Below are 72,089 nucleotides of genomic sequence, written 5' to 3' on the forward strand. Positions count from 1 at the left end.
TTTTTAGCTATAGTTTTTGCTTTGGAAAATTTTTGTTCGTATTTATTAGGGACTAAGATTGTCATTTTTTCTGATCATGTAGCTCTTAAATATCTGATCAGGAAGAAGGAAGCAAAACTGAGGCTTATTAGGTGGATACTACTTTTGCAAGAGTTCAATCTCGAAAAAAAGGATAAAAAAGGATGCGAGAATTTGGTAGCTGACCATTTGAGCCGAATACTTCCATCGAAGGATGTCACACCACTTAAAGACAATTTTCCGAATGAAAGTCTGCTTGCTACTCAGACAATTTTTCCTTGATACGTGGACATGATGAATTACCTTGCTACAGGTATAGTCTTTTCTAATTTGTCATGATCTGAAAAAGATAAGATCAAACGTGAATCGTGATACTACGTTTGGGCCGACCCCTACCTTTGGAAATATTGTTCTGAACAGGTAATTTGACGATGTGTTACAGAAACTGAAGTAAACTCTATTTTGTCTTTTCGTCATTCTTATGCATGTGGCGGACATTTTAGCCCTAAACGGACTGCGCCTAAAGTACTTGAATGTGGACTATATTGGCCTCATATCTTTCGAGATGCATATTTGTTCTATAAAACATGCGAAAAGTGTGAAAGGGTAGGAAACTTGAGCCCAAAAAATGAAATGCCTCTAAACCCTGTACATGTTTGTGAAATATTTGATATATGGGGTATAAATTTTATGGGACCTTTTCTCTCTTCATATGGTAATGTCTACATTTTACTTGCAGTTGACTATGTGTCGAAGTGGGTGGAAGCAAAAGCCACTCGTCATGCTGATGCCAAAATAGTAGTTGATTTTTTAAAGAGTTACATCTTTTCTAGATATGGCACACCGTGAGCATTGATTAGCGATCATGGAACACATTTTTGTAATAAGGTAATCGACACACTTTTGAAAAAATACGGGGTAGTGCAACGAGTCGCTATGGCTTATCACCCTCAATCAAACAGTCAAGCAGAAGTGTTGAATTGAGAAATCAAGTTGATTTTGGAGAAGACCGTCAAGCCAAGTAGAAAAGATTGAAGTTTGCGACTAAACGAGACACTGTGAGCATACTGTACGTCTTATAAAGGACTCATAAGTATGTCTCATTATCGACTAATTTTTGGTAAACCATGTCATCTTCCTATTGAGGTAGAACATAAAGCGTTTTAGGCGGTCAAGCAATGTAACATGGAGTTGGAAGTTGCAGGTAAGCATCATAAGTTACATATTCAGGAACTTGAGGAAATTTGACGAGAAGCTTATGGAAGTACCCAAATTTATAAGGATAAGGTCAAAGCATATCATGACCAAAAGATAACCCATAAACAATTTATGGTAGGACAGAAAGTATTACTTTATGACCTTACATTAAGAATTTTTGCAGGTAAGCTTCAGACTAAGTGGCTAGGGCTTTTTGTTGTTACTCACGTATTTCCACATGGTGCAGTCGAGGTTAAAAGGGAAGAATCCAGAAAAAATTTTAAGGTGAATGGGACAGCGATTAAACCATTTCTACGAGAATTTTCAAGTCCACGTGGTTGAAGAGTTAGTCCTCGAAGAGCCGGATAAATAAATTCCCATGTCGTCAAGCTAACGATGTTAAACAAAAGCGCTTTTTGGGAGGCAACCCAAATTTATTTTCATTTATTTAATTTTGAGTTTTAGTAAGATTTAGGATGTAAATAAATAAATTTTTATTTAATTCAGTTAATTTAATATTTTCTGAAACGTAATGGAGATTATGAATTTTTTTCGATAGTCGGATAATTTTGGTGACGTGGGCACGACATGCTAATTTGGTGACAGTTATTTACCTACGAAAAAAATTCAAATTACCTAACCTCCATAAAACCCCAAAACTCAAATCCAATACCCACCAACCCATTTAACCCATCCACACATACCCAAATACCAATTCAACAACACAAATCCAAAATTGGCTCAATACCCACCATCCAATCCAATTATCTCACCTACCTAAAAAACCAAATTACCCATAAATAAACCCAATACCCAATAAGCCCAACCGAAAAATAAAAAAATAAAAAACAAAAAAAATAGAACACCCCAAACCCCAAAAATTCAAAACCCTTTTTCTTCTTCATCTTCTTCAAAAAAAAGACAAAGGAAAAAACCTAACTCCCATAACCAGCCCACACTACTGTCAAAACCCTCATCGCCAACTCCTCACCGCCACAGTTTTGCACCATCGCACTCCTTCCATCATCACCATTGACGAACCCAAAACCCACACCCCTCTATTTTCTTTTTCTTTTTCCTTTTTCTCTTCTCGCTGTCCGAGGGCCTCGTTGCCACCACCGTTGCCTCACCGTTGCCCATCGGAGCACCAAACCGCGCATTGGCCTTCCACAAACGCCATTTACTCCATTTATTCTTTTTCTCCATCACCAAACACCAAAACCACCCTCCCACCACCCTAACTAACGCAAAAACAAATATCCCTCCCATCACCATTCAAAAAATCGGCCCAAACCACACCGTCACATTTTGCCGCCACCGTAGCAAACAGAACCATTTATTCGTGACGTCATACACGAAAACAATGGTTCAAACTCAGAACCAAATAGCCGACAATATTTCGGCTTCACTCAATCGCAGTCGACATCGATTTTCAACGCCTCTAATCGTCGAAATAATAGACGAAGACTTCGAGCCTTCTCCACCTCCTCCAAGTCGAACAACTGCCCCAACAAAAGCTCGTCACAAACGAAGTCTGACTCCAGTCGAAAATAAACACTCAAACAGCATCCTGGCTACCCCCGAAAGGTTGATTCTCTTAATCCTCAGCCTGGTTTACCTTTACTAACATATTATGCAAGTTATTCAGAGGAAGTCGGGACTTCTAATGACAATGTCGAAGGTTCCTCAAATATGAACGAGCATCTCTCTCAATACTGAACAAGATCGTCTGCCACTCGAACCCATCAATGACCAACACAAAAGTCAGTGACACCCCCAAAAGTAGTACTGACGCTACTGGAAATTCAAGTCCTCCCGACTCGCCTAACGGTTCGACCACCACGAGACGGTCAACGCAATAGACGAGGTTGTGCAAACAATATTCCTATCTAAGGTCGATTACGAGGGTTTCTAGACTTTTCAACATCGGAGCATCGTGCAAGATACGATGACATCCGACAACGTCTTCTCCCAGTCTGTAAGCAATTTGATCTCTCTACTCTTGGTATGTTAAATATTCGCGATTCTGTGATTGGCTATTTTGATGCTAATGGTTGGAATTCATTTGCTAATATTTCCTGTAATGCATAATATGAGTTGATATATGAATTCTACACTACATTTAGCTTCAATATTAATGTATTACTAACTGTTGAAACACAAAACATTATCTGTTTTCGTTTACTTTGGAGGAACTTTCGGATGTCAATTTCTGAATTTAACATTGCCATGGGTTTCGTCAACCCTGATAATATTCAATCGATTTCTATCATACTGCTCTATTAGATATTCCAAGCAACTTTGATGCTCAAGATGTTTATTGTGTTTTAACTCATTCTAATCAGCTTTATAATCCAAAGACCACAAAAGACTTATCGGTTCATAAACCTGCTTTAAGATATAGTCACCGATTTTTAGCCTTTAGTTTTTCAGATAGAAATGACTCGTCATCTGTTCTAACTAAGACTGAACTGTTCTTTTTGTGGTGTACGTATTCTGGTTTTAAAGTTAAATTAGGATATTGGTTTGCACAAAATTTTCATGTTGTTTTGTGATGTAATCGTCCACTAATACTTAGGTCATACATTACAAATTTAACCTATCGACTTTTTCCCTCTGAAATTGATTTCTCGTCCTTAACATGTGCATATAGTATGGAAAACTTAGATAAATATTGTTTGGATTCTATGGGATTGCTTGCCGGTACCCCTACTTCGTGTTATTTTGTTCCTCTAGGTACATTGACTACTCGCGGAAATATGGTTTTTCGCCAACGTCCACACATCAATAGTAGAGAGCAAGAGGAACAACCTCTATCTGTGGAGGCACGTTTAAGCTGGATCGAAGCTAGACTTGGAACAATGGAAAATCAAGTCTCCACAATCCTTGACATTCTGCAAAGTCGTTACCCCCAACACTGAAAAAATCGTTAAAAGACACCTGGGGAGTATTCTGAACTTTTCCTTCTACCTGTTATTTGAGCTGCTATTTTTTTTTTCTCATATGGCACCTGCTTGAGGAGAAGCTAAGTTTGGGGTCGAAATTGATGACGAATATGCATGATTTTTGCTGCATGTCTCTCTTTTGCATATGTTCAATCCTATACTAGAATAATTTGATAGTTTATTCCGACATTGAGCCTCTAATCTCATTATGTAGTCAATTTGGACAATTGGGCAAATTTTTGAATTAAAGTGTTCAAAGTATCTAGATTAATCGATATTCGTGTTTTAAGGTTGGTATATGTAACTAGACTTTTCATATAACTTGATTGTTTGAAAAAAAATGTTTGCTTGTACATAAATAATTTGCTTGTGCATAAATAATTAAATAAAATGAATAAATAAATAAAGGCTTAAGTTATGAGTGAGAGTTTCGAAAATGTGACCGAATTGAGTAACCGGGATAGGGTACTTGGGTTGTCATTTTATCTCGTGTAAAAAGGTTCGAGTGACAAGTTGATAACTTACAAACATTCCACTAACCGAGCCTTTAGAAAAAAAAAGACTGTTTGAACTGAGTAATCGGGATAGGGTGCTTGGGTTGTCATCCTAGTTCGCGTAAAAATGTTTGACCATGTCTAAAAAATTCTTTCTAATGCCTTGCAAATTTTGGATTCAAACTCAATTTAGTAAAATTATTTAGTTCACATATTTTAATTTTATAACACTTGTTGATTAAACTATATATTCTGAGCATTTGTCTATTTTTGCCTATGTTATTTGCGTTGATTATGGATGTGGAAAAGAGGCCCGGTTTGTAATAAATTGTAGAATAATTTTTAGTGTTTGAAGGAATAATATGCTTGAGGACAAGCATAAGCTAAGTAAAGGGGATTTGATAACATATTAACTTGCATGTTATTTTGTGTTTAAATTCAGTTTATTTCTAAATTGATCCTTGCTAATTAGTACTTTTATGTTTTAATCTTGTCAGGGATGCAATTAGGATGCTAAGAGACAAAAACGAGAAGAAAAGGAGCAAATTGAAACAAAATCAATGGAATGAGACCGAATAAAAAATATGGATAAAGCCAAGGACTCACCAAATATTTTAACTTTGTAAAAAGCCAAAAATAGAAAAATCTTATTTTATTTTTATTTCTATTTTTTGATTTTATTTTGATTTTATATTAAATTAGTCAAGGCCAAAAATAGTAAATTTTATGTATATATATAGGGCCTTAATGTTCTTTGAAAAAATTATCCCTTAATTCTGTATTCCTACTTCAATTTGGAATAGAATTGTTCTACATTTTTCTTTCAAATTGACGTGAGCTCACTGCCATTTTTTTATTTGCATTTGTTTGCTTTTATAAATTGGGATAATTGCCTTTCAAGTCTTTTCATTCCCCAATTTCCTCCATTATCATCAACCTACCTTTCAAAACATACAAACCATGAATAGTTTCATGCTTCACTAAATTTCATCTTAGCCTTATGCCAGTGTTCTTCCGGTCGGGAATCGTGAGATACGAATTCGTACTAAAAATTCTTCCAATCAGTATTCATTTTTTTCCTAAGTACCAGGATAGACCAATTATCCCTTAAAGTTAAATTTGATTTCAAGTCAAAGTGTATGTTGGGTTGGAGTCGTGTTTGCTGATAGTTGGAGATTCGAGTTAGCCGTGCTGTATTTAGATTTTCTGATAACAAATCAAGGAAGAAGTGATCGGGTTTAAACGACCCACACGGTTTAGGCCGTTGATTTGAATTGGGTTCTTTAAAATACAAGGCTACCGGAATCTTGAGCGGGAACACGTGTATCTCGGTTAGATAATCAGTAAGGGTTAGTTTGCAGGTCGTATCGGAACCAGCTATGAGAGGAAGAATTGGTGGTTATGACGTTCTTAACTGTTATACCCAGCTTATCATTTGGAGGAGAAGATTAAATTTCAAGGATCGATTCTTGATATGAAATTTACCGAGTCTAAGGCTAAGGCTTATTTTATCAGGTTAGACAAGTCTGAATTTATTTCTAGTTTACATTTATTTTCAATAGTAGTGAATCATTTATTTAAGTTGATTAGGTTATTTACTTTCTTAAACATTCTCAAACTCCCTCGATTTAATTGTTTATTTTTGTTGTAGGTACATTTGGAGTAGTGGGCACGAAGCTTGACGCGACGAATATGTTGTTCATAAGTGAATACAGAAGTTGATTACAATATCCAATCCCTGTGGACTCGACCCTACTACCACTCTTTACTACAATTTAGAGTTGTTTTTGTAGGAATTATTTTTGGTGGTTTCAACGCCCATCACTCCCTTAATCATAAAACAAAACTCGCCCAAGCCACAACCTTCAACATAAATTGGAAACCTGCTGCAGATGCAAATCCAATAAACCAACCTCTGAAATGTGTTGATACAAGGCTTAACAGAGGAGTTTCAAAAGGAGGTTGTGTGCGATTAGTAGCGATGTTGGCTTGAAGAGTAGGTAGAGGCATAATAAGAGAGGTCATGAATTGGATGAGAGCTTCAAGGGGCAAATTGTTGTTTGGTTAGTAGGGAAAAGGTTTGGTTTGAGGGAAGCTTGGTGTTGATGGGGTTGTTATTGGTCGCCGGAGCCGAGGAATTGACAGCGTTGGTGGAGTTGACAGGCTTTTGAGGTTGAGAGTAATATCATTATGAGAAGTAGTCATCATAAAGTCTACGCTAACTACAACAATTGTTGATACAAGGGTCAACAGAGGAGGAAAGGAGTGGAGTAAGTGGTGGTTTTGTAGAGGCTGGTTTACTTAAAGAGGCAAAGATCTGGAAGGAATAAGACGACAGGTTGATCATTGGGAGAAAGAGTAATTAGGCAAAGTAACTTTAGTGCTGGAAAATGGATCCCTTCTCTATTGTCGAAAGAGTATTTATAAGAGAGATCCTCTTGTCCACTAATGTGATGTGGCAAGATAAACACTTAATCTCGCCAAATGCATAAAGGATATTCACAGTACGCCTCATCATATTATTCATTCGACTAATACAAAGTTATTATGCTTAAGTGGACCATTTATTACCTTATAGATGTGTTCACATTTGAGTACTGTTTTTAAAATAGGTGCCTAGTTTTTTTAAGGGGATCACATATTGATGTCAATGCCATGTCCCAGATATGGTCTTACATGGTATCACATATCGATGCCAATGTCATGTTCCAGACATGGTCTTACATGGTATCACAATGCCATAGCTCAGCTATGGTCTTACATGTCATTACGATGCCATAGCACAGCTATGGTCATACATGTACTTGCATATACTGCCATGGTCCAACCATGGTCTTATCCGTCAACTCATCATTGAACGATCGTACTCATCTCCTGCGTTCTACTCAATTTGATCTTCCAGTTCAATTTTCATACTATTAACAAAGTCATAAAACAAAACATTATATATTCTCTAATTTAATAATTAAACATGAGATTCAACTATATAGACATACTGATTATGCATTATTCAAACAAGTGTACATGCACACATTCCGTCCATTGGGTCAGTTTACTTATCATACTCACTTAATCAAATAGGTTGGGCACATAACATCATATGAATACCAACATACATGGATGAGCTTATCACAACATAAACTTTCGTTTCATTTCACCTTTCCACATTCATCAACTTATGGTTATCTCATTTCATACATTAACACATTCATACCTTTCCAAATTTCGACACAACATAGGCACATTTCAATCATCTCAATATCATTTTCAGCATTATCGATAAATAGCTTGGTTGAAAGTCGTCTTTATCTTAACAAAACAATTTTGTTAGAGCCAGAAGATATCACACTATCACGAATAGTAATATGACATGTATAGCTAGACTCACATACGCTATGTTAGTCTGAAAATCGACTAAACCATAGGTCTGATACCACTAAATTAACACCTTTTACCCGTATCCGACGCCGGGACAAGGTTCGAGGCGTTACCAGACTAAAGCATAATCATTCACACAAAGCCGAGCCATTAAATTTCATACAATTTAAAACCAATCATACGCATGTACATCGTCCCTTATACGCAAGGGCGAAGCCAGAAAAATTTTTTAGGGGGCCGGATGAAATTTTAATTTTTTATAGTTTATATCTTTATAATTTATAAAGGATTAAATTGAATTTTTATAATTTTAGGGGGCCAAAGTACAATTTTACCTTTAGTAATTTAAAATTTTTAAAAATTTAAGGGCCTAAAATGTAATTTTACATTTTAAGGGGGACCGGGGCCCATGCCAGCCCCCCTGGCTTTGACCCTGCTTATACGGGCTTACGATACCCAAAACATACATTGGGTGTGGTTCGAGACTAAATCGAGAACTTTTGGAACTTTTGCGACACTTAGAAAATTTTCTTGTTCAGGAGGGTCACACACCCGTGTGGGTAGGCCGTGCGATTACTCACGCCTATGTGGCTTGGGACACGCCCGTGTCTTCAGCTCGTGTAACTTTCTATTTATGACGTTATTAACAAAATAGGGTCACACGGCAAAGTCACATACTTGTGTGCTTAGGCTATGTGGCGAACTAAATTCAAAAAATTAAATACAGACTTCACACGGCTAGGGCACACGCCCAAGTCCTGAGGCTATGTCCTTCACACGACTCAGACACACAGTCGTGTCTCTACCCGTGTGTTTACTACTGAGCATTCTATTTTACCTAATTAGGGTGCAGGAGACATAAGGCCGGATCACATGCCCATGGGGCAGACCGTGTGTCATACACGACCTAGACACATGCCCGTGTGTCTACCCGTGTAGACAAATACAAGGTTATTTTCCAAGCCAATTGCCACCCTTATTTGCACAAACACATACATGACTTCAAAGGCACTTAGCATGGCACACGTGAGCACTTAAACATACACAAACAAGACATAATCATGATTATTTCATCTTCACTAATACATGCATAAAACTTCATACTTTATTTAGACCAAGCTTACCAAATCATATGCAATATGTAACATCAATTTACTTCCATTTTATACATTCATGCCTGAGATGTTATTATGCCATTTACTGACAATTCCACCATCAAACATCCATGATCATATCCACAATTCATCCATGCCAAATGAATTTAACCACAACATGAGTGACCTTAGCACATGCATGCATATATGAATAGGATTACATCCCCATAATTAATATGACCCATATCTCATGGCTTTATACAAATTGGACCATAAACCATTCTAGGTCAACACATTTGGCCACATTAACAATGACACAATTTAATCAAAAGACAAAATCCCTATACATGCCATAAACTTAAAATACTTGCATTCACTTATACCCAATGATAGCTTGATAGTGTGATGGCATCTCCGGAGGTCTTCAACCCGAGCTAGCTCAATTAACCTATAAGAGATGGGAAAAGAAGGGGAGTAAACTTCAAAGCTTAGTAAGTTCATATGCAAATAATAAACAACTATCAATATTCATTTACTTATCCATCCATAAGGATACTATTATTACAATTTGCATTAAATCTCATGATTACCAATTATTCATTCATAGTGCATGATTACCAGTTATTCATTCATAGTGCTTACTCATTTAACTTATAAACACTATTTACATGTCTTGGCATTAGCCTAGCCACCATAGTCTCTCCATTATAACATATCACATTATTTAACAAGTTATTTCCATCCTCTTAATCACATGCACATTATTTATGAGTGATCTTAATTTCAGCATATAATTCAATCACCTTTCAATTATCTAAGCTCATATCTTACTATATTCTCATATTGACTTTATTCGACAATTATGTCTGTCTTTCCTTTTCCTCATATCCAATGAAACACAATTTAAATAAATAACCGTACTATATCATAATTCAATTAGGCTCATAAGCCTATCACATAATCATTATAAAATCTTGTTATGTATCCATTCATCTTAAGTGTAAATCAATATTCATAAGGTTATCGATATTTCTCACGCGTAACTTACTCGAATACATTCTTACCACATATCCATAGTATACCGAGTCCTTTACTTACGAGTTATAAGTACGTACCTATACCCGTTCATAGCACATTCTCATATCTTCTCATTATTGACTTACTTGTCGAATAACTCACTAATTTACCCGTTGAACACTCGGAATACTATTGAATACACGGAAAGCTTGCACATAGTACTTCATACGTAGCCACATGCTATCTCGTATCACATATCACACATTGTTCACTTTCGAGCTAATCACGGGCCTGCTCACACAAGCTGACAGTCAGGACATAACTACACGGGCTACTCACACAAGCTGACAGGTACCCACAACACATGCCTGGCTACCCAGCCACCGGTAGGACATACATGACTAGCACCTGGATTCACATAGTCACATATACACATAATCTCATGAGCTCATAATCACATAGTTCCTAGTGACATTTCACTCGTATCCTAATCTATTCCTAAGGTTCAAACGGGATTTCCTCCATATCACATATTCGTTGAACTCGTTCACAATGTCATGCTCATAGACTATAATTCGTTCATACACTCGTCATAACAATTAAACATAAAGACTCATACATTAATAAAATATTACAACATGATATATCATTGCATAATTTACACATGAACTTACATCGACACCAAAAATAGCAAAGAGGGATCTAACCGTCAATTACTCATTTTCCCCCGTTCTAGGTCCGAACCTCATTTTATTTGATCTATAACATCACATTTAACTTACTTATTAGTCACATTATTCAATGTGACCCAAAAATCATATTATGGAAAAATTACATTTTTGCTCCTAAAGTTTAACATATTTACACTTTTTCCCCTAGGATCGTAAAATGAAATTTATTCAATTTCTTTAACATACAAGCCTAGCCAAATCATTTTCATAACTATAGCAGCCTATAATTCCCATTAAAACACACTTTTACTACATATTTTATAACTTTTACAATTTAGTCCTTTTAGACGTTTTCACCGAAAATCACTTAGTAAAAGTCGTTTCTTACACATCAAACTTTCATAACCTACCATGAAACATCAAAACACATGCATCTCACACATGGGTAAATTTTTAAACATCAACCCTCGCTCAAATAAATGGTAGAAATATATAGATCTTTGTTACGAGGATTTCAAAAACGTAAAAATTATTACAGACGGGGCAAGAACAGAATTACTATGGAGCTTGGAAAGCTTGAACAAAACCCTAGCCATCGTGCCCATTCAAGTTTCGGCCAAGAGAGGTAGAAGATGGAAAATTTTTTGGTTTATTTTCCCTTTTTATTCTTTTAATTACTAAATAACCAAAATGCCCCTAACTTAAAAATATTCTATTTCACCCATTTCATGTCCATTTTTGTCCAAAAAATTAATCAATGGTCTAATTATCATTTAAGGACCTCCAATTTAAATTTCATAACAATTGGACACCTCTAGCTTCTAGAACTCAAGATTTACACTTTTTACAATTTAGTCCTTTTGACTAAATTAAGTGCCCAAACGTCGAAATTTTCGAACGAGATTTTCACAAAATTATTCTGAGAAATTCTAGACCATAAAAATATAATAAAAATAAATTTCCTTAGTCGGATTTGTGGTCTCAAAACCACTGTTATGACTAGGCCCAAATTCGGGCTGTTACAAGGATTACCCGTCTGGACTAAATCCTTTCTATAACAAGGTCAATGGGATTACTCAGCTAAATCCCATCCGCAACAAATGTAGGACCCTATTAGTTTCAGGAAAGCTCATATAATCATCAAAATTCAACAATCAATCGGGGCTAAACCCTTTATCGCCATTTCAAGCATTATATCAAATTTTGCATCATAGTATACAAGTAAAGCACATCAATATAAATCACATTACATACAAACACAATTTTCAATTAACATAATTACATGCTCGATTAAGTTACACGAACTTACCTCGACACTTGTTCGCGTAAAAAGTCTACTAATCCTAAACCTTTTCTTTTCCTCGATCTAACCTCGAATTAGTGTTGTTCGGATCTATATAAATGAATTTAACCATCAATTTCACACATTTCATATTTAAATGGACTCAATTTATGTCCTATGTAAAATTACCATTTTGCTCTTAACTTTCCCATAACTTTTGATTTTGTCCCTAGGGCCGGAAAATGAAACTTATGCAAATTACTCCCTATTCCAAGCCTAACCAAAGCCCTGTTACAAATTTTACAGCACACGTATTCATAAAATTTCAGAATTTCTCATCAAAATTTTCAACTTTTTATTTTAGTCCCTAAATCATGTTTTCATTAAAAATCACTTTGTAAAAGTTGTTTATCTATCAATAATCTTTTATTTTCTACCATAAATTTCTAATTTCCAGCATATACATCCATGACCCAATTTTCATACCTTGATAACTTTTTCAAATTAATCCCTCAAATAGAGAGATTAAGCTATTTCGGTTTTAAAAATACCAAAATTACTAAAAACGAGATAAGGAAACTTGCCCAATTAGGCCTTGAAAGTTTATTTTATCTCACCTAGGGTTTCCATGTGTTTTTAAGTTGAAGATGATGAAAATAAGATGATATAATTTCTTTTCATCTTTTAATTAACTAGGTATTTTGCTATTTCCAATTTAGTCGTTACCCTTTTTCTATAATTTCATGGATGAGTCACCAAGAAAAATCCACATACTTTTCTTAATGGTCTAATTACCATATAAGGACCTCTAGTTTTGAATTCCATAGCTATTTGATCCTTATAACTACTGGAATTTAACTTTCGCATTTTATACTTTTAATCCTTCTCGTAATTAAGCACTTAATCGATAAAAATTTTTGTGTCAAAATTTTCACACGACATGCCTATTATAATACGGACCATATAATGAAATAAAAATAAACCTTATTTTTGGATCGGATTTGTAGTCCCGAAATCACTGTTCCAATTTCACTAAAAAATGGGTTGTTACAGGTCTAAGGTTTTGATGTATAGTAGTTAAACAGTATGTCTGGCGAAGTGTAATCAACCCAATTGTTCATTTTGGTGTATATGCATGGTCGTATAGTAACCGTCATAAAATTATAGTAAAGATTTAACACATGATGAACCAATTAATTGTAATAACCCTGCTCATGCGAGTTGTAGAGAATCCGTAATAAAATGATCAACCAATTTTGGTTGAGATGTTAAACTACACAATGCTGCTCATGCGAGTTGTGGAGAATCCGTAATAAATGTAAGACCTTAGGCATTGGTAGGACATCAAAGACTAACACCCGAATTGTAATAACCCTAATGACATGTCATTTGATTCCTAAGCATTCACGAGGTTCATACGGGCCACATATCATGTTCAAATCTTATATCTTTATTTACATTATACCATTTCAAGCATACATTCATGTATTTCTCATTTTTCAAACATACTCATTAATTTAACTAATTCCATAATTTAATCCGTGTCACTAATTGCCATTTATCAACAAATTTAACTATGCCTAACATAAATAATAATTTACATACCTGTAAAAGCAACAACTAATAAGTTAATTCGATATACAAACTTGCCTAGACAAAAACGGTTACAAATACAACGCAGACGACTAATCCGTTAACTTGGCTTTTCCACGATTTAAGTCTGATTGATTCGTTTCTTGATCTAAATAATATTATTCACTCAATTAATCAATTAAAATAGCTCAAATAATTAAACTTAAGCTTATAACCCTTTCATTATAAATTTACAAATTTACTCTAATGTTTTGCCCTTTTATGCAATTTAGTCCCTAAACTTGAAACTTTCAAATTAACCATATTTTGTAACAACCCGATTTAGACCCTAATCAAAATGGTGGTTTCAGGACCACGAATCCGAGTCGAAAAATATTTTAAAATAATTTTCTGTGTTTATTTTGTGTGAATTTATATCTGTGAAATTTTTGTAATTTAATTTTGTCGTTTAGGTGTCCGATTAAATAAAAGGGCTTAATCGTGTAAATTGAAAAGTGGGTAGTTTATTTTGTAAAAGGCTTAATTGTTGATGGCTTTCTAAATGGGAGTAGTTATGATGAAATTAGCCCAATTTATATGGTGTTGGACGGTTATGGGTAAGATATAAATGATTTTATAATTCATTAACTAAGGTTATTTTTGTAAACTAAAATATTATAACATATATATAATATAAAACATAAAATAAAGCTTTGTTTTAATTGTTCTTCATTGCCGAATATAAACCAAAATAAAAAGAAAAGAAAGAAAGTTAGGGTTCGGCCTATTTGGAGCTCAATCAAGATCAAGAACCAAAGAAATCAGATTTGGATCGGGGAAAAATGAAAGTTGTCGACTAGCTGTCCGATTCCATTTTGCGACGTCTGAGGTAAGTTTATAAGCAAACAAACATGTTAAATTGTAGTTAAATGTAAATATTATATGCTATTTTGAAATGTAAAAATATATATAAGCTATAGCTGAATATACCTAAGCTTGATTATCACATTTTCGAATTGGTTTCTACTGAGTTACGACGTCCGAAAGCCCCGTATGAACCTTAGAAATAGTTAGGATACATATGTCATGACATAAGATTCCGATCTACGTGTGCGAGTAAGACCATGGCATCGATATGTGATTTCGATATGTGTTTACGAGTAAGACCCTGTCTGGGACAGCGGCATAGATATGTGGCTACATGTAAGACCACGTCAGGGACGTGGCATTGTACGATTTATTTGATTATCCGAGTGTCTTATTCAATTCCGAATGGTTCATCGAGCAAAAGTAAACCATGTACAGATTGTATAATACGAGCTAAGTGGTCAGGTAAGAGTTAATTTGGTATTTACTCAAGACAAGGTAGGAAAGTATTGTAGCTGTACGCTATAAATGATATACTATGCAAATGAGAAATCCATGTATATTGAATATGTGCATTCGGCTTGTGATGAACAATTCATGTGGTATTGAAATGTCATTTAGTATGTGTATATGTGTATGCTTGCGTATTCAGCTACTTAGGTTTAAGCTATACAAGTAATGTTATCTAATGATTTTTTTTATGTTATATAAGTGAATAAACGGATGTGTGATTTATTGTGACTATTTGGCTGGAAGTAAATTTACAAGTGTTGAATGGTCATATATGCATTTGGCTTAGGTGTATTATAGCTTATGGAAAATGTTTCACGTATATAATTTATAATTTTGAGGGTAAGCATAAAAATGTGAATGTATTTGTTTGATTATCATAAGATATTTATAGTAATGAGTGTTTATTTGTTTATGACTTATTAAGCTTTGATAGCTTATTTTGTGTGTTATGTTTATTTTATTTTAGAGATTTTGAAGTCAAGCTACAAGCTCGGGGGCTGTCAGCCAAGCTCATCACACTATCTACTATTTTGGTACCTTTTAGCTAAACTTAAATTATGGCATGTATAGGCTAGCTTTGAGATTGAATATTTTGGGAAATGTTAAAAATAAGCCATGCGAAAATGGCTTAATCATCTTGCTTGACTTGTTCTCAATTTAGTTGTGATTGAGGTTTATTTTGATTGAGATGCTTTATGCCATGAATATATATATATATATATATATATATATATAAACTGTGCTAGAGGGTCATATATCAAGCTTAGTCTTTGATCTTGAATGTGATATGATAAAATCGGTTATAAGCTTGTTAGATAGTTATGTATGTGTTTAATATTATTGTACGATAGGTATGTGAATTTATTTACTATGTTTAGTCTCAATCTACATGTTTTTGATTAGAACATGTTAACGAATCCGAATGTTGGTAAGGTGCTAATGAAAGCTGGTATACGTAGGAGACTCTCAATATAAGAATTCGGCCATGGAATATTATGGGTACAGTGTGTATAGTTTAATATGTTTAGATTGTTTAATAATGTGTGTATTAAATGCGACAATATTTTATTCATGGGTAGTAGTGAACTAGCTTATTTAATTCGATTATTAAATGGCAAGTAATGTATGTAGTTCGTACGTTAAGCCTAGCGTATTAATTGTTGCATACATATATACGTTTGATGTTCAAAGGCTAAGTATAGTCTTGGCACTTGGGTAAATACTCACCTTGCATGAATTCATGATAAATTAGTAATAATTAAATGTTTGTTTTATATAAGATCTATATCAAGAACGTAATGATAGTATATATTCGGCTTGTTGGATAACATGTATAATCGGTCATGTAGTACATTATTAAGTTATGAAATTATTATTATAAATCGTGAAGCCAGGGTGTAAAGAGGATAGAAAATACATTATATTAACCTTGCAGCAGAATTAGGCATTAAACTATGCCATGCGCATATGACATTTTGACTTGTCATTTTATTTAATTTAATTTTCTTTGAAATGCTTTGAATATCTGTCAAGTGTTTATGAATATGGAAACATATTATCTTTTTCGTATGATTATAGAAATTGATAAATAAATATTAATAGTATTGTGATATATCTATATATACATATATGTGTAAATATTTATCTTATTACATGAGAATGACGTATTTATTATGTAAACCTAAGTGAAATGTTTTCTTTTAGAAATGTGTTATTTTATGATTTAAAATTTTCGAATAACTCTCGGGACATGTGTTACGATTAATTATATAATTCATATGTATTCGTTCATGAATGTACTTTAGTTCGTAATACCTTGAGACTCCATCCGCCGACGGACATAAGTTAGGAGTGTTACATATTTAATCCTAATTCATGCTAGCCAAATTTCCTATAATCCCTATACAACCCATATTTAACATATCTTCACAAGAATTTCATACACTTTTACTATTTTAACAACTTAGTCTCTAATTCATAAACATTTCATTACTTCCAACTCTATTATTTTCCATAAAAAAAATCTTAATTTCATCAATAACATAAATTAAAATATTTAACAGTTTTACAAATTAGTCCCTAGGTTAGCTAAATTAAGCTACAACGATCTCAAAAATATAAAAATATTAAAAAATAGATAGGGAATTCACTTACATGCATTCAAATTAGCATGGCCAATTGTCTAAGCTTTGAAACCATGAAGTTTTCGATTGAAGAAATCCAAATGAAAGAGATGATGGCTTTGATTTTGTTTTAATTTATGTTTTTATTAATTTCTTATTTAACAAGTCATGACTGTCCACTTACTTCACCTATGGTCTAATTGCTCTTTAAGACCTTCAATTCATGTTTTTTACAATCATTTAACACATATAAACTATTAGTGATTAACTTTTGTAATTTTTATGATTTAGTCCTTTTTCTTTAATTAACTATTCCAACGTTAAAATTTCTGAACCAAATTTCAAAAAACTTATAAAATCATTATTAAATATTTATAGGCTCGTTTTATAGAAATGAGGTCCCAATATCTCATTTTCTAAAATCACTTGACTTTAAGGACAAAGCAATTAAACTTAACTATTCATTCAAATAACAAAAATTATCAAATCAAAATTTAATATAATTTGTGGCCCCAAAACCACTGTTTCCAACACCATTGAAAAATAGGTTATTACACCTTCCCTCCCTTGTAGACCCTGTTCTCTTTCTCGGAGTAAAGGTTTTTGTTCCAAGTGGTTTACTGCTTCAGCCTTCAGCTTCAAGTGTTTTTTCAATTAATTTTATGGTGGGATTTTGTTCTATTGATGGTATTAATTATTCAATTCAACCTTAGTGTTAGGATTTCGACCCGATTAAGCAATGAATAAGAAAATAGCGGGAATAAATTGAGAAATTGAACATACAAATTTAACGTGAAAAAACCCCTCCAAAGAGGATAAAAAACCATAGGCAAAGATAATTTTACTATAATGGCAAAAGAACGAAGAGTACAAAAGATGGAGATAAAAACTAAACCCCGAAAACCCGAAAACAAAGAACCCACAAAACGTAAACACAAAATTCTCTAAATATGTTATGAGTTCTAATCTCTAATAGGTGTATTTTTCTAAGGTTGTAAAAGAGCCTATTTATAGGCTAAATTCATAGGTCAAATAATAATAAAATAATCTAAACTAATCAGTATTTGATTGAAACAAGTAAACAGAGTTTAACTGAAAGATTATTTCTCAAATTTGACTGAAAATAGGAGTCATATTTAACAAATCTCCACCTTGACTCAGATTTTCACAACGCCAACTTTGCCAAAGCCCGCCACGAGCCTATCTTGAACTATGCAGGGAATAAATTGAGTCAAATTTGTGCTTAGAAACTAGAAGACTTCTAGCCTTCGACTTGTACACTTTCAAATCAAAACTAACTCAGGTCTGATTTTCATGAACACAGTGCCCTAACTTTTCAAAACCTGCATCTAAAAGAGAACCTCTCTTCAACGAAACAGTCATACCTTTTTCCCTCCTATGACCAAGTTGGCTCCGCTCCAAACAAGTTGACTTCAACTCCATAACGGACGAGGGACGTCCGATTTCACCGGTCACTGTATAACCTTCCAGAATATAAAGACTGTCAGTTCTTTTACCTTTTAACAAAACGAGAGCTCCATGAGATACTTTAATGCAGCTCGACTCGTTGTTGATTTTGCATCCTTTCAAGTCTAAAATACTTAAGGAGATGAGATTCTTTCGTAAATCAGGTAGATACCTGACATCTGAGAGTGTCCTAATCGTCCCATCGTGCATCTTAATTTTAACAGTACCAATATCAATTACCTTACTAGATGATTCGTTTCTGATGTGATCCAGCCCGGGTAGTTGAGTCGAATTTACTTAGTTGCCAGATCGTAGTCGAGAGAGTTGTTCGTGCCTCGAATTTGTAGTAATGAAAGTAAAAGAATAAAATAGGATAAACGGAAGGTTTCGAAGAAGGGTAAGTTTAGTAATAGGTTCGACTATGGGTAGCAAAGATGGATGAAAGATAGAAGGCTCGGTTTGGTTAACAAGAAAGAAATTTGAAATGGGAATGGAAAACGAACTCAACGCCAGGAATGATTCAACACTAAAAAGTGTCACCCCAATTCCTATATGGTTAAGGTGAAAAATATGGATAGATGGATAGATGAACGCCACACCAAGATTGGTGATAAGTTCAAACAAGATCTGTAGATGCCACTAGCACAAACTAGATAAGTCTTCGAAACTTGTACGAAATATGAGAGGAAGCAACCTCACAAGAACAATGTTCATTAACAAATTTGGCAAAAGTCCCTCTTACATGAAATGAGCAAACTATTTATAAGCCTAAGATGCCTATTGATATTCAGCATCTATGATGTTCACACTAACTTAAATTCTATTCACATTTGTATTTAACATGTTCACACAAAAGCATTAAAATTCGGTTCATGCTTAGAGATGGTGCATGAATTGGCCGAACCATCATGTTGTTTCACTTGATGCATTCATGCATACTTAGCCTAGAAAAAAAGCCATAGTTCATGAATGTGCAGCCCTTTAATACTCCTACATCTCCCTTGGCCGAATGAGGCTTTAATGTACCTTGAATACTTGAATGGACATATTGGATATGCATGATACATGCATGAAATGTCCCAATGCATGTTTTTCCTTAATTACGGTCCATGAATCTTCAAATACATGTACATAAAATAGCCCCCACTTGCATGAACGTCCCCAATACATGAATTCCTTCAAATGTCATCCATTGAACACTAGTTGTGCATGCATCCTTCCATACGATGTATTAAGCCATGCATGTACTTGCATTAATGGCTCCTTCATGTATTCGGTCACTTTGTGGAACTTAAATCTTGGCCAAAAGGTTGCTTAGGGATCACCAATAGCCAGCCCACCATGCATAAATTCGTTCATGCATGAACTCTTATATTCAACGTACCTAGCCGTGCATGAATCTCATTAAATGTACTCCATACATTTGGTTGAACCTACAAGAAACATGAACACATTAAATCCCAATGTATATTCAGCTGAACATGTTAAGAGCATGAACTAAGCATCATAAACATCATGCTAAGCAAAACTAAACACATTAATTAAAGACTAGCTAGTAGCATTAAGTTCAGCTAGCTCAAACTAAGTGAAAACATTTAATGAACTTATTTGAGCTAGGATTTTCGTTAATGAGCTATAGCAAACTAATTAGTATAAAACTAAAACTTAGTTTAATTTATTGAAATAAAGAACAAGCTGAAAGAAAGCTCAGTTGAGCTCGAACGAGCTGAAACAAGCTCAAATGAGCTGAGTTGAGCTGGACGGAGCTCGAGGAGCCGGAAATGAGCTAGGATCAGCTTGCCAACAATGCACGGGTTCTTTAGATAGTTACTTTGAGCTGATTTTGTGAGCATTGGCCCTTGTTTCAAACCAAGGTTTTGTATTAGAAGCTAAAATAGCTTCTAGGAAATGCTTAGCACAAGCTCGAGTTATGGGTGTTTTTGGAAGCTCAATTGAATCTTGATATGCATTCGAGGATGCCCTAGGTGTGCTCACATCAGTTTCCCATGCGCACAACTTCACCTTCAATCGAACTGTATGTGGAGAACCATTCTTTATTGGGACACATGTGGAAAGAACATCCTGAATCTAGGATCCACTCGGACGTGAGCTTGGTGTTATCGCTTGTTGACACTAACAATAAATCATCACAATTTTTATCAGCCAAATTAGCACCAGCTATATCTTTCTCGTTACTCTCAGCAGGTTTTTTATTTCGCAGTTTATAACAATCTGCTTTGACGTGACCTAACTTTTTACAATAACGACACCTTTTATCTCGTTTCTTTGATGCTACCAAAACGGAAGCTTGCCTATCTGTCTTGCTATCCAAATGAAGCTCATTGTCAAGTTTGTCTCTACTCAACAAATGACCCTTCACATCTTCGAACGAGAGTTTGTCTCTACCATAAATTAGGGTCTCCCTGAAAGACTTGTATGAAGGGGGTAAAAAGCACAATAATAGCATAGCCTAATCTTCATCGTCAATATGAACCTCAACATTCTTTAAATCATTTAAAAGAGTAATAAATTGACTGATATAATCTCTAATAAGCTCACATTCATTCATGCAAAACGTAAATAGACGTTGTTTCAACACTAAACGATTAGCCAGAGACTTAGTCGCATAAAGAGTTTCTAACCTTTTCCACAAGGCGGATGAGATTTTCTCCATCAATACCTCCTGTAATACCGTATTCGCAAGGCACAACTGGATTGCAGACAAAGCCTTTTCATCAAGTTCTTCCCATTCTGTTTTATTTAGATTCTCAGGCTTTTTCCCGATAACAACCTTTTTCAAGCCTGATTGAACTAGAATTTCCATCATCCGAACTTGCCACATATTGAAATTTGTCTCACCATCGAACTTCTCAATTTTAAACCTTGTTGTTGCCATCTCTAAACGAGCTGATTTATGAAATCTGAACTAGCTCTGATACCACTTGTTAAGATTTCGACCCGATTAAGCAACGAACAAGAAAATAGCGGAATAAATTGAGAAATTGAACATACAGATTTAACGTGGAAAAACCCCTCCAAAGAGGATAAAAAACCACAGGCAAAGATAATTTTACTATAATGGCAAAAGAACGAAGAGTACAAAAGATGGAGATAAAAATTAAACCCCGAAAATAAAGAACCCACAAAACATAAACACAAAATTCAAAATAGAGTTTAACTAAAAGATTATTTCTCAAATTTGACTGAAAATAGGAGTCATATTTAACACTTAGTTTGAAATCAGTTCAATTTTTTTTTAAAGGGTTGGTGGGTTTTGTACTAAGTTAAAGAAATGCCTCCATATGATCGTATGCTTTTTTGATGAAATGAATCCTTTACTTCTAATTTGACAAGAAAAATGGTATTGATGTTATCCCTCATATTACCAAAATTTGATATTATTGATATATTTTTATTATTTAGTCGATACTCTTGAGGCAGTTAAGGACATTCAAGAGGGTCTTGTGGAGGGCTCTAACTTTTCTCTAGTCAGGAGAATCCATCAACTGTTGTTATGATTTGATCACTGGAGTATTTGCCACATAAGAGAGAAGACAATCAGGATGCTGATAGATTGGTAAAGATGGCACATGAAAGAAGCTACAAGTTGCATATATTCGAGGATTCCCCATTTAGAGAAGGTCATAGGGCTATGTAGTTAGTTTTTTATTTTACTTGTCACAAAAAAAAAAAACCTTAACCAAATGTTCCCTAATTTCTTTTAAAAACATATTTATTTCTCCTTTGAATGAATAATTTTTTCTATAAATCTAACTTAATATACTCCCAATTTAAAAAACTTTTGCATCAAAATGAAAAGTAAATGCGATATTAGAAACTAAAGATGCATGAATAAAAAAATTAAGTACTTAACTCAAACTAAGGGCATAGTTTGAGGGCCAACTATTAAATTAAGGCAAAGAAAGAAATCAAAGCTCGGGTTGGGGATAGCTCGACTTTGGACGGTCTAGTCACCATATCGGACACGTGTAAGCAACAAGCCCTCCTCAAAGCCCACTTCAAATGTCAACCGTTGATCTAACAAATCCGTAAAAAACAATTCCAAAACCCTAAAATTTATCTATATAAATACAAATCAATTGTGGCTGTTAGGGTTTCCAATTTGCAACACTATCCGGCACTTCCTCTCTTCCGTAATCTTACTTTCAGATTTCAGTCTCAGTAAAGCTGTTTTTGCACCAGCCAAAATGGGGTTAGTTTTCCTTTCTAAACCTTTTTTTTTTTTTTTTTTTACAAAACGTTATTGTTTGTTCGTTTCCATTTATTCCTTTCTAAACTTTCTAAACAATGATAGCTTTGTGAATCATTTTTGCGATCGCCGTTTGTTTATTCCAGTAAAGTAGTACGTAAGATCCAGTTTATATGATTAGATGATTTGTGGGTCAAAGATTTCTTTTCCCATATGCTTCTGGGCGTTTTGGTTGGTGAGGAAACTGTGGAATTTGTGGGTGAGAATGTCTTCAAGTACCTGTTTGGTTGATGGGAAAACTGTGGAAGAAGGAATGGTATGTGAAAAATTAGGGTAGTATGTGGGGTTATGGCTGTTGGTCATGATTTTAAACTTGTTAAAAAAAAAATGATTGATGACCTTCTACACCAATGGGTATCTTTTAGATTTTATTTCTGTGATGCTTCCTTGTCTTGAAGATTGCTGTTCTAGGGAATTTGCATTTCCGTTTTGGTGATTTGGGGTTGGTTCTGAAAATTTCAAAAATTTTACTTGAGCATTAGTGATTGCTTCTGTTTTTGGTTATTTATTTGGTTCATAAGTTGGAAAATCGCAATTTTTCTAATCGAACTGAACTTTATACATTTTTAAAATATTTCATAGTATTTAATTGTTTACATTATAGAAAATAAGTATTTTATTTCTAAATTGGTGAAAAAGAACTTCAAAATGCTATAGAAAAAAAAAGGAGAGATAATTTAAATTACTAAACCAATGGACTAAAGTGTAGATTTCCGTTGGATCAGTTCAGTTATATACTCTTTCTCGGAGTAAGGGCTTTTTTCCAAGTGGTTTACTGCTTCAGCCTTCAGCTTCAGGTATTTTTTTCAATTAAATTTATGGTGGGATTTTGTTCTATGGATGGCATTGATTATTCGATTCAACCTCAGTCTGAAATCAGTTCCATTTTTTTTGTTTTTTTTTTAAAGGGTTGGTGGGTTTTGTACTGAGTTAAAGAAATGCCTCTATATGATTGTGTGCTTTTATTGAAGCCCCATGTGAAGAAGGAGGGGCTCATCGATTTGGTAGCACGTGTAGGTAGACATGTTTATAGCAGAAATGGGGTTCTCACTGAGCTCAAATCATTTGGCACCGTTCAATTAGGTTATGGCATCAGGAAGCTCTCCGGAAGATACTACCAGGTCAGAAAAATGTTACTTTTTGTTCATATTTATTGTTTGATCTTGCTAAAACTTTGTTTTTATTGTTGGGTTTTGCCTTTTTTCCCCTCTGAAGTTTATCTTGCTTTGATTTGGAGTTGCTTCCATTATTGTTGTTATTGAACTATGAAATGGAAGCTTTGCTTTATCTTAAATAACATGTTGATTGTCAATGGCCAGTTTATGAGACTATGTGGATTGCTTGATGTTAGAACGTTGTCTCGGTTTAGAAAAAAGGAATTAAGTGAACTAACTACTGTAGATAGAGTTGCTATGTAAAATGGAAAATCCGAACATGTTACAGATTGCGCGTTGTTCTGTTTTGCAAGTTAAGATATTTAAGCTGGTCATATCGAGGTCTGTCGTAGTTATCTGCTAACTTGTTTTATAGCAAGTTTCTGGTTCAGCTAAAGAACTGTTAGACATGAGCCATTGGCAACTATTAGGTCTTGAGTTCGAATCTTGGTATTTACAGCCCCTTCTTTCTTTAGAACAAAGAAATTTGTACACAAATTGGTCCTTTTGGCATAGAAATTTATTAATGTAATGATGGATGAACAATCTGTTTATATCATGTATTATACAGGGTCAACTCATGCAGATGACAATGATGGCCACACCCAATATCAACAAGGAGCTGCAGTACTTGAACAAGGAAGACAGACTGTTGCGTTGGCTTTTAGTTAAGCATCGTGACACCAAATATGGGCTGGAATTCCTTAATGAAGATGATGGGGAATTGGAGCTTAGCAAACTCTCTCGAGGCAGTATATATGAAGAGGACATTGATGACGATGATGATGATGGTGATGATGATGATGAATACGATGAGAACCCAGGCAATGGCGGAAAACTCTGATCAGTAAAAGGTTTTGATAATCCGAGGATAGAGCAGAACCTGATAGATAATTGAAGTCCATAACTATGTTCTTTGTCTTTGTAGTATGCCTTTTTAAAGTTCTGAATGATCCAACTTATGTTGTTTGTAGGTCTTAAGAGACTAGAAGAATACAGGGAATTGCGACCCTATTTCAATAAATGAGTGTTTTTAATTTGTTTATTTTATGTTATTCTGACTCAAGCATGAATGTCGAATATGTGAATATATTCAATTTTTTAAAAGTTATTTTATATATTTGGAGAATGTTTAGAGGGTCATATTTTCGTTCTCATGTCCGAATGTGTTGGATATTGGTGTCAAATACAATGCTATATGAAAAATCCTTAGGTATGCCAAAATTGACATGCTAACAAGTGTTTGCGACAAAGAGATTGTAAATTCAGAAGCATCATTGTTTATAGGCAATACATGAGCTTATAAAACTACTAAATAGAAGCAAAAACATATTTTTATAAAAAACGGTAGACCAATGTATTTAAGCACATTGGTAACCAACATTGAAGTCAATTAAGTTAAAGAATGATTTTCAAAATTTATCAAATGGAGTGCAAAGTATTAATGAAAATTTTTGTATTAAGAGTTAGATTATATTTTATTGTTCTTATTTAAAATAAATAAATTAATTTTTATATATTAGAGGAGTAAAGAATTAATTTTTGTTAAAAATTATGCATTTTATTTTATTTAAAACTAAACATAATTAGCAGAATAATCAAAACGTAATTATTGTATCACATGCTAATATAGAGATAAATTTTTAACGATATCTAATTGAAGTCCTCCATGGTCCTTTTCAACATCAATTGGAGCAGCTCTTTTAATGTAGTTTTTTTATTACAGGTGTCTCGAACATGTGTCACTTTTTCATGCAAAAAATTCCAAGAAAATCTACGTCGTCCTCGGCATGCAACACTGCCACGTTGCAAGACCAAAGCTAACAAAGCATCCCCCTTTCCTCTTCTTAATTGCATCCTTCACTCAAATCTTGAATCATCTTTTGTTATTTTCTATCAAAAATGAATTCACAGAGTTTATTGGCTTCGGTAGGCATTAACATAGGACTGGCAATGGTGATTCTATTTCTCTTCTCAATCTTGAAGAAACAGCCTTCAAATGCTGCCATATATTACCCTCGTCCTCTTTCCAAACGACATCCCATCACCTTCCCTCCTTTCTCTCTCCGTCGTTTTATTCCTTCCTTTTCGTGGATCCCTCGTGCCTTTCGCGTCACTGAAGATGAAATCCTCCAAACCAATGGCCTTGATGCACTCATTGTTATAAGACTCTTCAAGTTCGGGTCTGTTTATTCTTATAATAATCTCTCTTCCTGTTGGTTTTCAATTATATACGAGTTAAGACCCTTTTTTGTTCTTTTTTCAGGATCAATTTCTTTACTGTTTGCTCTTCTGTTGGATTGCTAATACTCCTACCAATTAATTTTGGTGGACAGCCAGCTTCCTCTGATAGCTATCGTTCCATGGATTCTTGCACAATATCCAACATCAAAACAGGTTCTAACATGTAAGATGTAAGACTATCACATATATATTGTCTTGATTCAATCTGTTCATCAACAACATTGTAATACAGAGTTTGACTCCTTGTTTTACAGGCTTTGGGTGCATTTTATGTGCTTGTGGTTTATATCTCTCTATGGATTACACCTTTTATATAGGGTGAGCTTTTACAATTATAAAATGGTGGATTATTATTTCCAAATTCATGTTTGTGTGTGTTCTGAGTCCTGATATTGTACTTGTTAACTTCCAGAAATGTTTGACATATAACAGGTGAATTCCTACTCTCCAGGAATATTCTGAGATTTTAGTTAAAAGGATTCAACAAGTTCGCAACCTCAGGCATCGTCCCGATCAATTTACGACTCTAGTTCGAGAAATTCCGGTCTGCGGTGAACACAAGGCTCGTGGCTGTTGTGTTGATCACTTCTTTTCAAAACATCATCCTTACAGTTATCATTCTTACAAAATGTTATATGATGGGAAAGACATTGAAGATCTGTCGGTAAGCTTTCGATGGTCTCTAATTCGATACAATTCGGAAACATGTTGGATGCCGTTTTAACTGCCATGTTACAAATGATTTGAGTGTAGAAGCAGGCGAGATATGTGTATGAAAAGGTTCAGGGTTTAAGAAAGAAATGTGAAGGCAAGAAACATGGTAAAGAATCGGATGAATGTCGAGATGATTTATTGAAAATTACAGGGCTTGAGGAAAAGCTTGAGGAACTTTGTCGTAAGATTCGCCAATTACAGAGTGAAGATATGCTCAAAGGAAAGGTAAAACTAACCTGTGCATGAGCCATGCATTTGTTTTTGGTCGAGTCGCGTTTTTCACTGTTAATTGGAGATAGTTAATGAATATTCGATGCAAAGAGAGCCAAAACCTTTCATACTATTTAAATCCTAGACTTTTGGTGCATTCATGGAAGAGTAGATTATGTGCTTTTATTACTGTTCTTAGCCAAAAGACTGGTTTCAAGCTATGTTGCTGGTACTCTGGTGCGAGTGCAGGATACAAATATGTGTATGATTTGAATATATTCAAAATCTACAAGTCTTTCCATGTATTTGGAGGATTCTTGGAGGGCTATATCCTGCACCACTGTCTGAATATGTACTTCAAAAGACTCAAACTAACATAGGTTTGGTTAGATAGTTGCTTCATCATGTAACATGGCTACTTCGATTCCATATGAGAATGAATATTGGCAGTTTCAACTCTCTCTACTCATCGATATTTACGTAATTGACTGATATATTTGTTTCATTTACAACCACGATAAACATGAAAAGGATAATGCGCAGTAGATGACAATTTACATCTTTTTTCTTTCAAGGAATTACCTGTGGCATTTGTGACATTCAAATCTCGGTGGGGAGCAGCAATGGCGGCTCAAACTCAGCAGCACACAAATCCACTTCTATGGATCACTGAAATGGCTCCTGAACCGAGTGATGTCTCATGGAGGAATCTATCAATTCAATACAAAATCTTGCCTGTTTATAAAATAGGAGTCATTCTTGCAGCAACACTTCTCACAATTTTCTTTGCAGTGCCCGTCACCGCTGTTCAAGGGATTGCTAAGTTTGAGAAACTTAAGAAATGGTTTCCTCCAGCAATGGCTATAGAATTCATGTAAGAACTCTTTTTCTTCAGTTTCCATTACCTCTTAGACTCAACTCTTAAGTCTCCGATACGGAGATGTATCTGGAACGGGTATACTCTTTTTATGGTTCTTTGAGTTGACATATTTTATTGAACCATAGACCAGGATTATCCTCAGTGGTGACAGGGTACCTTCCAAGTGCAGTCCTCAAAGGGTTCATATACATTGTTCCATTTGCAATGCTTGGGATGGCTAAACTGGGTGGGTCCATCTCAAAAAGCAAAGAGGAGATCAAAGCTTGCAACATGGTTTTCTATTTTCTGTTGGGGAATGTTTTCTTTTTGAGTTTGATTTCAGGCTCTTTACTTGATGAGATTGGAGAATATGTTAGTCATCCTAAGAATTTGCCTAGTCATCTTGCTGCTCTCGTCTCTTCTCAGGTAAGTTCTCTCTTTCTTCATATTCTTATTTTTCTGTATTATAGTTAAATATGTAGCTCTACCAGTCTATTTTTCTTGAACATGAATATATTTGTTCTAAATGCATATTCATACATGGATATAAGAATATGATCTTTCAAATACATGAAAAAACTTACAAAAACTCAAAGATATGTCTAATCTAGCCGACACACATCTAAGTTCGAGTAGAGTACTTTCTTTCTGTTCACAAATTATGTATGATTTGTGCACATTAAAAGGATTAGCATCATAAGGATGAAAGGGTTCAAAATGATTCACATATTCTTCATATAATCTGTTATTCACAATATATATATGTGTGTGTTTTCTCATCAATTATTTGCGAAAACTGCTCTGATTTGAGTAAGGATTCACATGTTCCAGGCAGATTTCTTCATGACATACATCCTCACAGAGGGGCTCTCAGGGTTTTCTTTGGAAGTTCTTCAGCCAGGATTACTAATCTGGGATTTTATAAAATCCCGGACTTACTGCCGAGGAAAAGAGAAAGATCTTTATCTTTATTCACTGCAATATTTCCGGGTCATCCCCATCGTCTCCCTTTCAATACTGATTGGCATAGTGTATGCAGTCATTGCCCCCTTGTTGCTTCCTTTTCTTATTGTCTACTTCTTCCTCGGCTACGCCATCTATATCAATCAGGCAAATTTCCATGTTCCGGTTCTTTATTTTATAAGAACTTGACACTAGTACTCAAATCCTAGTGGTTGTGGCAATTGGGTGAACAATTTGGTGCAACATTTTTGCAGATTCAGGATGTATACGAAACTGTTTATGACACATGTGGTACATTTTGGCCGTTCATTCATCATTACATAATTGTTGCAATCATTCTGATGCAAATCACAATGATTGGTCTCTTCGGATTGAAGTCGAAACCAGCAGCTTCCGTATCCACCATTCCCCTCCTTTTGCTCACCATAATGTTCAATGAGTACTGCAAGATTCGCTTTCTTCCTGCATTTCGAAGCCATTCTATTCAGGTACGTTCAATTTTTATAAATTATTCTTAACGCCCACCCAATCACCAAACACTGAAATTAACCAAACTAGCGGTTGTTTTTCATCGACAGAATGCAGCTGAAAACGATGAACTTGATGAGAAAAGTGGTGAGATGGAACATAACTTTGACAAGGCAATTGAAGAATATCGCCAGCCATGTTTGGTTCCTGTGAGTTTTACACAATCAGACTCTAGCTTGTACCAGCCTTTGATTACTTCATGGTAGTTATAGTCTAAACACTGTTGGGGTCTTTTCTTTCCGATGTTCGAGGTGTTGGATATAGTATCTGTTGATACAGATTCATTTAAAATCTTTTCATATATGTGGATGGATTAACATGCAAATAATAAACATATTCCAATTTTCAACAAATCTAGATACAAATATTTCTAAAATTGCATATATCAGAATGAAAACAGAAACTAATACAGAAACCTATGTACAATCAGATTCAAATAACATCCAAACAATGAAGGCTTTCAAATTCAATATCTGAAAAAGAAAACAATTTCCATTGAAATACCAATATAAACAATCCATGGTTCACGAATTCAAACAGTATATATATATATATGACAGACTGACTGAACGAATCAATCAGATTTTTCCACCAAGTAAGGTGACCAAGAAATTCCTGTAATCTCCAGAAGTATCCCCGGTAACTGCGTCATCGAGACTGGACTTATAAATGTTCAAATATTCTGATTTTACTTTCATCATGTCGATTTCTGCTCTGCTTATTATTGCTCTTGTCAGTGAATCTTCATCGGTTCCCAGTCCAATGATTGAAGTTCCTACAACCTGTTGATGGGTTGAAGTTTGAACAGATTTGAAGCCAATCCAAATGGATAAATGAAAACAAATTTCATAAAAATACACCCATATTTGAGGTTGAAAGTAGTACTACAACATAAATTCCAGTTTTATTGTACGTTACTCCGATTCTTTATCTTTTTTCATATCCGTGTCTAACTCATTTCTAAACATGAATATAAACATGACTCTCTGATAGAGATGTAAATGAGACATCTGTGCTCACGAGTTATACTTGAGTTCTGACTTGAACAATAAACTCAAATCCAACTAGGTCAAACTTGAGAAGCTGAAGTTATTGAGCTAATCAAATTCAAATATTGCAATACTCTCAACTCTAGTAATTCATAAATCTAGTTAGAAACTGACCTCTGCAAAGTGCTTCTCTGGGGAATCAATGCACAACATAACCATTCTCAAAAGTGATTCCAAATCACCCTTCCCAGATTTCTCGATGTCCTGCAAAAGAAAGGGAAAAAAAAAAATCAAAGAATTACATCCGAGACTGTGATAAACCCGAACTCTAAATGCATACTCAACCGCAATTTAAATCCTTAATGTTTATAATAGATGAAACCAGTACCTTATCAATAGGATTTCCATGCTTTTTCTTGTAGCATTCAAATGTAGTCCTGAGTTGATAGAAGTTTCTTGTGGAAAGTATAAAAACTACATCATCATGGGCCAAATCCTTGGTTTTGATCGCCTCATGTAACCTATCTGCCTCTAAGTTTGCCACATCAGTGTCCACCACTTCCTTGTCATATCTGTAGGATGTCACTAGGCCCACCAAAATCTGTTTCACCAAAATTAACATGTCAACTAGTTGCTTTGCAAAATTGCTCTGACCTATGTTACTTGGGACTCAAGTGTGAGTATCGTGCTCATGCATGTGGAATGTCTTTGGAGAGTCATATCTCAATACCAACACGAGTATTTTAATTAAAAATGACGAGCCACAACAACATAGGCTGCGACTCTTCATTTTCCTACAAGGACCTGTATCTAACACTTATATTATTCACATATTCAGACAAGGATATGACCTTCCAGAAAAACTTAAAGTATATTACTCATATCCGACACGGGTAGAGTCTAGATAACAGAAGATTGCAAACTCCCAAAACCTAATATACATGAAGGTGAGATCAGTTAAGTATGGACTGGTTCTGATTTACCTTTCTGAGAGGCGGAGGTACTGAACCTACGATGTCTTCTTCGACTGAATGGTCGAAGAGAGTGCAATAAGCCTGCCTTACTGCCACAATATGCTGAGGAGACGACGCACATGACATCTCAACAATGATCTCGAGATGCTTGATACCCTTCTTCTTTGACTTCAATGCTTCATTTGCCAGTCTAGCATCTCTCTCAGATGGATCATATGTCCAAAGAATGACTGCTTTCTGTTGAAAATCACAGACTTTTTTTTTTCAAAATATGGGCCATAGGGATTCACATGGATTGAACATTAGTTTTCATAAATGAAATGCTTCATTAAAACCTATTGAACTCTGACCCCGTATCGCACACATATTTGAGCATGGATATGAGGCTATAACATTCCATGGACCCTCTAAATACATAAAATTACACACCTCATATCCGACACTCATTTCTAAATCCAAGTAACATAGCTTAAAACCATGGGAAGAGTTCAACAAGTTCTAAGACTAACTGCAGAACTAAAGACAAGACTTATCCCACATCGTTTTTTTTTATGAATCACCCAAATAAGAGGTTTTAAATGAAAGTTCAACAAATACCCATGGGACTTGGGAGTACATATTCGTATCTGGCACTAACACCCGAATCTCCTATTAACATATGATTACAAGCTTCTGAATTTTAAGGGTTTGCTACAAAAATTTTAACAAACAATCATTGAAACTTTGATAGGAATTTCACATTGATCTTAATTAAATCAACTAAACAACTATGTTGTAATTCAGGATAAGGAATCGGTCAAGATAATTTTTTTTTTTTAAAAAAAAGGGAAGAAAGAACAGAAGAGAACATACGCCAAAATCACCAGAAAGTTCAGACTTAAGAGCATCAACGAGAGTTTCATTGTAAAGCTGGTGATAAGTTTCTCTAATCTTCTTCCTTTGATTTGCATCCCTGTGTCCCAATATCTCAATTATCCCATCCTCATCTGTTCCGAACCCTAAACAATTTCCCAACAACAACAACATCAAAACAACAATTTCAGATTGTCAAGAAACAAAAGGGAAAAAAGGAAAACCTTGAAAAGCTTTCTTGAGTTTGTGAGAGTCATCTTCAGGAGAAGGAATGACATCAAGTACTTTAAGTGAACCCATTCCTCCAATCTTAAAACTAGATTCAGGGATATGTGGTTTTGGTTTACTCGTGAAAAGTTTCTTAAAACTCTTCATTATTGTTCTTCACTCAGTCAGTTACTTCAGTTTCGGTTGTGTATTTCCCTCCTAATAGTTAGCTGAAAATCAGGACTAGTAATCTTTATATTTCTTACATTTTGATACCCTTTTTTGCAATATTATAACAATTATGAGTGTAAATTAAAATTTATTTGGTTATCACTTACCACAATACCTTCATGAAAAAGAAAAAGAAAAAGGCTAAAAGACCCTCGGGTTTTGACATATTTGTGGAAACGTACATGAAGTTTTGCAATTTATGTTTAGTACCATTGAAGTTTGAAAATTTCCTTATCATTGAATGCAATAATTCAGTAACACATCAGTCAATTATCCACTTTTACAGGAGAAAGATAACAACTTTAGAAAAATTAATATCTTTTATTATCATGGGTGTTATCAGAGAGAAATAAAAAAAAATAAAATCCACACGACCTGCATTCGTTTCCATTTAGATTGTCAAGTGAAGGTAATGATTTGGATTTGTGATGTTACTAACCATAATAATTTACTCATAATGTGCTTCTCGTGTTCTTGGTAGGTAGGAACTGCATCATGACCTTCCCATTGTTGAATTCAAATGGATAAGCTTTCCTTTAAAAACAAGAAACAAAAAATATTATTTTTATTTATTATTATTTTGGTATCGTATTATTCATATATATATATATATATATAAAATTATGGGTATTAATTTTCAACATTATTATTTTGACATGTAATGTAAGTGAAGAGTGGTGAAGGATCCAAAGCATAAATGAAAATGAGGAGAAAGGAATTTATGTGGGTACATACAAACCCAAAAGAGAAGAAAGGATTTTATTATCCTCTTGTGTGACAGGAATGGACCCTTTCTTTCAAAACAGGATTTTATATACCTATAAAAGAAAAACAGCATTTTAAAACCAGTGGGTTGCATAAGAGGACTCATTTATAAAATACTGGTGAATTTTTTAGAGTTTTTCCAATTTGGAAAGATCATACAATTAAACCAAATATAAATGTTTTATTGTATTTAATATTAAATTAGTTTTTAAACATGTTCAGTCAATTAAAATGAAATGAAAAGTAATTTTTATATCTAACAATAGCTTTTGCTTTTGCTTTTTATTTTAAACCAAACTGAACAATAATGCACAGCTTTATCTCTTTCCAATTTTATTTTTTAATTAAAAATTAAAGAAATAGAAAGATGCTTGAATTTTTTTTCATTAAACTAGAGAAATGTATTACCTTTATATAGAGAATTTTGCTTTGAGAGTTTTTTATTATCGGTAGACACTTCCAAAATGCAAGTCCAGGGAAGCAATATAGTTTTTATATTTACTTTTGAATTCTTTTATGTAATTATATTTATAACTAAATTCGTGCTAACACAAATATCTATTCCTTCAAAAAAAATTCATAAAAATAGGCATAGGTTTGTATATATATATATATATATATATATATATATATATATCTGTTTATTAATTTAAGAATTTTTAGAAAAAGTCTTATATTTAATATTTTATATGTTATTTTATTTAATTTAAAAATAAAAATCCGTTACTTATATTTTATTTTAATTTTTATACATCACTTTAATCAATGCAGCTAATTAGCATTTCCTAAATAAAAAGAAAATGGTTGGGAATTCGTGGATAATAATTGGAAGATGGTTGTGATGTGTGGCGGGCAAATTATGCACAAGTATCACATGCTCTTGCTTTTCCCTACCAAACATGAAAGACAGCTGAATGTGTTTCACATTAAGTGATACAATCCAAAGGTGGTGGGGATATTAATTATGAATGAATTAATATTAGGTGGAGTAGTAAATCATATTATATTTTTAAAAGGAAAATGTAATTCAAATTTTAGAGATGAAGTTAAGAATAATTTTTATAAATTTTAAACATAAATTATAAAATAAATATAAAAATAAAAGAAAAAAACTGTTTAGAAAAAATTGATTTTGAGGAGGACATGATGTGAAAATTAAGCTGTCAATGTTTCATTGCTCCTTCATGGGACCCTAGCTTTAATACTACTCAATAAGGTGTTTGGTAGTCCATTTTAGTTATCAAGCTATTTTTTTAATTATAAATTTTGTTAAATAATTTGTACAAATTATTTTCGATCTTATTTGTTTTAATTTTTATTTTTACTTAATTATTGTGTTTAAATTATTTATAGTTTGGCCCACATCGACTATTTTTAAGTCATGTCATTTCATTAACAATAAAGTTTACGTATAGGGAATAAAATATATCTTTTCAAACATACAAAGATTAAAATGTTTCTTTTAAAAGTAAAGAGGCTAAACTGTACTTTTTAATATGATATAAGGACTTGTAATAAACTTTAACCTAAAATTTTCAGATGGAATGGATGAATTGGTAACAAAATGGATAAGGTTATTTCTTTTTTATCCTTCAAAGCTAGAATAATATCCTTTTAAAATTTGGGGAGGAATGTATTATCACAATGTAAAAATATAGTTTTATACATTTTCGTAGTTATTTGTATGATTAATATTTCAATAATTCAATTATTGAATTTATTAATACAATTGTACTTGGCATGCATGAAAAGTTTTGAACTGATCCGATATATCAATCTAAATTACTATATATATTGATATATATCGGTTGAATTTTTTACATAAAACAAATAGTAATAAATTTTAAATTTACATCAAATTTGACATACATGATCTACATGAATAAAGCGTAAAATATAATGATTGGGTCGTTAAAATATTAATCATATAAATAATTGTAAAAATACCTAAAACTATTTTAGTTTCTATCTTGCGTAAGTGCATCCTTCCATTTAAAATTTTATTCAAATATAATAATCTTATTTGTTGAAATAATACTCAGCATTGATACAAAAATTAATTAATTACAAAAAATTATCATTTCATATAATAAATAACTTAAAATATTATAAAAATAATTAAAATATTTACAAAATTACAATCTTACATATTTTAATAATTTCATAAAAATAAAATAAATTTATTATTCGTGGAAAAAGATCATAAGGTAACACTAGCAAACAGATTAAGTTGGACATAAAAAGTTTGACTTAATAGATGCTGCTTAATAGATGAAAAATCTTATATCATACCATTATCTTTTCTTTTTCTTTTTATAAAATGTCATTTTCAATTTATAGAATATATTATCATCATATACAGTCAACCACCTGATGTTCTACATTTTGCTTTTAAACATAAAAGATGACCACAAAAAGAAAAAGAAAAGAAAAACCCTAAAATGTGATATTTCTCTGTTCAAACTGAAGATCAAAATTTCTTGGTCATGTTTAACAACATCGTAATACTAAAGTATTAGTACCTTATTAATTATTTCTAACTTTTCTGATGGTTTTGAAATGGAATTTTATGATTAAAATTAATAATTCATTGCTTTACTAATATATTTTCACCATTATTGTTTTATATAATTCTTATTACAATTATGTTACGATTTTTAAATCGAAAAATAATATATACTTAAGGGTCTTTATCTCATATTTTTTAATTATTACAATAATAATTATATTTCAATGGACCAAATTACATTCTTATTATTTTAAATTTTGTTGAGTATTTTGATGAGATTATATAATGACAATAATAACGAGAATTTTTTAAAATGAGAATCAAAATGATTTTAACTATTAGATTAAAATAAATGGTTCTAAATTTTATATTTCAGATTTATTTTATTTTATTAAAATAAATCAACAATACCCAATTTTCCTTCTCCTTTTTTCTTTTCACCGTGTAATTAAAGTATTATGGTTTTAGATTTAATTTCTTTTTTTTTTTTGGAGAAAAACAATTGGAATGGAAAGCAAGATATTAGGTGTTATTAAGATTAATCAATTTGGGTATTAGGTATTTATTTTTCTTGATTGAAAAAATTAGTTGACCATTTCATTTAAAAAATTTTGGGATTTTTTTTCTTGGTTGATTTCAAGCACTTAAAGAATTTAAGGCATATAACAAGAAAAGTGAGGTAAGTTATAAATTTTTATGCTTGAAATTCTTTGACAACGATACAACAAAAGGGGTACAGAGAAGAAAGTAGTATGGAAGCCAATTCACCAAGCTGAGGTGGAGAGTTGAAAGCTAAGGAGAACAAGAGTGGAAAGTATGTTGAAGTTTAGAACTTCAAAGAGTATTGGCAGGATGTAGGCTTAATATTTTCAAGAGTCGATCCCCTCTTTATCGTTCTTGGGAGTATTTATAGGCCAAGATCTTGTGTAATATGGTGTTAATATGTTGGACTTGCCATCTCGCCATCATTACGGATCACGTGAGAAGGATGTATTCGATGGGACGAGGGCGCCTGTGACAGGACAAATCTTGTCCTTCATCATGACTCTAATAGGATAAAGTAATTGAGCCCACATGATATTTGATGACCAAATGATTCCACGTTCACAATGAAGATTGAGTCATTCATTGCCCAAATAGTCCTTTCGAGAGGATGAGTTCACAAGTGACCTTCAGCTTGCTAATGATAGGCTTACTATTCAAACATCTCCTAGGTTTTCCACATGTCTTGTTGTGGGGGATATAACAACTTAAAATCAACCAAGAAAAAAATCTTCAAATTTTTTAATGAAATGATTGACCAATTTATTCAAAAAAAAAAACCTAATACCCAAATTGATTAATCTTGTAATAACCTTAATTGCTTGCTTTCAATCCCAATTTTTTTATCAAAAGAAATAAATTTGAAATTAAAGATTATCAAAAAAAAAAATCACCCTAACACTTCAATTACATGGTGAAAAAAAAAAAAGAAGGAAAAGATTAGACGTTATTAAATTTATTTTAATAAAATAAGATAAATACAAAATATAAAGTTTAAAATTATTTATTTTAATCTAATGTCTATTTTAAAATTCTCAAATTATATTCGGGGTGATCTACATGAAGAGTATTTTTTATTTTTTCTTGTTGAGGAACATTTCTACGAAGAGCATTACAAACTTGTAGTTTATGTATTTATATAGTATTTTATGTTATTCCTTTACAGGTTACATAAATATGGCAAAACAATGTTAGATGTGGCAAAATTATAAAAGGAATACAACACATGTATTAAATGAGCCTTGGTTGTTACAATATGTTCACATTTATTAAATGTTTGATGGTTTTTTTAATTTAAAATTATCTATATATAACACTTTAATTAGATGAGTTTATGAATTAAGTTGAATCAATTACTAATTGGATTTACTTAGCTATTAATAATTTATTATATTATATGACATTTCAATTGAGTCTTAATTTGGTTAATATTATTATTGTTATTAATATAAGAGAATGTAAATTTGAGCGTCTTTGAAATACGTTTAGACATTTGTATAAAAAACAAAAACCATATCAAAATAATACAACTCCCAACTTAATTACTCATTTCTTTTAGAAATCTTTCAAACTTGTAGTTTAAACTATTTAATTTAAAAACATTATAAAATTATTGAAAGATATAAATATCCTCATAATAAAATTTATTGTTTTTAAAATTTGTATTTTCTTTAGTCTTTTTAATTGAGTTGGTGTTTACGTAACTCACGACACCAACTCATTCAATGATTTTAAAAGTAATATAGTTATAACTGTTGAAGGCCAGGTTGCTTTGAAACCTAGGTCTCAAATTTTACACAATTTCATTCATATTTATAAATTGCTAACCATTTAAGTCGAACCTAATTAAGTTTGCTAACCTTTTAAAACTTTTTTTAAATATATTATTTTATGTAATAATTATAAATTATATTTGTATATATACATTTTACTATCATTATAACTTCACATATTTTTTAATATCCACTTTAAAATATACTAATTTTTGTATAATAAAATTACATAATAATTGAATAAAAGAGAAAATATATTATAACTTAAAACTAATTTAAGCTCGAGTATTGAATATTGGAGCATAAATCATATTTTAAATAGGTTTAATTTATTTTTTATGGAATATCATTTTTAAATCTAATTTTTTGCTGATTGTGTGAGGGCAAAAATTTAAAAATCAGGAATTCAGTGGTTAAAACAATAAAATCGAAACAAAAATGGGTTAAAGTAGTATATGTGGGAAATCTATGGAGTATATTGAAAAAGAGAAACTCCTCTTGCGGTCCATATTTATTAATTATCGGTCTTTACTGTTTACCGTTTCAAATTTTAAGAATTGAAGCGTTACCTAAACCATTATTTTGTTTTTCTTAAATTATGGTCATTATTATTGTAGTTTTATTTATTTTCAGTTTTTTCCTTTTCTTTTCTAAAATAACATTAATATATACCAGAATGACAAAAATAACCTTCCAATTTGATATAAATATATTTATCCTCTTTTGAAATATTTGTCATCATAAAATTCAAAATTTCCAGCCAAAAAGAAACTCCATTAATGGCTCTTCCAGTCGATATCGAAGCTCTTGATAAAGCCTTCTCAGGTTCTTTTATTTTCTTTCTCCAGCTCTATTCTTCTTTAATCTGTTTTTCTTTTCACTTAATAAGTTCTTAAAATGTTTCTCTTTTGATTCTTAGTGTTGTTTTCAGATTGTGATTTGTGAATTTGATGAAATTTTCCTTTTAAGATGTATGAATTTTCATGTAGCTTTCCATTTCTGGCCACGGGAAAATGTTAGCCATTTCAGTATTTTCGATAGATTTTTCTTATGAAAACTTGAATCTTTTTTCCCGACGAAGTTTCTCGTTAGTAAAAAGCTTAACAGAGAAGTATTTCTTTATCAATTCTTTTTTATAATAATTTCTTTATCAATTTGTTGATCCTGTTTTCTTTCTAACTTATATATCAGAGCTTGGTGCTTGTGGAATATGGTTATGGATATGGATATATTCAATATTAAAAAAGAAATTAATATATTTACATGATTATACTTATTTCATATTTAAATATGTATCAAATTTGGATAAAAAATTCAAAAAGCAACCCAAAGGAAAATTGACCAACATTGTATGCAATTTCAATTCTTTTCAAATATTCATATACATTATTGTATCTTAAGTTTCTTTAGTTTATCTAACTTCAATATAAGCTAAGACAATGACTTGCATAAGGTTTTAATTTTATTGGCATTTTATTCAGAGCTTGAATTTTCCCGTGAAATGGATAACTATCTCCTAATGTAAAATTTGTGTACTTGTTTTCATATATTGTTGTGTATATAGTTAATTATTTTTATATTGTTGTGTATATAGTTAATTATTTTTATATTGTTGTATATATAGTTAATTAGATTATTAAAGTTAGCTATTTAGTTCTCTTTTTAAATATAGATATATAAATGGTCAAATATTATTATTTTTATAATTTTTTTTTCAGGGATTGGAGTGGATGAGAAGTCACTAATCTCTATACTAACAAATTCAAACGAGGAACACAAAAAATCCCTAAGGAAGGGAAGTTCCAAGTTGTTCATTGAGGATGCTAAAGGATTTGAACGATCGGACCAATCTTCCATTAAAATTCTCAAACACCAATTCAAGCGATTTAGGGTTTGTTATACATATACCTTAATATATTTAGCTTCGAAAGAGAAGAAAGAGAAACTACAAATATATAACTTTATAAACATATATTATCCGCGGCACTCAAAGATTAATATCATATATGTTCAAACTATAAAATCTACTTGAATGACCTACTGATAGGATTGGAGAGATTCTTGGGATTAGTATAAATATTCATATCCATAGACAACTTTTGTATCAAAATAAACCAACGATCTAACGATTTGGTCCTCTAATCAAAATTCAGGTCTACATAGATCTCATTTAAAAAATTGAAATAATATAATTCTTTCCTAGCTGTTGTTTTATATTTGGAAAGCTAGAATTATAATGCTGAAAACCATGTACTGATAAGATTTTTGTGGTTTATGTTTTACTCTGTGTTGGGGGGTTGTTAGGATGCTGTGATGCTTTCAATCCTACACCCATGGGAAAGAGATGCTCGTTTGATTGAAAAAGCAATAAGAAAGGGCCCAAAACACTATAATGTGATAGTGGAGATGGCATGTACAAGATCATCAGATCAATTATTGGGTGCTAGGAAGGCTTACCATTCCCTCTTTCATCACTCCATTGAGGAACATCTTGTTACCCACATTAAAGGTCGTGAGCGTAAGGTAATTTCCTTAATCTATTGGCATTCAGCAATAGAGGATTGCTAATTGGGTCTTGCTCGACCAACCCAATATGATAAAAATATACTTTTGGACCATCAATAGTGAAAAATCTCATTCTTACTTTTTTAATCTGCTTGGAACAGCTGTTGGTGGCACTTGTTAGTGCTTACAGATTTGACGGGCCTGGTGTAAATGAAGATGTTGCAAAATCAGAAGCTCAAATCCTTTACGAAGCAATCAACAATGGCGAAAAAAACAAACTTCTCGACCACGAAGATGCCATCATGATCCTGGCTACCAGGAGCAAGCAACATCTTCAAGCACTGTATCAACACTACAACCAAAGCTATGACAAGACCCTTGCTCAGGTATACAACTTCGATCTATTCAAGAGCCCCAGGTAGTAACATTTTCCAAATTTGAGTAAACATAATAATTATTTATTTGACTCTCTTATTCTTCTTTTTTTTTTTGTTTGTTTAGGATCTCGAAGGTGAGGGAATTTTAAAAGATACCGTAGAATGCCTATGTACCCCTCAAACATATTTCACCAGGGTAAGGTCTAAACCAAAGGCGTATTTAGATGTAAATTAAAAGTTTACTACATAAACTTATCCAAGGGGAAAAATTACTGATTCCTAAAGATTACTGTATGAAGCAACTGAGTTACGAGTTATGAGTTAGCTAACCTCTTCACTTTTTGTTCAGGTATTGGAAGCAGCTGTGAAGGAGGACGCAGATGAGGAATCAAAAAGAGCACTGACTCGAGTGATTGTTACTCAAAAGGAGCAGCTGGTGAAGGAAGGCTTTGTTCCTAATAAAATTCAAGACATTCTTTTAGGGCTTTACAAGGATTTCATGCTTGCCTCCATTGCAAGTGGCGATATCAAATAAACACGAAACCCCACTCTTAAATCATTCAATAAAATTATGAATTACCTTGGATTCCCCTATGAATTGATATCGTCCGATAGTTGTTGTTGATTACGACACAAGTGCCTTGTGCTTGTATAAAGGCTGGATTTTCAAGTATTGTTTATCTCATTTCCTTCACCAGAAACTTAAGCAGTCCGGAAGAGATCATAATTTATGTTTTCCAACACAAATCCTCCGAAATTCCAGTAATATATTAAGTCAGTCTAGGATTTAATTAAATATTTCATTTTAATGCATAAACTGAGATAAAATCAGTAAAGTTATTATTTTAAATTGAAAAAAATATAATATCACATTTGGTACCTCTACTTTCATAAGAAATTTAATGTGGCACTTGAACTACCAATATGTGTTTTATTATGGTATTTGTACTTTCGTAAATGTTCAATATGAGACTTGAACTATCGATATGTGTTTTATTATGGTATTTATAATTTCATAAAATGTCTAATGCGGCACTTGTACTTTAAAAATATCCAATGTAGTATCTAATGTTAACATCGTTTATAACTTGCTAAATCAGCTAATCAGAATTTGACATAAAAAAAGAAGTAATGTACTTTCATGGATAACAAAAAAAGGCTTAATACCTCTTTTGGCCCTTATACTATAGCTAAATTATCATTTTGGTACCTATATTATTTTTTTATCAGTTTGATCCATGTACTTTCATTCTATATACCTCGTTGCCCACATATATAAATTTTCCGTGAAAAAGAAGTTAAATCAACCAATGACATGCTACACATGCCAATTAAAGTAAAAAATATTAAAATTTGAAAATATTAAATTTTTTAAAAAATTCATTAAGAATCCAAAAATTAATTAAAAATCTAGAAAGGCCCTCCCAAAATCTTAAAACTTAGAAAGTTATTTAAAATTTAAAAGAAAAACATAATATGTTTTTTGAAAATTATAAAATTAATTTTATAATTATAAGTATGTAAAAGTTCAAAATTTTAAAACTATCAAAAAGTTTTTAAAAATTTTGTTTTTTGGAATTTTTAGAAAATATTAAAATTTTATGATTTTTATTTTGTATTTTAAGGAATTTTAATTTTTAGTAAAAAACCCATAAAATACTCTAAAAATTAGCTCAATGGGAGACATGTAGTTAGATAGGACCCGGAGAAACAATGTATAAGAAGTTTTCTCCTTGTATGGTTCAAGAAAAAAATTGATTAATTAAAAGTTATGTCTATAAATAACATTAGAATGCCAAAAATTCATAAATCAACAAATCAATTAGACATTTAATGGTCTTTTTCAAAAATAAGAAGAAAAAACATTTATACTCCCATAACTCAAGTCAAATAATTCTCAAAAATCAAAATGCTCATAAAAATCCTTCGGCATTCTTTTATGGAGTGGTGTCTAATCCCTTCTTAATGAACTTTATGGTATTTTTTACTTTAAAAAAAAGTCATAAATCCTTAAAATATAAAAAAATCATTAAAATGAAAAAAACCTAAAATTTTCAAAATAAAAATCATAAAATTATTTAAAACTTTCATAAAATTTCAAGATTTTCTAAAAAACCTAGAATTCCAAACAAAGGTAAAGATACCAAAATGTAAAGGTTTAGCAATTCACTAACAATGTTAACACTCAGTACCATAACAAAACACATATTAATAATTCAGATACCACATTAAATGTTTTCAAAGTGCAAATACTATATTGAACATTTTATAAAAATAAAAGTACCAAATGTGACATTATCCCTTTAAAAAAGCTTCAGGTAGAACACATGCTCTCCCTCCATTCCCCTTTCTCTAGTAAACATCTAAACCTTAGCCACTTGGAGTGGCAACGATGACAACTTCGGACTTTGGCCGACGGTAGCTTGCTAACCTCTATCATTTTCTCTTCTTTCATTTGCACCCTTTTTCTTTCCTCTACAATTTTATTCCATCTCCACCGTTTCTTTCTTCCTCTTTGTCCTTCTTTCCCTTCTACTCTCTTTTGGCATTTGTCGTCCACCATTTTCCGGTTGTAGCCTCCTCTCCCTTATTTTTCATCACCCATTTCTCCCATTTTCCTTTCCTTTCCTTTCTTTCCCTCCTCCATTACCATGCCAACTCCTTTGTCAATTGCCTCCTTTTTCTCTCTTGGGAGGGTTATGTTGCTCAAAAAAATAAGTTCGCCTAAAGTTTTTATCCTTTGGCTCCTCCCTTAAGGGAGACCATTTTGAGTTAATGATAACTCATGCTTTCTTAGGTCCGTGGTGATTCAATGTTCTCGATTTTTTGGTGACTCAGTTGCTTGAGTGTGAGTTTGATCTGGAGGATTTAATATCTTATAAGGTTTCATAAGTTTTCAAGAAGTATAAGATCATTAGTTTTGGATCCAACAGGCTAGTCCATTTAATCCGTGTTGGTGGCTGAGTGCCCTATAATGTGGCTTTGTATCCGTGGCAATTGCATTTTTATTAGCTTCATTTCTTACGGTCAGATGTTTTACCAAAATGGCTTTGTTGTAGGCCAATTTTAATCCATTTACATCAAAACCCAATTTAACCTTACCTAACCCACCAAAATTAAACCCAAAACCCAAAATCTTAACTACCCAAAGCCCAATTTACATCAAAACCCCAATGGCCCAAACCCTAAGCCCTAATCAAAATAAAAAAACCCTAACCCACAACCTAAACTTTTCTCAACTAAATCCTAGCCTTTGCCACCACTAACTCCACTAGCCACACTTGCTCCATCACCTACTCCACTAGCCACACTTGCTCCACCACCACTTGTACCTACAAATGAAGACATAAACAATAAAAAATATTTTGTAAATGGCTATATAAGCCTTCTCATATTTTGTATTTAGGGGAGGAAGAAGTTTTGGGGGAGAAAGTTATTGTAAAGAATTTTTGAGAGGTTTTTTGAGAGTAATCAAGGAGAAGAGTTATTGTAAAGGCTAGTTTTTGGAGAGGCTAGTTTTTTTTTTTTTGGAGATTAATCAAATATTAAAGCAAAAGAGGTTTCTTGGTCTATTCTCGTTTTAAGTTCTTTGTTTGCTTATTGTTTTCCTTTCAGTTTTATTTTGTTTCTTTTATACGAAAGTAAAAATAAAAGGAGGAAGCTTTCCCATTTTTTCCGAAAAAGTTTTTTTTGAGGTCCGGCTGCCGTGTATGGTGGCACCGACGGTGGCCGGCGGCGGTCCAGTGACCGGACGGTGGCCGGCCTTGTGGCCGGAAATCACCCACTCTCTCCCTCTCTTTTTTTTTGTTATTATTATATTTCTTAATATTATATTATATATATATATATTCTTTTAATATATTAGGTATATTCTAAATTCTATATTACGTATATATATATATATATATTATACTATTTTATGTATATATCTTTAATACTATATTATTTATATATATATATTTTTCTACATGTTATCTTATGTATATATTTTAATTATATTATGTATGTATTTTTTACACTATATTATGTACATATTTTTTTATATCTATTTTATACATATGTATATATTATATATATCTTAACATTACTAGTTATATTTTCACTATTTTATGTATATACTTCAAACACTATATATAGTATATTTCTAACACTATTACTATTTATAAATATATATATATATTTTACGTACATACTCTTAATATCTTTATTATGTATATATTCGTTGTTTTATTTCACATTGGATACTATTATTACGTTTAATATATCACATGCATTGTTATTGTTTTAATATTGTTGTCATATTTATTATTTGTTTCAATGTATTTCCAACTCATTTATTTTTGTCTCCCGCCTATTTTATATCATTCTGTTGTTCATTACTTTAAAGATTTTTATTCATGTTTTTACTAATTTCAATAAATAAGGCAATGTTTTGCATTTTGGAACATCAAAGAATTGTGCCCTAACTTACGGGGTTTCGGTTCTCTTGTTGGTTCTAAATAGCTAAATATCCTTTTGAGTTTTGAAATGCATGATTTCAATTTAAATTAAAAGACGACCTTGTGCTCGGAATTCATGGTATTGTGTCCTAACTTACGGGATGTGATACTCGATATTTCGAGATAAGGAAATCTTTAAACAAATCGATTTAAGCTAATTCAAGAATTTTAAAATCAGTATTAATAGAAAAGATCGTATTTCAAGTCCCTTCCCGATTTTTAATTTTCGACATTAAGACACTAACTAATCAATTCGGTACCAATTTTTTGGGCGTGTCGAGGGTGCTAATCCTTCCTCACACGTAACCGACTCCCGAACTCATTCTCTCAAGTTTCGTAGACCAAAGGCCCTGTTTTAGTAAACTAAAATTGATTTACTAAAACAAAGGTGATCCGATCACATCTGATAAAAGATTGGTGGCGACTCCCGTTTTAATTTTCACTTTCAAACAAAGTCGATCCCCGTTTTCAAAAGAATGGTTTCGACAGGCTTAACTTTTCGTTAAGTGTTGAAAATCAATTTATAAGAACACCTAAAACGCCCAAGAAATTGATACCAAATGATATAGACGAGAGCGGAAGAGGATTGTAAGTTTGTCCAATGCGTGGATTTGACTTAGGGCTCTAGACGATTGAAATAAACTTGGATTCTGACACAACCTGAAACGTAAACAAATCCTAGCCAAATCTAAGAATTTAAAAATTAGAGGAAGCAATGAAAATAAATAATTAAGATAGAAAAAAGAACAATCAAATAAATCAAAGATTTGAATACTTAAATAGGAACAAAATAGAATAAAAAAAGAAAATAAAGCTAATAATAAAAAAGGTAGATGGAAAAGATGAAACGTGGCATGTAAAAGTCCTAAAGAGTCTTGGAAACAAGAAGAATCCACAACCCGTTTCAAATGACTTTAATTTCCTCTCCAAGAAAGAAAACTTAACAAGAAAAAGTTTGAAAATGATCCCTACAATCTACAAAGATTGTTAAAATTATTCTAAAAGAAAACTTAAGAAAAATTCGTAAAAAGAAAAACTCAAAGAAAATTTATTAACTAAAAAGAGAAGTTGTTGAATAATAATGAGTTCTTTATATAGGCTAGTTAAGTATATCTAAATAAATCTTTTAAATATATTGAAACTCTAATGACCCTAAACAAGAAGTAGTTTTAGATTAAACTTTCATGTTACATTAAACTACTAAATAACTCAAAATACTTAAAATTATCCAAAATTCAGAATAAATAAATAATAAAATAATACAACTTAATAAATAAAATAATGAGCTCGTATATAATAAAAATTAAGCCTAAAACTCGAACCCAATATGATTTAAACTCATATAAAAAGCCTGAAACTCATAATCTGTAATATCCCCATCCAGAAATGTAACACCCCATACCTGAGTTCGAGGTCGGGACTAGGCAGGAGGCATTACCTGATTTAACCACATGCGTGCAATCATTTCTGAGTTAAAAAAAAAAACTAGATCAAATTTAAAACTTTTTGTCTTTTAACCTAAGAGTTCTTAATATGGGCCTATGAGGCCCAAATCACATTTTGGAAATAACCTAGGATTAATCCCAACATTTTTGGAAACTTTGAAAAATGCCACTTGAGGCAGGGCACATGTCCGTGTGGCCACTATGACATGGTCGTGCTAAAGGCCCATGTAGTTCACATAGCCTAAGCACAAGAGGACACACTCGTGCCCTAAGCCCGTGTAAATTAAATTCCAAATTCGAACCTACAGGGGTTTTCACACAGCCTACACATGCCCGTGTCCCCAGGCCTTGTCCCTCACATGGTCATGACACGCCCGTGTCTAAAAACCTTGACATTCTGTTTTTAACATCAGCAAGCCATTAAGGGCACACGGCTAAGGCACACACCTGTGTGCTAGGCCGTTGCTAAGGCACACGCCTGTGTGCTAGGCCGTTCCCTTCACAAGGCTGAGACACATGGTCGTGTCTCCACTCGTGTGTTTACTACCATGCAAACTGACTCGTAAAATTGAAGTGCAGGGGCACACGGCCGGACTCCACGCTTGTGGGGCAAACCGTGTGTCACAAACGGCCTAGACACATACCTGCGTGTCTGCCCGTGTGGATAAAATAAGGCTATTTACTAAGCCTCTTTGCCACCCTTACTCGTATTAATCTACACAAGATCAAGAAGACCAATACAAGCATAACATATATAATCAAATCAACCACAACCATTGGAAACTTACATCAAATGCTTCTAATAATAATTAAGGTTAGCCAACATTCATGGCTTATACAAAATAATATCACATCCATCATAAAAGCGAACACTTGTGGCTAATCTAATAAGACACTAAGCCAAGGATTTGAGTCCCTATACATGCCAAAATTACAACAATTAAAATTAACTATACCAAAAGCTTCAAGTGATAGTGTGATCAATGCCTCCGACGTCCCTTGATCCCCGATACAAGCTTGAATGGCACTATAAGAAAATGAAAAAGAAAGGAGTAAGCATAAAGCTTAGTAAGTGCATATATGCAAATAATGTATAATTAGGAACTCATTCGTCAGATGGTAATTTATTAAACTCAAATGATGTATATTATTTAGACTTCTCTATCTTACTCTTCACTTCATTAGGAACTCATTCGTCAGATGGTAATTTATTAAACTCAAATGATGTATATTATTTAGACTTCTCTATCTTACTCTTCACTTCATTTACGCACACTTCTGCATCTCGTAACATAATAAGGTCTTATTCATAAGTTTAGTATACATACATGTAATCACTCGTAAAATAACTTGAGTTCATTCTCTTTAATGACATACCTCATTGGAATTATCACCAACTCACTTATCGAGTTACCCGTCGAATGCTCGGAATACTAACGAATGCACAGGAAGTTCGCACCTAAGTGCAATATAAGCAGCCAGAGCTACCTCATACTATGTAATGCTTACATTTTAGCTACTCACGGGCCTTTTTTTCAAGTCAGTACCCAAACCCTATAGCACTATCATGTAACACCTGTTCATTAAGCTACTCATGGGTCTATACACAAAGTCAGCACCCGAACCCATATAACGTTAACATGAAATGCTCGCTCAGCGAGTTACTCACGGGTTTAGTCACAAAGCCATTACCTGAACCCACATTACATATAACATTCATCTTATGAACTCAGACACAACTCATGAGTTCAGACCACGTAGTTTCTCATGACATACTTTGTATATCCTATACTATTCCTGAGCTTCAATGGGATTTCAAATCTACTCGGGGTCATTGCACTTGCTCATAATGTAGGTTACTCTCAAATCACATTATTGATTTTTTCATGGTAACAAATAAGACATTTAAACATATATATGAAATAAACACATTTAAAAGTAAGCTACAATAATACATTAATGACATATGTACCTACCTCGGTACAAAATTATGGGAACAAGATTAATTCTTGTAAACTTTGTTATTTCCCCGATCAAGCCCTGAATCACATTTCTCTTGATCTAAAATGTCAAAATTCAACTTATTTAATACTCAAATCATTCAATTCAACTCAAGACTCATACTTTGGTAAAATGACCGTTTTACCCTTAAACTTTGCAAAAATTACGATTTTACCCCTAGGCTCGTAAATCGATTTTTATCAAATTTCTTCAAATCTCAAGCCTAGCCAAATCTTTCTTGCTCTATAGTAACCCAAAATTCCCATTGTTTTACAATATTACTATCTATTTTACAAACTTTACAAAATGGTCCTTTTAAGTGTTTTCCATGAAAATCACTTTGCAAAAGTTGTTTATTCCACAACCATAATTCATATTCTTCCATAAAATTTCAGGTAACATCACATGTGATTTCATGGAAAAACCCTAGACTCTTAACCATTTTGCAAAATAGTCCCCTCAATAGCTAGATTAAGCTTTAGGGGTTCCAAAAATACAAAAATTATCAAATAAGGCTATCTAAATCACTTACTTTTAAGGATGGAGAGTGGTTGAAATTTTAAGCTTCCCAAAACCCTTAAATTGCTGGTATTTTTGGTGGAGAAGGAAATGAGAAGAAGATGATATCTTTTTCTCTTTATTTTATTTCTATTTTATTCAATTAAATCACCAAACACACCTAACATTGACTTTTGACCCTTCTTGTCCCCTATGGCCGGCCACTCTCCTTAAAAAGGGTCTATTTGCACTTTAAAGACTCCCAATTAAGGTTCCTTGGAAATTTAACACTTTTGGCTAGTAAAACAAAATTTCGCCCTTTATGTGATTTAGTCTTTTTTCTCCATTAAACTCATAAACGTTAAAATTTGTTCACCAAAATTTTCATGCACTCAATTAATCATGCTATGACACTAAAATAATGATAAAAATAATTTCTCAACCTCGGATTTGTGGTCCCGAGACCACAGCTCCGACTAAGACCAAAATCGGGTTGTTACAAGAAATTCTACCTATGTAGTCTTCACTAAAACGACCATAACTCGAGCTTCCGAACTTAAAATTGGGTGTTTCAAAGTGTCTTTCAAAGCTAAGAGATAGCTCTTCAACCGCTATTTAAACATCTAAGCCCATAAATGTCTGGATCCCATCCAAAAACTTATTGCAAGTTAACTAATCTTTTCAGCTTGAAAATTGGTAGTTTGGTTGAATTGACTTTAAAAAATTTCACCAATTCCATGCATGTATCATTTTCCCTTTCCTCAAAAAGATTTATCCTCACATGTTGTCTTTGATCGAATCTTGGTTTGATTTCATTAACCTTTGACCTTGTTATTGCGTCTTGAGGTAATGTAAACCCATCACATCCATGGGCCTAAAATTGAGCCTTTAGACTTGCATCGAGATTCTTATGACTCTTTTTTTTTTATTGTAATAATTTACAATCAATAAAATTTATTTTCGAGAAAAAATAAGTAAAGATGTTATCTATAATTAATATCATGAAGTTTATAAAGACTTGGACCAATTTAAATGCTACAAATAGCATTATTCAATTTTTACCTTCACAGCTGTCACATAAGTTTGGGGGAAGTCCTAAATCAGCTAGGAGGGATTGCATAAGTTTTGAAAGAATCAAACATCAAGTTGACGGTGGATAATGTTAATAGGCTAAACTAGATTAGATTGGATGTGATAAATCTCTTCCTTTTTATTGATTACGACTTGAGCTATAGCAACAAATTTTGAAGAGTTTTAAGTACGACTCTTGGAAGGTGTAGATGATTATTTGAAGAGCTATAACAACATGTTATCTCACTTTACATTGAGATTATTTTAAACATAAGGAAGATGATTTTGAAGCCTATAAAGATTTATTTTTTTTGGAAATTGTAATGGAATTTTAGCCCACACTTAGGAACTATTATTAAGTGTATGTATAATTCACCATTTATGTAATAGGAAATTGAGAGTTTTTATTTTGTTCAATTGGAAACATTTTTGGGGATTTATATTTTGTAATTAATTTATCTTATGAGTTCGTATATCCAACGTACTAACTTTTAATTCTATTATCAATTGAATTTAGGCTATTAATACATCAAAGTATACGAGTCATATGCACATAGCCCGTTACTTACTCAGAATTGAGGTAAGGCACACTATGATTAATGTCACTAGTGAATAAATTCATAAATATAAATCTAGCATTTATTCTGCTTGGGTCATGTCTGATATATTGTCAATCTAAACAACCACATCTATGTTTATATCTTCTGAAAGTCATCCATTCCAATACTCAAGACAATGTATCTCCTTAATTGGACTTGATATACAACATATTAGTCCTTTAATCAACTTGTTCAATTTCAATTAAACTAATGGCTTGTTTAATTTCTCTACTAATATAAGTTGTCTTCTCACATTATGATTCGACCACATAATGCAACTTAATATTAATTAAACATTAGATAATCAATGAGCTAATATCTGTTCTCATTTTATTTTGCATGCAAAAATCAAGAAAAATAAATTTGAGAAAAAAAAGTTGGAACTTAAGTTGAACAAAAGCCCTACAAGAGGGAGTGACTTCGAGGGGTCGGTTAAAACCATTCCAAATAGAAGCGACATTAATATAGTCACGAAATAAATGGATCAAGGATTCAGATTCAACAAAGAGTTAGAGATTGCCAAACCTCTATTCCGAAGAAAATCCCTTGTAAGGATGATTTGTTGAAGATGTTAAAGTTTAGCTTAGGCAGAATGTTAAATTTAAAGGCTAAAAATTATATTATTGCTTATAATAATAATTTTTAAAGTTTAAAAAATTAAAATATTGATTTCAATAATATTATACATATATTCATATGTAATAATATATAATAAATTAAGTTTAATATTATAGTTAAATTATCATTTTGGTATCTATACTATTTTTCTTTTTATCAATTTGGCCGATGTACTCTATTTTAATTATTAGTTTGGTTCTATATACCTTGTTATTCATCTATATACTTTCCGTTAAAACATATCAAAGAAAACATACACTAATTTCTTTCATCAAAGAAAATTGCCCAGTGCAGTATCCATGTAGTTATGTAAATCTTTTGTGAAGTGTTTTTACTTCACTATTTTAAACAAAGAGGCAGACCCTTTTAATTAGGTCTGCTCAATTTTTTAAAACTTTTTATACCTTTTAATCTTTTGAAAATTTTAATTAAATTCTCTTAAAATTTCTAAAATTCTCATTAACTTCACAAATATTTTAAAAATTTTAATTAAACTCCTAAATTTTTTAAAAATCTTACTAAATCCCCAAAACTTAGTCACAAAATCCATGATTAATTAGAGAATATAATCCATATATAGTAGTTAAAAGTTAAATTTACCTAATAAGTCAACACACCCTTGCCGTAGTAATTAAAGACTTAAAAGCTCCTGGTTTTGACACTCAAAAGCCAAGATTGAAATGGAAGTGTAATAAAAAATAGTGCTCCAATTCAATTTTATATAAAAAGATAATAAATTAATGCCCCCATATGATTAGATGTCGCTGATCTATATGTTACTCCAGGGCTTAGTCCCTACATACATCTTACGTAAAATTATCTATGAATTATATTTTATATTTTATTAATAATTTAATAATTTTTATATATTATATTAAAAATAAATTAGTCTTTTTTCTAACATTTATGATGTTAAAATTGATCTCTGTAAATTAAAATGAGATACACATAACATACCGTGTGTCATTTTTTTATTGTTCTATCGATTCTTGAGTTTTTAACAAGATATATGGATGAAATTTTTAATTGAAATAACTAACTTATTCTGGATTAATTTACTCATTTTATGAGTAAAAAAATACAATTCAATTTTTAATACAAGAGTCTCTCTATTATACATAATATATATATATATATATATATATATAGGAAAGAAGGGAAGATTGAGAGATGCAAGAAACGTACAACGTAATAATAAAATGTTTCTAAAAAATGGCATCTCATTTGCATAATATATAATATATAATATATGTGGCATCGCATTTACATAAATCAAATTCAAAGGTTTAAGTAAGTAGAATGTTAAATAATTTTGCATGCTAATTATTAGTATAATATGAAAAGAAAAGGAAACTATTTGATAAATTAATAATAAAAGAAGTGTAAAGGCATGCACATGCACATGCACATGCAACTGCTTTTTCTTTTTCTTTTCTTTTATTATTCAACATACATGCTTTTCAAAACCTATTTATTTTAAGTATTAAAGGTATTATGACATGCATGAATTTTAGATTTGCATAATAAACTACTTGCTTGTGTATGTATTATAAGTCTATTATTACATTATTATTATTATTATTATTATTATTATTATTATTATTGCTTCTTTATTCTCTCTTTATATATATATATATATATATATATATATATATTTCTTTACTTTTACTTTTTCCTTTAATTCTCATATACAATCTTCCAAAAATACCCTAAATTTGAGGGAATTTATTGACAAAAATAACCTCATAGGTTGATATAAATGAAAGGCATTTGAGCCTTAGAGTGTCAAGTCTTTCTCTTTCATACTCCAAAACTCTATTTTAGACTAAGGAAAATTAAATGGCTAATCCTTGTGAAGTGGAAGTTCTCAACAATGCCTTGTCAGGTTCTTCATATATTCTTTCCCTAAAACCTTTTTTTATAGATATTTTGAATTAATCCAATATCAAAATTAGAAAGGAAATTATAAATTATGAAATAAAGAATATATAATTATAAATATAGTAAGTGTGTCAATTGCATATATGATTTGACATGTAGGTCAAGTAGTTCCATTTTATAAATATATATCCATAAAATATGATAATAATTTTTAGCAAATTGAATTTGTTTTTATAATGAATAATTACTTTTTGTCTAATTTTTAATTTCATATTTATTTTTATACAATATTAAAGATAAAAGATAGGTGACATAAATTGAATTTGTGTTAAAGGAATGTTTGATAAAAATTTTAACCAATAATTTATACAAGTTAAGAGAATTTTATATTTGTTAATTTTTATTTTACCTTTTCTCTAATTAAATTGGTATTACTTAACTCATAAGTTAAGTAGATTAGAAATCTTCTAAGGGTGTAATTATATATATAGGTTACTAAGTACTATAGTGTTTTTGTTTTCCTTTTTGATATCATCAATTCCTTTTAGGTGGCATATGATAACTACAAATGATTTCATGTGAAATTCAAAGCTTCAACTTAAATTCATTTATTATCTCCTTTGAGTTTAATTAGTTTTTGAACATTAATATTATTATAAGTTGTTATGATATTTATTTATTTTTATACAATGCCTAGAATTATCCATAATCCCTTACCAACTCTTAAACAAGCGGATAATATCCTTTAGTACACTCAAACCATCGTCCTCTTACACTGACAATAATATATATCAATACTAATCGAGCTAAGACCCAATCGGCTAGAGTTAATTAGTTTTTGCATTGTTCCAATATTGAGATCCAAGGGGGAGGGGGAAATGAAACATTTTCTTTTCTAAACATTTGTTGAGCTAATTTTTTTTTAGTATTTAACATTGTACTTCACAATGGCTGTTCATCATATTCAAATTAAACTTGTTTACAGCATGAATTTAATTATAAGTTCAACTAGTAAAGCAAGGTTTTAGTCTAATGAGTAGCTTGAATCGAACTCATACTAGTATTAGAAAATAACAAAATATTGTGTAAGAATATGAGGCGACCCAAATTCATATCAACCCTATGCAAGGCCCTGGATTAGACGGATAGCCAAGTCCTTAAAAGTTAAGCCTACTAAATTTGGCATTACAAGAATTATATGTCATCATTTGTGACAAATTATTGCTAATTAATCTTTAGTATCGAAGGTTGTAGATTAGTTAATTTTGTTTTTTCAATTAATTTAGGGATTGGAGTTGATGAAAAATCACTAGTTTCAATATTGACAAAATCACAAAATGAGCACAAGAAATCCATGAGGAAAGGATGTTCCAAATTCTTCCTTGAGGATGAACGTCAATTTGAGCGATGGAACGACAGTGCCATCAAGAGTCTTAAAGCTGAATTCAAGCTATTTAAGGTATATATTCTTATCTATTTCATTGGCTGTATAATCTGACTTTGTGATCGTAAAGCTTAAATAAAATAATTTGTAGTAATTTATGAATATAAACATCAGGATGTTGTGGTGCTTTCGCTGATGCACCCATGGGAGAGAGATGCTCGATTGTTGAAAAAGGCGTTGAAGAAGGGACCTCCACACTATAACGTGATTGTTGAAATAGCATGCACCCGATCATCCGATCAGCTTTTGGGTGCCCGAAAAGCCTACCATTCCCTCTTCGACCGTTCCATCGAGGAAGATCTTGCTTCCCACGTTAAGGGCTCCGAGCGCAAGGTCCATCCATCATTTTTTACACATTTGTATATTTTAAACTTGTTTTGTTGCGGAATAATTAGATTTATGTGTTGTTTTGAGCAGTTGTTGGTGGCACTGGTGAGTGCTTATAGATATGAAGGACCAAAGGTGAAGGAAGACGCTGCAAAATCGGAGGCCAAAGCACTTTTAAATGCAATCAAGAATAATAATGGTGATCATAAGAAGGCGGCTATGGAGGAGGATGAAGTTATCTGGATTCTAACTACAAGGAGTAAGCCTCATCTTAAAGTAGTCTATGAACAATACAAGAAAATTTCTGCTAAAACCATCACTGAGGTAATAAAAAACAAAACCAAAAAATACAAGATAATTCATCCATCAATGGAGTTTTTAATTTCTTATTTATTTGTATTGCTTTTGGTTTAGGACCTTGAAGTCGAGTTGCTCTTGAAAGAGACAGTGGAATGCCTGTGCACCCCTCAAACATATTTCACCAGGGTAACATAATTAACATCTAAACCTTAAGCTATGTGCTCTTTTAGTGATTCAAGTTGGCTCAAATTACATTTTAATATGTTTTACTTCGAGTTGGATGCAAGAACAAATCTAATCTAATTCATAAGCATATTTGATCTTGACAAATTCTCTTTATTTCTAGGTTTTCGATACAGCTTTAAGAGAGGATGCGAAGGAAGATGCAAAAAAAGCACTGACTCGCTTGGTTGCAACACAAGAAGACGTAGATTTGAAGGGAATCGCTACTAAGTTTGAGGACAAAATAAAAGAGAGAGTTAAAGGAGCCTATAAGGATGTGTTGCTTGGTGTGTTAGCAGATGATAGGAAATGAATGGTCAACTAAATGCCTTCGATTTCTATTTTAGGTGGTTGTCTTTTTAAATGGTTGTTGTTTCTCCATTGCCCACATCAAATGTTCTGCCCATCTTTGCCCTTATAAGGCTATTCCATTGCTGTTGCTTTAATCTCTCCTTAATAAAATCATCTTTCATTCCTTTTGCCCTTTTCCCTAAATCAAAGCAATTTAATCTATGTTAATTTCGAAAGTGAACAATTTAATCAACGTTAATATTTTCTGTTAATTATACGTAATTTTTATTGGTATGATAACAAATTTAGCTCTCAAAGTTTAGACATTCTGTCGATGTAGTCCCAATTTAACAAATTTAGCCTGTAACATTCGTGTAAATGTTGATGTTAAATTTGTTGAATTTTTTAGAATTAAGACCAATTGACAAAACATGTAAATACTAAGGGGCTAAACTTGTTGTTATGCCAATCAAAATTATGTTCAATTGACAAAATATATTAACACCGTGATTAATTGTCTTTAGTTGCTCACGTTCGAAATGGTTTGAAATTAAATTGCTTTGATTTTTTTCGAGAGAAACTAATTTACTCAATTTCAAAATTAAAAGGAACGGGAAATAACTTTTTACCTATAATTAACTATATATTGGGCAATTTACTAAAAAAAGCCCTTTTTTTCGTTAATTACTGAAATGGTCCAAATTTTTTATTATTTACGGGAAAGGACCATTTTTCCCGAAAGCACGTCCACCTCAACACGAAGTCAGTGTCCATGTTAGCAAAATGCGTCCCAGCAGAGCGTTTTGTCCACATCAGCAAAAAGCGCTTCCTTGAGGGCGCGTTTTGTACTGACATGGACAAAATGCTCCCCCAGGGATGCGTTTTGTCCCCTTTTTTTAGAGTTAGGATTTTAAGTGGTTTAGGGTTTTTAGATGTGGGTATTCCAACATAACTCGTCGAATGGTTCCACCTAATTAAATAATTTTTTAGCATACAATTATATTTTAAATCTACGTAATAAATGTAAAATCTAATGTAAAATTTACCTCGTTATTAGTGGGAATGTATATGGATGGTTCACTCGAGGACGTAAAATGGAAAGCGAAACCTTGCCCATGATTGCAGTAGTGATAGGCATCCTCCGATTTTGGCTTCATTCGGTCGCGTTGCCCTGCACATCTCCTGGTACAATGTTGCTAACACGGCAGACCCCCAACTTAATTCACCTTTTGCTTTAAAATCAACGAGTTTCAACAGCCATCTCAAATGTACGCGGTTTCGTGACAAGTCCGGCATCAGATAACCTCCAATTATCTCAAGAATGTATGTCCGAGCATATCGTATTCTTTCGAGTTCAGTCGAATCATTATCCGGCTCCGGGAATCTGTCTCGTAACCAGCCCATCTCGACCTGACCTCTGTTAATATTATCCGATATAGCACTCAAAAGCTCGTAGCATACAGCTCCCCAATTAGTAGATGATGCAGACCCAGTGACTGCATACCCATCCACCGGCAATCCCAATTGCAATTGCACGTCTTCTAGAGTGATAGTACACTCTCCGCATGGAAGATGAAAAGTGTGCGTCTCGGGTCTCCACCTCTCTATCAATGCACTGATTAATTTCGGGTCCAACTTGCATCCCTGGCCTATCGTGGCCACGTGCCAAAAACCCTCTTCCCACAGATAATTCTCTATCAGCGGCAATGGAGGACCAGACATATTACGGATATAGCATTGCAACACTTGATCTACAGACTGTTATAAAAAAATTATAAAATAAATATTAATTAAAATTGCATAAATGAAAAAAAATACTATTCAAAAATTAATTAAGTTGATTAATTACCATTGTCATTTGCTCGACGGAGATGTGTTTCTTATCGAGACGAATTAATGAACCAGCCATTGCTAACACGATCGAATATTTTTGTAATTTAAAAAATAAAACTAATTCAAAAAAATTAAATACAGCTTTTTTGCAAAAATTAGAGACAACTTTGACAAAAATTGAGAGAAATTTGAGAGAATTTGGAAAGAATTTAGAGAGAATTGTTGTGAGAGGACTATTGTGTGAAAAAATAAAAGGGGGGAGGGGCCTTTTATAGTTTTTTTTTTGTTACCGTTGGAGTTCAAATGGTCAAGTGACCGTTGGAGCAGGGCAAAACGCGTCCCTGGGGGAGCGTTTTGTCCATGTCAGAACAAAGCGCGCCCTCAAGGAAACGCTTTTTGCTGACGTGGACAAAACGCTTCCCCAGGGACGCGTTTTGCTGACATGGACATTGACTTTACACTGACGTGGACGCGCTTTCGGGAAAACTGATCCTTTCCCGTAAATAATAAAAAGGTCGGACCATTTCAATAATTAACGAAAAAAAGGGCTTTTTTTAATAAATTGCCCTATTTATTAAAAATAAATCAAATTACATATTTATACCTCTATATAAAAATATGTTATAAGTTTGGATTAATCCAGTATTTGTTTTTCGAAGGCCAACATGAAAAATCTATTATACTATTTTAAAATAATAAAATATTAAAAATACTTTTATATTATTTATATATTTTGATAATTATTTTTGAAAGGATTTAGATAATTAAATTTAAATTTAACTTTTCATTATAAACTATGTAATATTTATATATGATATTATAATGCTAATGATTAGATTGTTGTCATGAGTTAATTGTACTAACTCAAATATAAAAAGATTTAAAATTTATTTATTTAAAAATAATAATACCATGAATAGTTTATTATTAAGTAGATGTCTATCAAAATTAAGATAAGTTTAATATATTTTAGGACTCTAACAATCATTATAAATAGAATTTTATATCATGTATACTTTTAAAATCAATAATTATAGATTTTAAAAAATATTATAAATCATTTCCATTAATTCTCTTTTACTCTCTTATTTTTCTTACTTTCTATTTTTTCTATTATTTTATTTTATAACAAATCAATATTATTTTATTTTTAATTTTATATCAAATCTTTAAATAAAACAATTAAAAAAACATCCGCGTAGATAGAGATAAGTGACCTTCCATCCCTAATATGGTAAAATTCCGTTTAAACCCTTTAAATTTTAGAAAATTAAAATTAACATAATAATAAAGTTTTATTTTAATCCTTTCAAAATTTTATAATTCATTTTTTACCTTACCTAAACAATTACCTTGCTTTGTCGCTAAACTTAAAGATGAAATCCAAAATTGATAATGTACATATATATATATACACAAGTCGTTAGTCGTTAACAGTTCAATTTTATTTATTTAATAAATAACTTTTCAAATATATATAATATAAGAAAATTATAAGTGGAAAGTTGGTTCTGTAATAAAACCATCACAAGAAACTTACGTGTACAACTTTTTTTGAGAATCGTGTACGTTGTTATATCTTCATCAATGAAGTCGTCTTTTTTTCTTTTTTTTGTATTTTTTTCAATGTTACATGTTTCTAGCTATAACCATTCCATTCACCTACTTCTCGACACGATCCTCCATTTAAAACAAACCTACTAAGGTTGTATTCTTTATTGTTTTTGAGATAAATTTTTTCTAAAAAAAAGTACTTTTCTCTTAAAAGTAATGAAGAACACATATAATTGAGGCAACTTTTTTAACTTTTGGGATAAGCTTTTTTAGAGATGAAAAAGCAGTAAATTTTAGTTTTTTCAGCCAAAAAGCACTTTTGGCTGTTATTTTACCTTTTTAACCTTACTTTTTAGCTTAAAATGTGTTTGATGCTATTATTTTGTGTTCTCTTTCTTGGTTATTTAATATGATTTTTACAAATGTGTTAAAAGTATTAATTAAAAATAAAAATATTTTTAAAATAATATAATTGTGTCAATATCTAATTACAAATATTTAATTATTATATTTAAATATTTAAATATAGTTTATATATTCTAATTAAATTTAATAAATAATTAATATTAATTACTTAGAAATATTTAAAATTAATATTATATATTAAAATATTAACAATAAGTTATAATAAATTCTTTTTTATATTTTTACTAAAATATCATAATATTAACTAATTTGAACATTATTTAAATACATATTTGTTACTTTATAATATCATGTCTAAAATGGATATTTTACTTTTCAAAAACACTTTTTGACAGCAATATCAAACACTTAAATTTTTCTAAAGCACTTCTCAAAAGTACCTCTCAAAAGCATTTTTCCACGGCACTTTTCAAAAGCACTTTTCAAAAATACTTTTCAAAAACAACGAAGAACTGGCCTTAAATCACGCCATAGCTCCCTCACGAACTAATTCCCTTCTCATCACCTTCATCTCTCCTCTCTACGACCAACCTCATCATTGCCACACTAACCACAAACTATGGATTGCAATGTCTAGTAATTTCACATTGCTAATAAATGAATAAATTATAGGTCAATTGAATCTCTATGACTAGCTCATATAGAGTTGGCTACTTATTTGGATCATATATATATATTCGAAGATATCATTTTCACGTAAAGTAAATGTTGGCCTGAAACAGTTATTATGTAACAAATAAAGTATGAGAAAAAGTGACAGCAAAAGTAGGCACTTCAACAATAGTCGTGACAAGCACAAACAAAATAGAGAACATCAAAATTTGTTTATGCAGTTTAATTTCCCTACGTTTACGGAGTCTAGCTGAGTGAGAAGAATCTACTATCTCCAATCAAATACAACAAAGTGAATATAATTCTAACACACTCCAGTGAAGAATCCTCACTTTTGTACCTCAAAGACTAGATCTCTCATCACTAAATTCTCTCCCTAAGAACTTAGTCTGTAAAACCACAACTTTAAGTTTTTACAATCTCAAATGCACTCAAACAAATAAGTGTTTTCAATAATCAATTCATCTATACAAGTCTCTCAAGTATATAAAGTTTTCAAAACTAACATAATAAAGATTTATTACAATCCCTACTAAACAAAAGCTAAAATAGCTAAATACAATATATATTAACAACCAAGATAAACATGAACTGTTGGGAGCTAAGTCATTAACGTTTTGATCCAATCCAACTTCCTTTATCCAAGGGATTTGATATACTCAATTGGATCCATTTCAACCTTCAAAATAAGTTTCTCCAAGTGAATTAATCTTCATTGATGGGTTCGATTTGTTCCATAACATCAACAAAACCCAAAGATATAGTTCAATAAATTGCTAGTCTTCCAAAGTGGCTGAGGAAATGGACACTTCTCTTAGCACATTGCAACAACGTCAAATATCTTAATAATCCCCCATTTGGCAATTTGTTGAACAAATACATACAAGACAAGATGCTTATTCAACAATCAATCAACAACTCCCCCTTAGCATACTCCCTTTAGTCCAGTCAACTTAACTTAGAAAATAATTTAAATAATTTAACCATCAATGCTTAGTTTGAAATTAGAATCAATAATCAAACAACTATAAATGTAAATAAGTAAGCTAATGAATTAGGAAATTATAAACAACCAATGTAAACAAAAATATTCATCCACCACAAGCATTAAGTTCAAATTACAATCCTAAAAAAAATCCCAAAATCAAATAAAAGTTCTTTAAATAAAAAAACAACATTTGCACAAATAGTAGCACGATATCAACCCTTTCACCAGCATATCCCTTTGACTGTCATCTCCCCTTTTTTATCAACAAGATTGCCAACTTAATCTTCATCAGGAAGAGAGTGAAGTTCAGCACGAAGGTTCTTTTGCTTATCTTTGATCTTCTTTACAATCTTGGCTTCAGCTCGAAGTCTGGCAATGCGTCAATCATCAATGCCAACTGGTTCATCCTTGGGTTCATTGGTTGTGTGCTTGCCTTCTAGGCACTTATGGGAGAATTTGAGTTCTGGGACAGGCTTTTCAACTTGCTTAGTGGCACGGACAACTCGCAGGTTTTGCTTGTGCAAGATTTGAAAAATCAGGGATTGGAATGGTAGGAAGGATCTACCATGTACCTTTTCAGCGTGCTTTACTATCTCTTTAAAGATTGTTTGGTCCAAATCAAATTCAACCATCTCGACAACTTTTCTTAGAAGGATTGCAGTCTTCCTGCTTACTGAATGAATCACACTGGCTATTAGGAAGCCAGTTCCAAGTTGCTATAGCAGATAAGGCAACATAAATTGTAAAGGGATGAAGCATGGATATTACCTTTCTTTGGCCATGTTAAGTAACTTTTCAACCTACAAGAGAAAGTAATTTTCTCACATTTTATTATGAGAATCACATTCCCATGTTTACGGGAAGGAAATTCTTAAGGTAAAGTTAGATTTCAAAGGAAATAAATTTTTTTCACATAGCAAACGTTAGAATTACTTTCCAATAGATTAAATTCCCAAAAAAGTTATCACTTTCTACCATACCAAACGCTACCTTAGATTAGATTAAAGGGGAAATATTCACTTACAACTGTGTAAATCTACTTTAGTTTTATACCCTTTTGTATATTTTTGTATTATTAATATATTAATGATCCAACTATAATATTTCATATTCCATTCATGTATATTATGCACGTCAAAATTTAATGACATGAGAAATTGCTAACTATTTGTTTTATACAAAAATTTAACCATTCAATAAATGTTAATATATACAGATCAATATGATAAAGATATCGGATTGGTTTGAGAATTTGCATGCATAACAAGTATAATTATATCAATAAATTCAACATTTAAATCTTTAAAATATTAGATGTAAAAATATATAAAAGTTAATTTTACACCTATGTAAGTGAATCTCTATCTAAATTAAATATTAGATATACGCATTAAATTAGATATTAGATATATTATAATTTTAAAGAATAAAAATAAATAATGACTCTTTCAAAGAATTAAAAAATATCTTTATTTATAAGTTAGAAAAAGTTAAAACAAAAATTATTAATCCTTTCTATGATACTAATTAGGTACAACACGGATATAATATTAAAATAATATATTTTACCAAATTAAAATAATATTTAAAATATAATAAAATACAATACAATATAAAAAATTATATAAACACAATATAAGTTTATACATATACTGAATAAACCAATAGTTATATAAACAAGTAATTTGCAGGAATGGATCGTCTCAAACCTACAGAACAAACATGAATTAAGATTTGGAAAAGCTGATTAGAAATGTTTTTTTCAGATCCTAATAAAGCGCATATGGAAAAATCACAATCTCTTTATTTTTCAAGGGACATCTTAGAATAGTATCGACACTATTAAAGTCTCCTTTAGCTGGGCCAAATAGTTCATGATGGCAGCTAGTGGCCCAACGATATCACTTCAGGCTCCAACTTCGTGTTCCAATCTACATGGAAATTGTCTACTTGAATATTGATGGTTTTGTAAGGTCCGAGGATGACTCTGCTTCAGCAGAAGGAATTGTGCGAGACAAAGTTGAGAATTGAATCCTTAGTTTTAACAAATTTTTAGAGAGTTGCTTAGTATTCGAGGCTAAATTGTAAGGCATCTTAGGTGCCTTAGACATCTTGATTGATTGAGGTTACGATAATGTGTTAGTTCAGATGAATAATCTTGAAGTGGCTACTGTCATACAAGAAGAACTCACAAGAGAATCAAAATCTGCTTTGATTAGGAAAATTCTTCAGCGAGTTCTTTGATTTCAACATTGGAGCATATGCCATATCTCTAGAGAAGCGAACCAAGAAGCTGATAGATCGGGCAAATTGACTCATTTGGATAGTCAATGATTACTAGTTTTCTAAATATCCCCATTTAGAGAAATGAATTATGTGATGTAATTTATCCTTTTTATTTTCTTCTTTTGTCAAAAAAATTACTCAAAATTATCAATACATTTTAATATACCTTACTTATTAAAAATAAATAAATTTAATAAATTTTGATAATATCCGTTAATTTAATTCAAAAATCATAAGATAATCAAAATTATCATTATCATAACAAAATAAATCAAGTGATAAAACAAACAACTTGATATTAAAAGTTACACCTTTTTTTCTTTAAAAATTTTAACTTTTTAAAAAATATTTTTTAGTGTTTTATTATTATTATTATTTTAAAAGAATAACATGTTTTAGCATCTAACTTATACCTAAAAACATGTAGAACCCGATTACCAAAAAGAAAAACATGTAAATTCCTAAAAATTAGCTAAAAGATTTTTAGACAAAGAGAACCGAAAACGGTGACAGTGAGACACGTAATCTTTATCCAAAAAAATATAATAATTTTTTTTATATAATTATGAATTCAATGTAGCTATAAGTACAGAGTCATCATCCTCAGGGCTTGTTTCTGTTCTTCTTATCAAAACCCTTTTTTTCTTAATCAAATCTGTATGTCCTCTATCTTTGTTTAACACTTTCTGCCATTATTTCTTTCGATTAATATGTTTCTTTTTTCGATTTTCAAAGGGTCTTTTTTTTTATTTGCTATTAACCAATGATTTTTATGTGTTTAATCATTAAAAAAAATTTTTCTTTTTATGTGGCATCTGATGGTGGGTATTCATCAGGAAAAAGAAAGAGACTTTTTTTTTGTCACTGTCGGCAGCACTATTGGTTGTTCCGACTTCCGACTATTATTTCTGGTGTTTAATTTTTTTTTCCTTTGATGCTAACTTGATATGTGGTGATCTGAATAATTCTTAAATATATTTTCTTTGATTGGATTACTTATAGTTATTATTTTGTTATTTTTTGCAGGGTTCAGTTCGCATAATAGTAACGCATAAAAGTATGGCTGGGAGGATTTTATTACTAGTTCTTTTTATGAATGCTGTCTTTTTCATAGTGGTAAAAGAACTTTAATTTGTGATGTTTAAATGTATTCTTTATGTATTTGTTGCTTCCAATTTTTTATTTATTGTGAATTGGAATTGTTTTTGCCTGTAGAATGCTGTACCAGAAACATGCCCTGCTGATCTCGGTGGAAAATGTGGTGAAGATGGTGAATGGGAAGGGGAATTTTTCCCTGAAGTTCCCAAAATTAAGTATGAGGTAAAAGAGTTACATCCCCTGCAGGATTTAACTTAGGTCTTATTTGTTGTAGTTGCAGAGGAAATGAATGTTATCATAGTCAATATCGGTGAATATCGACTCTCTAGAGTCGGAACCCTAAAACAGCGACAAAAAGGGTTACTTCCCCTGTAGGATTTAAAGGGTTGAATATAATTTAATAATTTAAATATATTCTGTGTTTTGAAACCTTGCATCTTTCTCTTTTCGAGATATATTATTAGAGATTTGGAATACATTCTTAGCTCAAAGCACTTTTGATTACCATAGCATTAATTATTCGAATACTTGTTATTTAATAGTAATTTTGACTGCAGGGTCCTTCTAGCAAGAATCCACTTTCATACAAATGGTACAATGCAGAAGAAGTGATTCTCGGGAAGAAAATGAAGGTTAGTTTCAAATTTCCCATTCTTAATATGTATAAGATCTATCAAGATGTTGATGATTGCTGACTAGTTGTCAATTGTTTAGGACTGGTTGAGATTTAGTGTTGCATTTTGGCATACATTTCGTGGAACAGGTGCCGATCCTTTTGGTGCACCCACAAAGTATTGGCCATGGGAAGATGGTACCAATTCCATTGCTATGGCCAAAAGAAGAAGTAAGATTGATAGTTATTTCCTCCCAACCTGTGCTTATTTGATTAATACTAGTCTGCAGGATGGTAACATTCTTTGCTCCTCTTTGAAATGATTGCAGTGAGAGCCAACTTCGAATTCCTAAGCAAGCTTGGAGTTGATAGGTGGTGTTTCCATGACAGGGACATTGCTCCTGATGGCAAAACACTAAAGGTTGGATATTTTTCTTATTGACTCTTCAAGTTGGTTTTCATATCTAAATGCTTGAATATGAACTGGTTTTGACTAAACTCTCTTAACAGCCCTCCTCTCCTATTGGTTTTTTTGACAATTGTTTATCGATCATTTTTTCTATTGTCTTCGTTGTAGGAAACTAATTCAAACTTGGATGAAGTTGTGGCACTTGCTAAAGAACTTCAGGTAATTTCTGAATTTGCAAAAAGTTTTAATTTGCTTGTCTCAAGTAGAGACCTATCCTCCTCTTTTTTCTTTTTCTTTTTCCCCTTTTCTCAAAATTTTTAACCCTCTTGCTTGATACAAGACTAAGTTATATGTTTCCCGAATATCTTTGTTACTTGATCATGCAGGGGGACAAGATCCGTCCACTGTGGGGTACTGCTCAACTATTTATGCATCCTCGTTACATGCATGGTGCTGCTACAAGGTATCCTTACTTAAGTGATTTGCATATATCCCTTGATGAACTTAATTCTTACTTCTGTGTTTGCTTTTCAGCTCTGAGTTGGGTGTTTATGCCTATGCTGCTGCTCAAGTTAAGAAAGCTATGGAGGTGGGCTTTTACTTCTATATAACATTGAGATTAAACTTATTGCATTTTTGTGTTTAGATTACAGTTATGTTGGTCTTATGTCTGGTAATTGCTTTATATTTTGCTTTCTGTTCCTATAGGTGACACATTATCTCGGGGGAGAAAATTATGTCTTTTGGGGAGGTCGTGAGGGATACCAAACACTCTTGAACACAGACATGGAAAGAGAGCTCGATCATATGGTATATTTGTTAGTCATTTCTTACTTGGAAATCTGCTAAATAAAGTTTTTCAATGTCAACTGTTAGTTTCATGTTACTTAAAATGTTTGGTCTATTTTATGCATTTTTCCTGATTAAACTTTCTTCTTCAAGTTTCCAATGTGGCGTCTTATTCATTAACTGTGCAACTTCAATTATTTATTTTGACAGGCAAAATTTCTTGAAGCTGCTGCTGCCTACAAGAAGAGGATTGGATTCAATGGTAATTTTCCATTATAACAATCTTAAGACTGTATGCTAGCTCCCCTTCCAGCAAATGTAGGTGGTGAGAAGGGGGACAAAAAAAATTATGCTATTCTGGGCCACAGGGTTGTCTTTCTGTAGTTTTTTTTTTTTTTCGTGGAATTCTGATGGAATATTCTTTGATTCAGGAACTCTACTGATTGAACCTAAGCCTCAAGAACCTACCAAACATCAGTATGTTTCGACAATTACTGCCTTTCTCAATTAGTAATAGCAGTCAAGTTCGCTGTTCTTTATATGAATTATTGCTTGATTTATTTACAGGTATGACTGGGATGCTGCAACAACACTTAACTTCTTGCGTAAATATGGGCTGCTTGGTGAGCTCTAATGAATTCTTGTCTGGCATCTAACATTGCCAGCTAGACGATTTTTGGTAACTGCTGCATAGCTAAATAAAGTAATATCTAAACTTGTGTATTTGAAGGGATTTGTTTCATGGTTAACTCTTGCCTGGTAAAACAGTAACTGATTTCATGAACAAGACTGCATGCACGGTTTGAAAAGCATACCTTAAGTGTTTAGGTCTAGTTTATACCAGGACCAGAAAAATTGAAGAACCTGATGATTACAGGGTAAAATCAGCTGGCTGAGAAAAAAAGTTATATGATGAGAGATTGTAGTCCTTAGTCCAGAGAGTTACTGATTTGGAATTTATTAGGCTTTATAAGACTTTGTGATCTAGAACCCTATTTTGCTTACTCTTTACTTTGCTTGAAGAACCTGTATCCGACACTCGTGCCTACAAGGACCTTCCTTCTCATACATGATCATACTTCGAAAAAGTTGAACGTATCTAATGTTGAACGCATATTTATATCCAGCAATTATACCTGAGCCAAGTAACTAGATAATTTTGTTTAGTATTTGGCTTCAAAACCATGCTGCTTTCCAGAACATTGGAATTTCTAGTTGGTCAGGTCCATTTTCACTTAGAAGGAAAACAAGGCATCGTCCAGCTATGATCTATCTAGGTATTATCTCTTTTGGTAGGTGGTTACATTTAACGTACTGTCCACTATTTCCTTTTGCAGCAGAATTCAAACTTAACATTGAGTGTAACCATGCCACACTCTCTGGTCACAGGTTTGTTGTGTCTGTACCTTCGAATTATATTTTCATATCATTTCCAAGTAAAATTTCCCCACAACTGCATGCATGTAAATTCCTCTGCCAACCTATGGTGCTTATGTAATTTGCAGCTGCCATCATGATCTTGAGACTGCAAGAATCAATGGAATGTTAGGAAATATTGATGCAAACACTGGGGATCCTCAAGTTGGTACGATCTATTATTAACTTAAAAACTTCCTAGTGTTTACAAAGTATTCTTATGTCATGTTTATGAGCTTGGGATTACAATCTTCTTAGCATTGAAGATATGGATTTCTTTGTGATACAGGTTGGGACACAGATCAGTTCTTGACTGATGTTGGGGAGGCAACTATGGTTATGATAAGTGTGATAAGAAATGTATACGGAGGACCCTTATTTTATTTTCTTTTGATAGTTCAAACTTCAAAAGAGTGTTCGACTTTCTACTGTTTTACACACTTCACATTTGTGTGTGGCAGGGAGGATTAGCACCAGGAGGCTTCAACTTCGATGCAAAATTGTGTGTAAATATTTCCTTCGTTATTTTCTTACAGTTGTGTTGTGTTTACCTAGATTCTTGTTATCTTGAGCCACTTGTGATGATCTTTTTACCTTTTATTGTTTTGTAGACGGAGAGAGAGTACAGATGTTGAGGACTTGTTCATTGCTCATATTAGTGGAATGGACACCTTGGCTCGTGGACTCCGAAATGCTGCTAAGCTGATTGAGGTAATACAATATCAAAGTTATCCCTCCGCTTTCTAACCAAATGCCTTTTTCTCCCCTCTTTCATATATTAATTAATAATTTTCCTCATTATAGGATGGTTCTTTGGCTGAGCTTGTTAGTAAACGATATTCTAGCTTTGACACAGAACTTGGTGCCCAGATTGAGGTGATGCTTTTTTCTTTTTTCTTTAAATGTTAACTTCTCCTTTGGCTTAAAGTCGGCATTTCCCATGGAAGAATCGCTAATATAAGTAATCCATCATCGAACAGGCTGGTAAAGCTGATTTTGAAATGCTTGAGAAGAAAGCCATGGAATGGGGAGAGCCCAAGGTTGCTTCAGCCAAGCAGGTAGTTAGATATTTTACTGAAATAAAGATGTTTACAAGTTTTTTTTTACTTCATGGTATACTATGATGACCTATGGCCCATAACCGACCAAATACTGAGTTATTCATATTAGATTGTTTGTTACGTTACGAGCAATATAATTTCTAACTATAAAACATGACAGAAAGCAATGCTTTTCATATAACCTTTTCGACTTATTCAGTGTTACCTCTTATATACGTAATGGAGTGATCCGTCCTGTGTCTGTCCTGCATACAATCTATAAACAGAAAATAGCATGTAATGCCAGTATGAACCAAATCTAAAATGAAAATTTTGGTTGTCTTGATGCAGGAACTTGCAGAGATGATTTTCCAATCTGCACTGTAGGATACCTTGATTGACCGATTATGGTCAATATTTTCGGTTTTTCCTTTTAGTTAGGAATAAGTCATGATGCTTATACAAATAATTAGATTTTTGTAGTTTATAACAATGCATTAGTGCATAGTTTTTTAAGAAAAATGGTATGTTTTAGTAGTTGAACTCTTGGTGGAATGCCACCTTACCATGAAGGGAATCCATGCCCTTTTTGGGTACTCTTCTTGGAATGTTGTGTATTGATAAGTGATGGCAAGTGTGGCTTTAAATAAAAGGAAATTGCATAAAATTATCTCAGGGGGTTCATGCCTTCATGGTTCTTAAATCGGATGCATAGACCTTAATTTTTGGAATATTCAAGTCTAAATGTATTTAATTTATCCTATGTTCTATCCTCGTATTACATTATTATCAGTAGTATAAAAGTTAAATTTTTGTTTAAGTTTTCAGTTTTATTTAAGTTATTGGGGTGTTAATTTTGTTTCTTTAAATTCTGTCAATCAGTTTCAAGCAATGGTTTGGGATTGGTATCAATATTTATTGATGAATAGAAAAAATTATTTCAAATTTGTGGTGTTATTTTTAATTAGTGTAGACAATATAAATAAAAAAGTTATATAATATCGATTTTAATAATTTAATGATGAAAATTATTAATTAGTTTAGTAATTAAATTATAAAATTTTTAATTAAGTGACTAAAATAAAATTGACTCACTTTATCAGTATGTAATCTAATTGTGTTGGATTTAGATAGTAACAACAGTTGCTTGTCCGAATTTTTAGTAATTAAATCATATTTTAAACATAATTGAATAATTATATAAGTCTAAAAATTGATATGAGATTCAAACATTTAGATGTTATTTGTATAAATAATGTGCATTATTGTTAACAGTAGATTTAATATTAGGAAATGAGAGGGGAATTTATTGGTTAGAATTAGAGATTTGTAATTGGATGACGAGTTTCGATTTGTGTCGAGAATAGTAAATATAGCACCTGATACTATAGTTAGAGATATTAGGAAACCCAATGGAGTTGCTCTACCTCCAATAATACATAATGCGATCTTACAAAATAAATGCTAAACAAATTTAATATTAATATTTTCTGTCAACTTCTTTTTGTATATATATATCAGACACTACTTTGATAATATCCATGTAATAAATATTTAAAGTTATGTATACTATATAATTCTTCAATTCCTCATAATATTTTTCCTCTTAGGAGGGTAATTCATATCTTCTAGAATATGGCAACGGCAGACAACTATCTTCTCTGAATTAAGGGACTAAAATATATTAATTTGTTATGAATAATAAATTTTATATTTAAATGCAAAATGTTATAATTCAAGTAAAAAAATCAAATTAATTATGAGAATATTTAAGTTTTTAAATTTACGTTTAAAAAGAAAATAAAATTAAAATGAATTGGAACGTCATAACTATATAATAAATCAATTGTAGTTATAAACTTGAAAAGTTTTTTCACATAAGACTTAAGGTTAAAGCTTTCCAACGGAGCATGAAAGCAACGTTGGAATCACCCAAAACCACAAAAGCCCGACTAGACCTTTCTAGTCAAAGTAACAAATTCAATTTCCAAAAAAAGAATTAATTCAAGCAAAACCCTAAAGCGTGAAAAAGAGTAGCAAAGAGAAGAAAAATAATAATAACTTTACTCATACCCTCTTTATTTTTACTTTTTATATTAAAAAAACAATTATTATGTTAATCATATTTGAATGTGATTTACATTATACCATTTATATATATTTATATATATGTATTTTACTAAATATGTGATTTTTCACGTCATCGGTTTATTTACGAGAATAAAATACGTTATAAAAGATTTTTTAGATTTTTTTTAATGAAATTGATTATGTATAGTTATATTTTTGGAAATTTTGAATTTTTGGCAGGCTGATTGTGGTTGGTGTCGACGTATGCAAAAGGTACTTTAGGATTATGAGTTGTTAGATTTGGGGTTTATTGGTCCAAAGTTTTCTTGATATCAGTCGCCTAATAGTTGGAATTCAATGAAGGAGAGGCTTGGTAAAGTCTATTGTAATGCACTGTAGAAGTCGTCGTTTTCAAACGTAGTTGTGTTTCATTTACTGGGGGTTAAATCTGATCA

General features: G+C 32.1%; 6 protein-coding genes across 15 annotated transcripts; 5 read left to right on the forward strand and 1 right to left on the reverse strand.

The window, feature by feature from the left end:
• The first annotated feature begins 22,702 nt into the window (after nt 1-22,702).
• On the forward strand, nt 22,703-25,169 carry LOC108489904 (uncharacterized). 6 transcript variants are annotated; one of them, XM_017794632.2, is made up of 4 exons: nt 22,703-22,851; nt 23,634-23,705; nt 23,817-24,029; nt 24,634-25,169. In XM_017794632.2, the coding sequence occupies exons 3-4, from the start codon at nt 23,847-23,849 to the stop codon at nt 24,904-24,906; spliced, it is 456 nt and encodes a 151-aa protein (XP_017650121.1). In that variant the 5' UTR covers nt 22,703-22,851; nt 23,634-23,705; nt 23,817-23,846; the 3' UTR covers nt 24,907-25,169. The 6 variants fall into 6 exon arrangements, 5 of the variants coding, with proteins under 5 accessions (XP_017650121.1, XP_017650122.1, XP_017650120.1 ...); XM_017794633.2 differs by having other exon boundaries at nt 22,712-22,851; nt 23,639-23,705; XM_017794631.2 differs by having other exon boundaries at nt 22,712-22,851; nt 23,639-23,705; nt 23,880-24,029.
• A 754-nt stretch (nt 25,170-25,923) lies between these two features.
• LOC108453712 (CSC1-like protein At3g54510) lies at nt 25,924-29,933 on the forward strand. Its single transcript, XM_017751981.2, has 10 exons — nt 25,924-26,245; nt 26,329-26,469; nt 26,561-26,624; nt 26,758-26,970; nt 27,060-27,245; nt 27,806-28,104; nt 28,236-28,515; nt 28,921-29,199; nt 29,307-29,540; nt 29,631-29,933. The coding sequence occupies exons 1-10, from the start codon at nt 25,965-25,967 to the stop codon at nt 29,784-29,786; spliced, it is 2,133 nt and encodes a 710-aa protein (XP_017607470.1). The 5' UTR covers nt 25,924-25,964; the 3' UTR covers nt 29,787-29,933.
• A 2-nt stretch (nt 29,934-29,935) lies between these two features.
• Nucleotides 29,936-32,935, reverse strand: LOC108453713 (annexin D3). The gene is made up of 6 exons (XM_017751983.2): nt 32,620-32,935; nt 32,396-32,541; nt 31,553-31,780; nt 30,958-31,170; nt 30,744-30,833; nt 29,936-30,362 (listed from the first exon to the last, which is right to left on the reverse strand). The coding sequence occupies exons 1-6, from the start codon at nt 32,768-32,770 to the stop codon at nt 30,159-30,161; spliced, it is 1,032 nt and encodes a 343-aa protein (XP_017607472.1). The 5' UTR covers nt 32,771-32,935; the 3' UTR covers nt 29,936-30,158.
• Nucleotides 32,936-39,109: 6,174 nt separating this feature from the next.
• On the forward strand, nt 39,110-42,005 carry LOC108452238 (annexin D4-like). Its single transcript, XM_017750008.2, has 6 exons — nt 39,110-39,247; nt 40,141-40,313; nt 40,727-40,945; nt 41,089-41,313; nt 41,429-41,500; nt 41,654-42,005. Exons 1-6 carry the CDS (start codon nt 39,202-39,204, stop codon nt 41,837-41,839), a joined length of 921 nt encoding a protein of 306 aa, XP_017605497.1. The 5' UTR covers nt 39,110-39,201; the 3' UTR covers nt 41,840-42,005.
• An 11,807-nt stretch (nt 42,006-53,812) lies between these two features.
• Nucleotides 53,813-56,690, forward strand: LOC108452331 (annexin D4-like). Its single transcript, XM_017750104.2, has 6 exons — nt 53,813-53,920; nt 55,203-55,375; nt 55,475-55,693; nt 55,778-56,011; nt 56,102-56,173; nt 56,334-56,690. Exons 1-6 carry the CDS (start codon nt 53,875-53,877, stop codon nt 56,520-56,522), a joined length of 933 nt encoding a protein of 310 aa, XP_017605593.1. The 5' UTR covers nt 53,813-53,874; the 3' UTR covers nt 56,523-56,690.
• A 7,925-nt stretch (nt 56,691-64,615) lies between these two features.
• Nucleotides 64,616-70,231, forward strand: LOC108453510 (xylose isomerase). 5 transcript variants are annotated; one of them, XM_017751645.2, is made up of 21 exons: nt 64,616-64,856; nt 65,226-65,315; nt 65,415-65,519; nt 65,855-65,929; nt 66,012-66,141; nt 66,240-66,331; nt 66,488-66,538; nt 66,706-66,782; nt 66,854-66,908; nt 67,028-67,129; nt 67,319-67,370; nt 67,540-67,585; nt 67,676-67,731; nt 68,446-68,497; nt 68,614-68,693; nt 68,814-68,884; nt 68,986-69,026; nt 69,136-69,235; nt 69,329-69,400; nt 69,505-69,582; nt 69,916-70,231. In XM_017751645.2, the coding sequence occupies exons 2-21, from the start codon at nt 65,259-65,261 to the stop codon at nt 69,949-69,951; spliced, it is 1,428 nt and encodes a 475-aa protein (XP_017607134.1). In that variant the 5' UTR covers nt 64,616-64,856; nt 65,226-65,258; the 3' UTR covers nt 69,952-70,231. The 5 variants fall into 5 exon arrangements, with proteins under 5 accessions (XP_017607134.1, XP_017607135.1, XP_052884031.1 ...); XM_017751646.2 differs by having other exon boundaries at nt 68,449-68,497; XM_053028071.1 differs by lacking the exon at nt 64,616-64,856 and adding an exon at nt 64,857-65,110.
• Nucleotides 70,232-72,089: the final 1,858 nt, after the last annotated feature.

This window comes from Gossypium arboreum, chromosome 5, assembly GCF_025698485.1.
Source record: "Gossypium arboreum isolate Shixiya-1 chromosome 5, ASM2569848v2, whole genome shotgun sequence".
In the NCBI taxonomy this organism is placed as follows: Eukaryota; Viridiplantae; Streptophyta; class Magnoliopsida; order Malvales; family Malvaceae; genus Gossypium; species Gossypium arboreum.

Excerpts from the sequence above, each read along its gene's own strand:
- LOC108453713 (XM_017751983.2), bottom strand. The coding sequence starts at position 32,770 with ATGAAGAGTTTTAAGAAACTTTTCACGAGTAAACCAAAACCACATATC. Across the intron at positions 31,171-31,552 it reads TACCTCCGCCTCTCAGAAAG|ATTTTGGTGGGCCTAGTGAC; the intron begins GTAAATCAGAAC and ends TTGGTGAAACAG. Across the intron at positions 30,363-30,743 it reads CAGAGAAGCACTTTGCAGAG|GTTGTAGGAACTTCAATCAT; the intron begins GTCAGTTTCTAA and ends ACCCATCAACAG.
- LOC108452238 (XM_017750008.2), top strand. The coding sequence starts at position 39,202 with ATGGCTCTTCCAGTCGATATCGAAGCTCTTGATAAAGCCTTCTCAG. Across the intron at positions 39,248-40,140 it reads TCTTGATAAAGCCTTCTCAG|GGATTGGAGTGGATGAGAAG; the intron begins GTTCTTTTATTT and ends TTTTTTTTTCAG. Across the intron at positions 41,314-41,428 it reads ATGACAAGACCCTTGCTCAG|GATCTCGAAGGTGAGGGAAT; the intron begins GTATACAACTTC and ends TTGTTTGTTTAG.
- LOC108489904 (XM_017794630.2), top strand. Across the intron at positions 23,706-23,879 it reads GCTTCAGCCTTCAGCTTCAG|CCCCATGTGAAGAAGGAGGG; the intron begins GTATTTTTTTCA and ends CTTTTATTGAAG. Across the intron at positions 24,030-24,633 it reads TCTCCGGAAGATACTACCAG|GGTCAACTCATGCAGATGAC; the intron begins GTCAGAAAAATG and ends TGTATTATACAG.
- LOC108453510 (XM_053028071.1), top strand. The coding sequence starts at position 65,006 with ATGTGGCATCTGATGGTGGGTATTCATCAGGAAAAAGAAAGAGACTTT. Across the intron at positions 66,909-67,027 it reads AAGTTAAGAAAGCTATGGAG|GTGACACATTATCTCGGGGG; the intron begins GTGGGCTTTTAC and ends CTGTTCCTATAG. Across the intron at positions 69,401-69,504 it reads AACTTGGTGCCCAGATTGAG|GCTGGTAAAGCTGATTTTGA; the intron begins GTGATGCTTTTT and ends ATCATCGAACAG.
- LOC108452331 (XM_017750104.2), top strand. The coding sequence starts at position 53,875 with ATGGCTAATCCTTGTGAAGTGGAAGTTCTCAACAATGCCTTGTCAG. Across the intron at positions 53,921-55,202 it reads TCTCAACAATGCCTTGTCAG|GGATTGGAGTTGATGAAAAA; the intron begins GTTCTTCATATA and ends CAATTAATTTAG. Across the intron at positions 55,376-55,474 it reads CTGAATTCAAGCTATTTAAG|GATGTTGTGGTGCTTTCGCT; the intron begins GTATATATTCTT and ends TATAAACATCAG.
- LOC108453712 (XM_017751981.2), top strand. The coding sequence starts at position 25,965 with ATGAATTCACAGAGTTTATTGGCTTCGGTAGGCATTAACATAGGACTG. Across the intron at positions 26,246-26,328 it reads ATAAGACTCTTCAAGTTCGG|GATCAATTTCTTTACTGTTT; the intron begins GTCTGTTTATTC and ends TTCTTTTTTCAG. Across the intron at positions 29,541-29,630 it reads TTCGAAGCCATTCTATTCAG|AATGCAGCTGAAAACGATGA; the intron begins GTACGTTCAATT and ends TTTCATCGACAG.